This window comes from Plectropomus leopardus, chromosome 12 (assembly GCF_008729295.1).
Source record: "Plectropomus leopardus isolate mb chromosome 12, YSFRI_Pleo_2.0, whole genome shotgun sequence".
Lineage (NCBI taxonomy): Eukaryota > Metazoa > Chordata > Actinopteri > Perciformes > Serranidae > Plectropomus > Plectropomus leopardus.
Genome location: NC_056474.1, coordinates 30,786,139 through 30,858,227, shown reverse-complemented (window position 1 = coordinate 30,858,227; position 72,089 = coordinate 30,786,139). Strand labels below are relative to the sequence as shown.

At 38.5% G+C, this 72,089-nt stretch overlaps 1 protein-coding gene across 1 annotated transcript; it reads right to left on the bottom strand.

Moving 5' to 3' along the window:
- Positions 1–21,007: 21,007 nt before the first annotated feature.
- cnpy1 (canopy FGF signaling regulator 1) lies at positions 21,008–44,103 on the bottom strand. The gene is made up of 6 exons (XM_042498036.1): positions 43,941–44,103; positions 41,218–41,320; positions 39,176–39,291; positions 24,691–24,903; positions 21,887–21,983; positions 21,008–21,159 (listed from the first exon to the last, which is right to left on the bottom strand). The coding sequence occupies exons 2-6, from the start codon at positions 41,309–41,311 to the stop codon at positions 21,119–21,121; spliced, it is 561 nt and encodes a 186-aa protein (XP_042353970.1). The 5' UTR covers positions 41,312–41,320; positions 43,941–44,103; the 3' UTR covers positions 21,008–21,118.
- Positions 44,104–72,089: the final 27,986 nt, after the last annotated feature.

Sequence of the window (72,089 nt, the reverse complement as noted above, 5' to 3'; positions counted from 1 at the left end):
ATATTCAATGGCTTTTCTTTTTAAAACACCATCTTTGACATCAGGCAGCTGGAAAATTTGAGCCTAGTTACAAATTGAGTCCTTTCTCTGTAAAAAAAAAACACCACCCAAAAGGGAATTGTTGAAATAATTACTTCAATAAGTAACACACAACTGAAATAAGTTTTTTCAAAGGAAGTTATCGAGTTCAGTGAACACAACTGCTTGGAAATTGAGTTGAGAGAACTGAATTCATTTATGTGTAACAGACTGAATTAATTATTTCAAGTTAGTTAATGATTTTCTTTTTTTCAGTGAACATAAAGGCCTGTGTGTTACTGTAAAAGGATGTTAAACTTAAAACTGTAGTGCAGGATGAAAGGTCAAACACAGAAAACATATCTGTGATGGGATTTTTTTTGGAGGCGTGGAAAGTGAGTCAACAACATCCAATAGGAGTGCACCACGAGCTCGAGAAATGAGACAAGTGGAGTGGACAGCCGTCACACACACTGCAGCCCTGCGTCCTGTCAGTGTGTGAGAAACTTTATTAATGATGAAAAACTATATGCTGAAATCCAAAGATTTGTTTCTGCTGCATTCTGGGAACTGTGAATTAATGAAAATAGCCTACTGTTCGTGTTTTTGTTCTTTCTGACTTTGTTGGCTGTTTTCTGCTCTTTTTTCCTCATTCTGACTGTTGGGGTGGTGTGTTTCGTTTTTGGGGTGTGTGTGTGTGTGTGTGTGTGTGTGTGTGTCTGTCGTAGTGAGTTTTTCCCTGCAATTTTTTGGGTTTTTTTTTTGGTGTCAGAGGAGCCTTCTATAGCCTTTGAATGGGCGCCAACATTTGGGAATGTAACGACACATTTTATATGTGGAATTAAAGGTGTGCTTCATAAAAGCTGTCTGGTCAAACACTGTTTAACCCTTTGAAACCTGGAGCAACATCACTTTTCCTTGTGCTGCCTTCAGACGCCTTTCACAATTTCAACCTTTGAGCCCTGAGCAAATTGATGTGATTTAGTAAAGAAAAAAATGTTAAAAAGACAAAGGGCATCTTGGTAATAAATTCTTCACAAATTAGTAGATTTAGAAAATTATTATTTTTTCATAAAGCTAGACAAAATGTAAAGGAAGAAAAGAGAAAAAAACACTAGGAAAACTATATAATTATTATAATTACATATTTAAAATTATGTTAAAAATGTATTACAATTTTAAGCACTGTTTTCCAAGTCATTTCTGTGTTTTTTTCTTTTATTACGTTTAGTTTAAAAAAAAAACAAAAAACTAATTAATTATTAAAAAAATATTTACTTGCTATTTTTTTGGATCATTTCCTCTCTTGTCGCTCATTGCCTTCTTCCTGTGTTTTTGACGGAAATTAAGCAAATTTGCTCCGGATGCAAAGGGTTAATAAGCAAACGCATTCCCACAGAATAACTGGCATGTGAATCACGCGCCACTGAACACAAGCCCATTCCAGTCTCCAAGTGAATTTATGTCATTTAAGAGAGTGCTAAAAAAAAAAAAAATCAACATCAGAATGTTGTTATGATTTTTTTATTTGAAACTTATTTGAAATGTCCAGAAAGGTCAGTCAAATTTTACACTTTTTTCCCCCCCTATTATGTTCCAAAGCCAGGCTCATCAACAAGGCGCATTCTTTCCATTCATCTCCATCCGTCTGCTGACTTTGGCCCCGCACCCTCCGGCCAAACCATGGACCTATATACTACAATATACTACAGGCTCTCACACGAATGTTCCAGAAAATAGGCAAGGTTTTATTTGTTGTTAACAAAGACAGTTCTATTTTTATTTATAATACACTGAACATCTATAGCCATGTTGGAAATGGGGCTCTGGATTGTTTACATAACTTATTTTTCCTGCAATAACTTTTTCTGTTTGAATGCTCCATGTGAAAGGACTTCACATGGATCCCAAACCAAATCGTGGTCTTATACGATGCAGTGAATGTTTCTGTTGATTTTTATGTTACAGGAGGTTTTTTTTCTTGCATTAAAACCTGGACAAACTTCTGCCTTAAAAGTGTAAATACAAGCTAAGAATATTTACAGAAAGAGCAGCTGTTTTCTACGATGGGATTTTGACATCAGGATTTTTAAAGATCAAATAATAAAACACATTTAGTTGTTTTCTTTCCCGCTCAGCTGAAATACTCTTTTTTATGATTCTACATGTAAATAATTTATATCATAATGGTGTGATGGTAAATAAAGGACAACAATGCAAATGTGTATTTTTTGGAGAATTATTTAATGATATATCACATATAAGGGAAAAAAATGCCTAAAATATGTTTCTATGAAGTCGTTTTGTGTTATTGAAATATAATAATAATTAGCATAACAATAAGAGAACCACAGACACAACATCGAGGACGCCTCAAGACTGCACACAATATGTCATCACGTATGTTATTCCATTATGGTGCACAAAAAAACACCTGTGCATTTGAGCTTTCACTTTCAAATATTTTTAATAATTACATAATAGAGGCTGTTTGATGGAGAGGTGAAATCAGTTGCATTTTCTACATTATTTCTGTCCAAGTAGCACCTGCTAATAAAGTGTAAACGATGCATAAAATCATCACGATGCATCAAAAGCTTAGCTTTCACCATCTTTGATGCTACTTTAAAGTGCATGGAAAATATTACAATACAGTGCACAAATGTCTTCCACAAAGTGTAGCTCATATCAAATAATAATAAAAAATGTAATGTAATTTCATTTACAGCACTATCATGTTGGCCTACACGCAGTGGTGAGATGTAACTAAGTACAATAAGTAGTGTGAATTTGAGATACTGGAGTGTTTTCTTGTCATGTCTCATTATACTTCACTACATTCCAGAGGAAAATGTTAGTTTTTTTTATGGCACTACATTTATGTGAAAGCTTTTGTTACTTTGCAAATTATGATTTCTGCATCAAAAGCATAAGAAGTTTATAAAATATAACGTTTTGTTATAAATTATACCATCAAACAGTTAATGCAAATACAGCTCAAGCGATTAGTCATTTAATAAATTGGCTGACTGATACAAAAAAGCAAACAATTTTTTTTTTAAATAAACAAAGTAGGTCCAATTTTTAAGAGTTTGAGTCAAAGTTTCTTTTTTTATTTAAGATTTATATGGATCAGATACTTTCTTTTACTTTTAATACTTTGACTATATTTAAAGTATTAAAGTAATGTTCCTCATTATAGCCTACTTACTTATATATAAATACCATTTTCAATACTGGACTTTATTTTTTACAGTGGGGTATTAGTACTTAAGTAAAGGATCTGAACACTTCCTCCACCGCTGCCTATGTGTGAAATATCTTAAAAATGTATTTAAAAAAAGAATGAAGCTGTGATGTGTTTCATATTTACAGATGAGTTGAATGAATCTCTATGATATTCGAAAATGTCATTTTAAAATTTACTACATCATGTTACAAGTACATTTCTTTAACACATTGTTTTTCTAGGCTTCTAAGTCTTAATATTTTGGAGATACAAGTTTTTCAAATGACACGACATAACATTTAGGCCACGGGTTTTCATCCTGGGGGTCGGGGGCAAGCATGGGGTCATGTGTTGAGTAGACAAGGTCACGGGAGATTAATGATTCATATGTGACTTATTTTTAGAAATTGACAACTTAAATGTCTGAAACAGTGAATCTCGATGTTCATGAAAACAGAATACTAAATTATGCGATACTCAAGATTTGTTTATATCCATAATTGTCGGTCTTGACAGTTCTGGGACCCAAAACGGGGTCAACACTCAACATGAACGGAAACTATGATTTAGGCTGAAAAACATTACCAGAGTGCTCCACGGGCTGAACTGATGTGAGACATGAACAGGTGGATCACACACAGAGATGGCATATATTCATTTATACGTTCTGGAAGGAAACCATTCTCCTGCCTGTTGCATGATCACTTCCAACTACAACAGTGATCTTCAGGGTATTTGCAGGGCTGCAAATATTAAACCTTTGAACCCTAAGCAAATTAGTGATTTCTTTTAAAAAAAAAAAACAAAAAAAAAAAAAAAAAAGTAAAATTAAATTAAATTAAATTAAATAAAAATGATTAAAAAAAACACAGTGAGGAATGTTCCACAAGTTGCAAAAAGTTAGTACATTTAGAAAATAAAAAAATTATAAAGTAACGGAAAAGTTTCTTGGGGAAAAAAGAAAAAAGCCAGAGAAAAACTATATTATAATGATCATAATTACATATTTAAAATCGTGGCAGAAAAAAAAAGAAAAGAAAAGAATTGGCAAAGTGGTGATGAAGTATGGAACACTTCATCAGCACTTGCTTGAAAGGATAAAATGGTAAAAAGAGAGGTGAAATTAAAGACTAACTTGTGAAATCTAAGAAACAACACCTCATCCACGCCACAAACGATACATGAGTCAAATGACCGAAGTCCATCAAACTTTACAGCGATATCTCATTTCTGCGTGTCGTTTACCTGCACATCTGACTGAGTCGGAGCGACAGTGGAGAGACATGAAACAGAGAGGAAGAGAGAAATATGGAGAGCAGAAGGGGGATCCATCAACAAAAAGCCAGAGAACTGTCTGGGACGAGTCCACTGGCAGCAGCAGCAGCATTGACCTGAGCTCTGTGAATGGTTGCAGGAGCCCTCATCTGCATTTCCTTTCTTAGCTGGCTTGTATGTGGAAGTAACGCCCAACGGCCGCTGACTTGATGAGCTGAGCCACTCTTGACTTGGGCGAGGAAAAAAAGAAAAAAGAAAAAGCTGCGAGCTGGGTTTCTATGCACAGTGTGGGGCTGTCAGTCTAAAGGGTTGGGGTAGTTGGGGGGGTGGGAGCAGTGGAGGGGGGTTGGTAGAACAGCCAGAGAACCTGGATGAAGGTCAAAATGCTTTGGGGTGTTCATGCAAAAAGCAGCAGGTGACAACAAGACGGCCAAGAACTGCTGAGAAATGGACGTCCGGCACTTAACGACAGGACTTTGACTTTTTTTTCATCCTATCAGTTATATTCTGCTCACATTATAATACTTTTTAACCCTTTGATACCAGCAAATTGGCGCGATTTTCTTCAAAAAAATGGGAAGAAGGCAACAGAACAAGAAATGGCCCCAAAATTTCCAAGAAATCAGTAAAAAAAAAAAAAAAACTTAGAAGAAAAGAAGAAAAAAGAAGAAAAAAAAATTGACAAGAAAATGACCTTAAAATGTGAAAAATAAGATAAAACTTTGTCTGTAACATAATCTTAAATATGTAATTATAATTAGATTTATCTGGACATTTTTCCTTGAAACAAATGAAAAAAAATCTAATAATCCCCCCCACAAACATACATTTCCAGACACTTTTTGCCAAGTCGCTGATTGCCTTTTCCCCATGTCCTCAAACAAAATCAAACAAATGTTCTCATTATTTCTTAGTCCTAATCATAAATATCAAAAAAGTCATTAATTTTCAGAATTTTAACTCTTCAGATGCCAGGTTTATGTCACAATGCCACTATGTTTTTCACATGAAAAAAGGGTATTATTTTTTATATACTACATGCAGAGTAATTTTTTTGGAATGATCACAGCCTGGAACATGTCAGTGATTAGCAGCAACATTGATTGTGACAGTGCACCTAGTGGAAATAACATGTATTTTCTCCATATACCAAATATGGTAAATAATGACGTCATTAGTTGGAAAATAGTTAAAATGACAAATTCCAAGGCAAAAGCCCAGAATGACACCCAGAAATAATACCAGGCATGGTTTTATGCTTTGATAGCTTTGGGATCAGAAATGTCAGTTTAAAATGGTTTCAATGGAGCATCTTGCCAACGTTTATGCCGTATGCATGAACACAGCCAAAATGATGAAAAAATGAAGAATGAAAAGCATGTAAAATGCACCAAACAGTTCTTAAGGAGTTAAAAGTCATTGGGTGATTCACAAGCAAAGAAATGATATCAATTCACAACCCAATTGCTAGAAAAAATGTTGCCATTATACAACCACTGATACTTTGGATTTGTATGTTAATATGTAATGGATACATTGAAATGTTATGCTTCAAAAACGCTGAGTTTAACGTGTGCACAAAAACCACTTGATTGGGAAAAGATCATGATTTGGCTCAAAATATTTACTCTTTGTGGCACTCTCATGGCTGGAAACTCAGCAAATCCTTGTTTCCAACAACTGTTTTTTTTGTTTGTTGGTCTTGATCAGTGGTCTGCAGCTTGGCAGGCGTCTTGCCTCAGTGTCACATCATTCACTATCTGCTTTACCTCCTGATGACAAAGTCTGCATATATACACAAAACTTAGGCGATATTTTCGAATGACGATAGAACAGAATTGTGAGATGACTGTGTTTCCACTGAGTGATGCTCTGTGATTTCTCTGGATGGATGTTCAAAACATTAGCAGTTTTATGGAACCATAACAAAAAGGCGAGCGCCTTATACGTGGAAGCGGCCACGTATGAGGGACTTCTGGAAGTCCACGATTTCACAGAGGAATTGTGGATTCAAAACTTCTTGATGATCCACTCAATTTATGTGATGCAATAACAGCTCTTGTAGCTCCTGCTGCATCATGAAGGAGCCAGTTCCTACTGACAAGCACATAGCCATAGCACCATGTGACGTAGAAAAGACTACACAGTGTTTCCATTGCAGTTTTGTGAAATATGGCTTTTTGGAATCAACTGAAATACCACCTCATGTGAGCGTAAAAACTTTTTTTTTGTGATAAATGGGAGGGTTTTTTGTGTTCATTAGGTGTATTTTATATATGTATTTTATATTTGCATTTTCAATTTGCGCAATTTGTGGGTTGATGGAAAGCCGCCGGAAAGTGTTATTTCAGAAATGTTAAGATACATATGAAACACACAAATGTAAGATATTTGTGGTTTGCAAAAAACGTGTGCTTCTGCTGATTGGACTACAATTCAAAATCCACTGATACCCCTGTTCTACCAAACTAACTCAAGCTGGTTCTTGAAAAGGTTCCATTCAGGATTCTTGGAACCTTGGTGCGATCTGAAGAACCAGCCCGCATTTCCACCAGTTTTGAGCGGAACCATTGATCACGGATGTGTCATCAACAGAGGGTGTTGCAGAACACACAACAGAACTAAACAGTTGTAGCAAAGTGTCACATTAGACTGATTACCTGCAAACTTTTGTTCTGTTATTACAGATATCTTTTTTTGCTCCCCAAAAAGCATGAACCAACTATTAATAAGACCGCTGCATGCTCATTTTTGACTTCTCCATTTTCTCTCTCCATCTTGGAGAATACGCCCACTGATGTCATCACAGTTTTTGTTTCAGGTCAAGGAAAACTTCCTGTTTCTCTGGTTGTTGGCTTTTAGCAAGTTGAAACTGTGTTTCCAGCCAGGATTGTGCCACAAAAACTGGGAATTTCAAGCCAAAATGTGATCTTTTCCAAACCATAACCAAGTTCTTTTTGTGCCTAAACCTAACCATTTGAAGCTTTTTTAAAAAATGCTTTCAATCGCATCTTATGGCCCTCAGCACCCCCTGAGGTTGGTGCATCAGCCATGGTGATTCCAATATTTAAATATCTAAAGTGAATTGGATGGTGTAAATCTGCAAAACTGCAGACCACTATTCAAGACCAACAAAGGACAAAATTGGTTGTTTGAATTATCACTGTGTTTTCAGCCAGGATTGTGCCACAAAAACACTTGGGAATCTCAAGCAATAAAATGACCTTTCCTAACCATATTGGTCTAGTTTTGTGTCTAAATCTCACCACACATTAATCACAGCGTTGTTGAAATGAAAAGTTTTAATGCATCAGCTACATAACACACAAATGTAATGGATCCATGGTTTGTAGAAATGTACAACATTGTTTTCTGCCAATTAAGTTTGATTTTTTTACTCTGGAGTATGATTTTATCAAAAGAGTGCAGTAACAGTAAAACCAAGCACAAGAGTCTTGCTTGTTGCGCTTGTCAACGTTGCTAAATCTGTCTATGGAAACATTTTAGCAACATGTCAACATGTTTTCTGTATCACAGGGGGAAAACATAAAAAAACATCTTATTTACCCAAAGTTCATCCGTCCCCTTGTCATAAACTTAACCCCTCCAACAGGCAGAGGCAAAGGGCAGACGAGCAGAGAAAAGAAAAGTACATATCCCAAAGTATTGATGTCCCCTGTGTCTCCGTCAGACAAAAGACGTCCCATCCAGTCCCCCTTCCCCCCACTGAGTAATTTAGCCATAGTTCTCTAAATGCTTCCTAGTCAAACTTGGAATATGGAATGAAGGGGACGGGGGCTTTGTGGCGGAAATATAATTACGGCCGCTGAAAGCTGGTGAAGGTGGAGAATGGGGGATGACATCAGACCAATTTCACACCCGGGCCTCGGATGGCCAGGCCAAGCCTGGGCCTCGCCGCGCAACGCTGATCAAAGCCTGCTGCAGCCGCCCCAAAAGCCAGAAAAAGGGAGATACTTAACTATGCTAATCTCCAGGACAAATATATTTTAATCTTGTTAGAATACAAGTTAATGCCGCAGCTCAGTGACCAAACTTTATGCAAGAAGAGCAGAAGGATACAAGAATACAAAAATCACACTTTGTCTCCGACGTTTGTCCATTCAACACGCGAATGTTGAGTCTCCGAAAAAACAACAGATGAGGAATTATCATGCAGTCATACCCTTGTCATAATCGGCTCCAGACTCAGTGAGTTCAGCAACATGCCTGACATAAAGTCAATGATACAGCCAGCTGTAGCATAGTTTCATTATTATGAGAAAGTCATGATAGCAGTAGTTCCGACCAAGTTCCAACCAAGCAATCTGATTGGTCAACAAGACATTTAGAAGGTGCTCAGATCTGCATGACAGCACACCTTCCTCATCACCAGTGTTGCCAGATTGGAAACTATCGTACCATAGGCTCAAAATTATCATATTTTGGGAAGAATTATCATTCACCAGTCACAATCACGAGAGAGAATATGTTAAATTTATAACTTTAGTAAAAAAGTATTTAAACAACTTTTTGACTCATCTACAAATCTCCCTATGCCCACTGCTGCCTCAGAGAGAAGCTGTTTCTCAGTCCACATGGATCAGCCCTCAGCTGACGGCAGGTTTATGTCATCATGGCCTAGACCAAACACGATTGGCTATAAGGAGATCATGTGAGAAGTGATGAGTAAACACTGATGTAGGAGCCAGGAAATAAGTTCAAATGATACGTGTAAACAAAACTAGGTGCTTATTGTAAGAGTCACAATGAAAAAATTATTGTATGTTATGGCAATTTAGAAATTATTGATCATGCAGAGGGCAAAATGATCATACAAATACAACAACTATCGTAAATCTAGCAACACTGCTCATTACCGAAAATATTTGTCCATCACTTATGCCCTGCACATGCAGTAAATCCAGAATTGAGGAAATGTTCTTCAGTTGAGTGACAATTAGAATTTCAGGTTAGTATAATAGTGTATTGATGACACAATGTCAAAAAAGTCTCCACAGCATTAGTGAATAACAGCTCAAACTATGAAGATTAACAGCCAACTCACTAATGGTGTAAACTATAAACTAACACAAGATGACAATAACCAGCATAAAAGAAAATGTTCTCAACAGACACATTATAAACACTGACACAAAGTGACTTTTGCCTTTTGGGACATCAAACAGCAAAACTAACTGCAAAACTAAAAACTACTTAGTCCAGCACTGGGCATGATGGGAAATAAAGGCTATGTCATTGGGACCACAGTGAAAACATTTAGAAAGGCTAAACGTCATTAAATGTGGACTGAAGCAGAGCGATTTGATAGATTACAACACATTGTGAATTATGGAAACGATCTATCTTTTGATTTCATTAATTTTGACTTTTTTACCTCGCTCTTGAGTTATTGGAAATGTTTATCATCCTTCATCAGACATGGAGCTACTAGCTTAAAAATACAGGTAAAGTTTGCGGATGAAACAGCTAAATCTGTGTATGGATAATGATTTAAGTCATAACAAGACTGAGCCAGCTGAACATTTCTGTGTTTATATCTCATATATTTATTGAGTTTGGGAAACCCCACAATCTCTGGAAAGCAGAGTCATTACTAAGGTTCCACCTACTTGCTGAGGTAATAAACTAGGTTCCATTACATATAGGACTCTACTGACGTGACTGATTGTTTTGCAGTTATTAGTCAGATTCTCTGCATTTCCATGGAAACGTGGGTCACACTCCCAAAAAAAGTTTTAATTTTGAGAGTTAATAGCCCCAAAATATGAACACAGTTTGATTATACATTATTATTTTGACGATATTAGTTGTATAATCGCAATATTACACTTGAGGGTTTGCTTTAACGTTATTGGAGCGCTTCAGTTATGCTTGCTGACCTCAGCCTAACCGCACTATCGTGCACAAATGACGTTAAAGCTCATCCTCTCGTGTAATAATGCTTAATTCAGATTAGGATTAGTTCATTCATGTATTTCTCAGAAAGAGCTCTTCTGGAAGCAGAAAAACCTCATTAGCTGACAGCCCACTGTCCTAGAAACTGTGCACATTTGTACTGAATGCAAAGGTGTAGAAATCAGGATTGTGGATGGACTTGTGGACTTTGACGCAGGAGACAGGAGTTTATGTCCCACCACAGATCTGCAATCATTTGCCTTGTTTCACAGCAACAGTGATCACTCCCTCACCTGAACTATACCATTGTTGGTATTTACTAATACTAAAGGAAGTGAAAATCTTAACCCTTTAAAAATGAGCAACTTGGTTTGATTTATTTCAAAACCATGGCAAAAAGGCAATGAGCAACTTCACACGAGAGCACCCCAAAATAAGCAAAAATAAAATTGGTAAAAAATTACAAAAAAAGTTTTCTGGGACATTTTCCCTTATTTTCTGAACGCATCTAATAATCCCCCTATGGCTAATTTTCAAATCATTTCCTTGTCACCTTTTACCAATTGTTTGCAATTTGCAGGCCGTTTCTTGCTGAGTTGCTCTGTTTTTTTCCCTCCTTGTTTTTGAAAGAAATCAAACCCGTTTTCTCTGGTTTCAGATGGTTAAATCCTCGTAAAAGAAGTCTTGAAGCAGCACAAAAAAACTGATGTCCATCCAGGTGTTAAAGGGTTAAAGACATAAACTGGAATAAAAAGTGTTGCTAATAATCCCTTGCTGCGCTGCGCTGCAACTGTGTGTACACGACTACAGGAAGTACAGTTAGTCAAAGCTGAAGAATGATGCGGTCCTGTCCGGCACAGTGGCCAAAAGAAAATGTTGGCATTGCACATTTCTGCAACTGCGAATACACTATTTGTATGTTTAAAACATATCATATCAACTTTTAGGAGGAGATTTTGGATGGCGTGACACAACTAGGTGAGATGTCTGCCGATCTGCCAATAACAAAGTGTTTTTTTTAGCGAGTCATTGCTGTGTCTACACAGAATCGGCCGCAGTGTAATTATACGCCAGCGGCCACTTGCCGTGGCAGCATGATACCAGGACAGGTGGTGTCAGTTGACAATTTGGCCGGGCTGAAGCTGGAAATACCAAGATTAAACAAAAATACACAATCTTGCCCAAATTTAATGCCATATGTATGACCACAGTCAAAATTATTTAAAAAATGAAAAATGAAAAATGTGTCAAATAGTCTCTAAGAGTTTTACGAGGCATCGCTATGGCGATCTGCTGAGACTCCCGCTAACACTGAGGGGACACTATCTGCAGGCTGAAACAAAATAAAGGAAATGACCTGGTACCAGAATTGAGTGTAGAGGAGTGGGCTTGTAGCATGCAGTGGAAACAAGGCATATTAGCCCACTGGTCCATAAGTGGGCTGTGGGAAATGAGGATTTAAGGGGTGTGAGGGTTGTCTGTCACCCTGTTGCCAGTCAGACTCTCGGTAACCCTTGATCTGTCAGGGGTGGAAGCTGGGCTTCTTGACATTTCCAAACAGGCAGCTACACAATGAGCTTGTATGGGTCCTACTGTGACTTCAATCCCTGCGCAAAGAGGAAACCAAAGCGACGGGGAGGGGGGCGGTTGCAGACTTTCTGCTGCTGGGGGAGGAACAACATGCTGAAGGGACGGCAAGGTGGAAACGTGAGGGTGAAGTTAGACAAATGGTGCTCTGCAGAGTCATGTTGATGCTGGGTTACTTTGGTGCAGGCTGAGGTTATGTTAACCAGAGAAATAAGCAGGTGCGGTGCTTTGTGATACCCCTTTTCCACCAAATAAGTGTGTGTACGCAGGTTTTTTAAACACAGGAAAACCCACTAAAAAATAAACTGTAACTAATCGCTGTTAATCTCCAGCAGTAAAATACTGTATTTGTGTAAAACCGTTTGATACTGCAGCTAGCAATGCATTTTGGGTACACTACAGTATGCTGTTGTTTTAAATGACAGGACACTACGGTATGTTTTGGAAACAGGATGTTGCTTGGAGAATTTGGAGCTCGGTCAAAAGTTTGATTTTGAGTTAGTCTTGTAATTCTAACTTACTTTTGTTTCTCAGTCAATTTTCTTTTAGAAAAATAGATCGAAATAATTTGACATCAACTCCCACGGGACTTCAGGAACTGTCATTTAGACAGCAGTTTTTCCAGAGGATGACGCACAGACCTGCCTCATCAACATGCATCTACATCTACATATTTGATGGTAATTTATTTATTTTTGCCAGTATCCTGTTCATATTGCCAAGAATAGTTTTAATATGTCATTTATTAGTGAAGAAATGAATAGTTCAAACAATTAGCCTATTTACGGGTGGTTGGTGGTTGATTTTTTTGCTAACACATATATAATGTTTTGCATGTGAAGAACGACATTCTGGTTAACCCAGTAATCAAGCACAAAAAAGCCAGCATCAGCAGAGGGTGGCAGCAGTAACATGGAGCATTAGCCTGCTGGAATATTTTGACATCTAGCCCTGTGCTTAACACAGAAATATGCTGCATTTAATTTTATACAGTAACAGACTGTGAAAATATTGAACAGTATGGATACTGTACAATAACAGTAAATTGCTGGCATCTGTGCATCAGTATTTTACTGTATATTGTTAAAATACAGAAATAGACTGTATTTCTGTTTTGCAGTAATAGGTTGTTAAGTCATTTCACAGTATGATTATGTCACAGACAGGCCAGGTAAGAGGCAAGTAAACAGCAGAAAGCAGCATGGACGCCTGTGAAAAAAAATACCATAGTCACTTATTTTATGTCACTTACTTTTTCACTTTCTCTTTCAAACTCAGTTCAGACTAACATAGAACAACATTTGAGCGCTGCTTGGGTGGGGACAGCAAGTATTTTAGTGGTGGCGCATCATTGCATCTCGCCGGTAAAGGGGCTAAAATTTGCACATTCCCCTTGGTGTTGTGTTTCCATCAATGCTGATCGGAGTCGCAGCCGATAAATAACCATGACTATTGCAAAGTAATTTGACCCACGTGTGAATGCCGATTGCAACGTTTACCATTACATTTGAAAGCCAGATGTTCACAGCTGTTAGTGGGCGATATAGAACCTGCATGCTCTCCACTTACAATGGCAGATGGCCAGTATTTGTTTGTAAATCTTAACTGCATTATTATATATAAATTAATGCTTCTTGTAGAATTTCAAAATTGATTTTGGTGACCCCTTCAGACCATGGATGTGTTCTAGGGAAGTCTGGATACAGCAGGGGGGCCTCGTTCATTCCTATGAGAGCTCATTGGCACAGGAAGCAGAAAAAGCTCTTTTTGTGGGTGTAGAATTTAGTAAAATACCTGGATCTACTGGCCCACAGAGCACGCATAGTAGAGATTAACGGCAGAGCGTGACCAAGTGTGCCCGAGCGGGTAACTAACGCTGGCGGAGAGACTGACTTTCGGATTTGCACCTCACTAGCGTGAGTGGCGGTCTAAAAAATGTCATCTTACAGCTCTTTTATGGCGTGTTTCCACTACATGGTACCTACTCTACTCTACTCTACTCTACTCTACTCTACTCTACTCGCCTTTTTCGTTTTTTTCATTGGGAAAAAGTACCTGGTACCTGGTACCACCTTTTTTGGTACCTGCTCTCCTGGGGTTCCAAAATATGTGAAACACTGCAAACCACTGGTTGGTCAGACAGAATCGTCATTGCATCATTGTGTCATCGACGCGCGGCACGCACGGAATACCCTCAACAGTGCACACAGCAAAGCTATTATAGCAGCCGCAGTTTTGTTACATTTTTTTCCTTTCCCAAAATGGCAACCAGAAACATCACGCCGTGGTCACTCGAGGAGGTGCAAATGTTCCTCACCCTGCTGGCCGACGAGCGTATCCAGCGAGTGTAAGTCTGTGGGTATGCCAAATTACGGGGGAGCTAAGGGGAGCTCTGATTCCCCTGAAAGATGTTCAGGGGGAGCTCTAAAAAATGTTCACTTTTGTAATAACGCATTTTATTTATAGGTGCCTTTCTTGGCACTCAAGGTCACCTTACATCATCAACATAAAAGCAGACACAATATTAAAAAGAATATTAAAGAATATTAAGAATATTAAAATAGAAATACAATATAAAATTAGACAATGCAATTGTGATCAGAGGTAAGCCAGTTTAAACAGATGGGTTTTGAGTTTGGATTTGAAATGTGGTAGTGAGTCTGAGTTACGGAGGTCAGGTGGGAGTGAGTTCCAGAGCTGAGGAGCAGAGCGGCTGAATGCTCTGCTCCCCATGGTAACAAGACGGGCGGGGGGGACGATGAGATGGATGGAAGAAGAAGATCTGAGGGTGCGGGTGGGTGTAGCAATGTGGAGGAGGTCAGAGAGATATGGTGGGGCAAGGTTGTGGACAGCTTTGAAGGTAAGGAGGAGTATTTTGTAGTTGATGCGGTATGTGATGGGGAGCCAATGTAGCTGTTGTAGAATAGGTGTGATGTGATGGATTGAAGGGGTGCGTGTAATGATACGTGCAGCTGAGTTTTGGACCAGTTGTAGTTTATGGAGGGTTTTATGTGGAAGGCCAAAGAGAAGTGAGTTGCAATAATCTAAACGGGAGGTGACCAGAGTGTGAACAAGAACAGCAGCTGAGTGAGGAGTAAGAGAAGATTATATATTATAGATTATATATTTTCTGCACATAAAGGTTCCTGAAGTAATAAAAATATAGAGGTTATATGTAATATGTTGCGTGTTTATTCACTCATTACATTCCATTTTCAAACATCTGTCTCCATCATCTGACAAAAGGGACAGAGGGAGAGAGGAAATGTTACTGGCGGGTATTAGTAGAATCTTTTTCGCAGTAACCCTGTTATTGCCGCAAACTTTATGCATGCTACATGTTTAGTGGTGCGCACCGGAAAATGGGGTTCCCCCGAAAGCCACTGTGTAATTCGAACCCTGTGCGTATGTGTGTGTTTCGCATTGAAACTGATGCCAAGGCAGTGTCGCACGGCATCGCTATGACGACCAGCTACACTGAGGTGGGGCTTCTAATGGAAAACTACCCCCAGAAAAGTACCTGATACCAAAGGCCAGTAGAGTAGAGTAGAGCCTGTACCATGTAGTGGAAATGCAGCATTAGACTTTCCAAATGTAATCAAACCAGATTATTTATATCTAAATAGTGATAGGATTCATTTCGCAGGGGTTTTGACGCTCACAAAAAATCAACTTTTTGTTGTTGACTACATAGGTCTGGTAAGGTGACTTCTTTTTCACTCCACTCCTGCAGATGTTTTTCTTTTTCAAAACTTGTAGTTTTCAACCCTAACCAACACTGACTCAACACTTTATCAGACTTCACTCAGCTCCCTCTGTAGACACAAAAGGCTCTCGAAGACTCTTTTCACATATGCAGTATTACTGCCCAACACCTGGTGGTGATGTGATGTTCTTTTCTGTGGGAGGCCAGAGAAAATGCTAACCTCAGGCCTAGTCTATGAGTATATGGATATTTTTAGAAACACATATTTTCCACCTCCAGTTACTAAAAATTCCCATTCACAGTAATGGTATTTAAAAAACAAATGTCTGTCCACATCAAAACACAAACACAGGCTGTCAGGCTTTGTCAAGTGCCCGTCAAAGCAACAGGTGGCGATATGACCTCTATCAGAAGGCCACAGTGGCCAATCAGAGGCCTGAACTCATACCTGAAAATGCACAACAACAACAACAACAACAACAACAACAATAGCGCATGACTGGGGAGACAGAAGTAAAGTTACACACTTTGCCTCTGTGAGCAGCACTGGTCACATCTATAGAAACAATCACTCGCTGACTTCTTATGTGCTGTGTGTGGCTGTCGGCAGAAATAGACAGTAACAATGCTGTTTTGATAATTATATTGACTCTATACCACCTTATTGCATTTTCAATATCTTTATGTGTCACAGATACGAGGAAATACAAAAACATCTGCTGCACTCAAACTTCCCTGCTTCCCTTTCAAAATAAAATCCTCTGACAACGTCTCTACTGACAGAATCCCATCAGTTGTTGACACAAATCATTTTATCCTGAAACATTTGAAGGACCATGTTGTTGACAATGCAGGAGCATGCAAGACTTCATAAATGAGTGGAATTTGTGCTTATTAATGTGTAAACACATAACTCACTGTAGTAGGCTGCTCTGCAGAAGCAACACAGCAACAACACTGTGTGTGGACACCGTAAGCATGCAACACGCTGTAGCTCGCTGAGGTCACCGTCACATGCTGCTCAGGCTGCAGTGTATTACAGGGGGAGATAACGGTGCACACTCTGACCAAAAGCTGTGTCGAAGAAAGGTAAAAACGGATAGAAAAAGTTCCTGAAAATACCCGTGTACGACTGGGCCTCATTCTGGAGTGAGCGGTGTACAGCTGGCTCAGACTGACCATTGGGCAATTCTGGCAAATATCAGCTAGACTGGCCCACCTCGTGGCTTGGAGGACCACCATCAACAATGTGTGAAAAACAATTAAAGGCAAAAGAAACATCTGCTGACTTTGGCCCGCATCGAAATTGCACTTCAGCTTGTGCTTTCCACAAGTGATGCGCGGGTCAACCCGCAGCCTGCGGGCCCCGCGGGTTGACCTGCAGGTCAGGCCGTTCGGGTCCGCTTGTTATAATTTGCAGAAACATTGTGCAATAATCCAGCTCACACCTTCTCTTCCCCTCTCCTCTCTGTCTCTCTCTGTCACTCACCAAGCAGCTTTTTCATCAACAATCAAGCTTTCTGATGCAGTTTCTGACCAGGAAAATCTGCATAGGTCCAACATATTTATATCTCTCCGGTAATTATGTCTGGTAACAATATTTCCCTCTACAAATATGTGGACCTAACGCTGTGTTCATACAGCCAGCTAGAGTCTCTCTGTCCGAGCTGACTCCGTTAAAACATGCACTTCTGTAACATTACGTAAACAAACCGCTGTTCCTGTCAGCTGTGTGCTCATGTAAACAAACCACTTAGGTTCTCAGCTGTGCGCCAGAGATCACAGGCTTAAGACGTAACCACTTAAAGATGGGTGTGTGCTCGCTGTCTTTCTGTCATTTGTACTTTTTAAAACAGATATCACACGTTTCAACGTGTGAAACTTACCAGAGATGACATACAAACAGCACAACTCAAAACCAACAAAATATCAACACATGACATCAGTATTCTTCATCAAACTGACGTTGGCATTAGACGTCCTCACATTGAGTTTTGGTCACACAATGTTAAAACCTAATTTATCACAAATTTTAAGATCTAATCACTTTGGTGGCCAGCTGGGAAGAAGCAGACACACACATGGCCATGATGTCATAACTATGATAACACTCACCCGAGCAACACTTCGACGGCGACTCGGCAATAATGCAACCGGCCACCCTGTTGCGTTGTGCTTGTAGCGTGAACATAATATAAGGAAGCACTAAGGTTGCCTCAAAGCAGCATTATTGGGTGGAGATGTAATCCATACATGTGATATCATCTCACATGATCTGTTTGGTCATGCTCTCGGGTACTCACACAAACATGGAGGACAATGCTGACATGGTAAAGAGGTGTCACAGACTCAAAGTTGTGTTCAGACAAATCCGTTTCTCTGTCTCCTGTTGTCTCCAAATTAAGTACTTGAAGTAAATCTGCATATTTTCTCAAGTCGACGATTCTTGCAATTTTTGGGTTAAACCCACATGGTTGAATGTACTGTTGTGTGTATTTTTTGACTCGTGTGTGTCTTTTCTTCTTCTTATACAGCTTTATATCATAATGTCATTGCGCTGTGTATTTGTTCTGACCTGCCAAGGGACTCCAGATGTGATTTAGCTCTAAGCTAATATCTGGTACGGTGCATCAAATGATTACATTTATGTTTTAAAATGTGCATGGTCTCTTTTAAATAAAATAAAAAAATAAATAAATATTGTGAGTTCCTTTGGATAAATGCTTCAGCTAAACAAATGTGAAGTAATGTCTAGTATGATCGGTTGCCAAAACTAATTCAGAGGCACAAGTTTTAACAGACTGAAGACTAAAGCCATAAGATTTTTAAACTGTTGTCTGTATGACAGATATGATTTCAATTTTGATCAGCAGTTGTCTTTGTTAAGTTGGGTTCACAACGTCAAAATAAACTACATTTGCACAAAGGGAGGGAATATTTTTGTCTTCTCTACATCTATAGACCACCGACTCTTGGTATGTTTTACAGAGCCTACTGTGCTCAGACACTATTTGTACATTTTCCTATGAAGAGTAAAGCATCCAAATTCTTTTGTAGCAGTATTAGTTAAATCTCTATTCCCTCTATGCCAAATAAAATAGGAGAACAAAATAAAATATATGCAAAGAAAACAACACCAGAATGCCCATCAGACATATTCAGTAAACCAAAAAGGAGTAGGAGGAATTCTGACATCCAAATCATGAGCCAGCACTTTATGCATAACCCACATATTTTGAAAAGCTGTGATCACGTGATCAATGTGCTGATGGGAGTAAACGAGGAAACAGTCCTGAGCGGTTTGTCAGGAGGCATGTTGGAGTGGTGGATCGGCCACAAAACACAAGATTTACCCCCAGGACTTTCTCTAGGAAACGGGTGTTCAGACGTGTCATTTTCAGGTATGGACACACCATGTTTCTTTTCCTAAACCTAATCACAGTAACTTAACTGGGCTACACTTATCCTCCGTAAATTTACATTACTAATTTAACTTAACATTAAGGACGTAATGTCATTCGTGGGGCGCTAATTCACAGCATATCATACGAACTGTTACATGAGGATATTTAGCACAGAGCTTTGCTGATTCCAGAGGCCTATATTTTTCCATACAAATCAATAATTTGCATTCTTCTCAACTTTAACGGTTAATAGCAGGGGTTCTCAAATTTAATATTCAAAGGTCTTAATCGGATGTCTATTTAAGGCCAAAGTTCCGGATCGAATGGTGATGTACAAGCAACATACAATCAAGTTTAAAGGCATACATCCACATACCTACGTTTAATGTCATCCTCACTGCATTGGTGACATGATGTACACTGACAAAACAGGCCGAAGTCTCGCTTTCTCGTGCCTCCAGGACAGAACGTGAACGCCTGTTAGCCGTTAACTAACTCGCTAATTTTAAAAGGAAGCCTGTTAGCCGACCCTTGAACTCTGACAGATGATGACTTAAACGTAATATGCTCCCTAGCTGTCAACATTGTCATGACAATGATGTCAAACAGGGAAACGAATACGCTCAGGGCTTAATCTCAGGCCAGGATCGCTGTAACAATTTCCAAATAGAATGTATCTATAAAACTAACTTCTTATTAATGAGTATTAAATGTTTTTTCAAAGTAGGAACATACACTTCATTACATTGTATAATTGCATTCCTAATACGAGGTGTGGGCTGGGTTAACACTTTGAGAGAGCATTCATAGCAGTCAAAGGAAGACATTTTGGCTGCTCAGTGGCAATGGAGGTTGTACCTCATGAAAAAGGGACCAGAGTGTGATACATCCTCTATCAAAAACATGTCTCCATCAGCTTTGACCTGATCTCCCAGTGCTACTCAAACATATCAAACCCAGCAACCATTAAGCAATATCTGAATGTATGGAGAGGAGCTGCAGTGTGATCTGCTCTCTGCCACTGAACATGCTTCCCCTGAGGACGTGCAGCCTTTAGCATATCAATGCACAGGGTCCTGACCAATCATCAGCCAGCTGCTGCTATATCTGGCCCAATCAGACACTGGATTCTCCAGTGTTTGCTCCAGTCCACACACCTGCTAGTTTGTATGAGAGGACAATCTGAAACCTGTGTGTTCACACCCAGCCGCAGCTCCTCGTACTCACACTGAAGCTTTGAAATGATTTCTGCATTGTTGTCCCTGTATGCGTCTCATATTAGCAATCAGAGAGAAACAAAAGGTGCTATCATTTTGATGTGCTGTCCTTGCACAAGCGACGACTACATCACTATATTTATTTAAAATGAAATGAAAGAAATGAATGTCAGCGAAACAAAAGCATGCAATTAAGGTGCAGAAGTAAAGCAGCAAATAGCAATTAGTTCTATCATCAGTTCATTTCTTAATTTTCTATTTTAACATATCGACCTATCGTTTAGTCTAAAAAACATCCGAAAATAGCGTGCCTGTCAGAAATGTTTTCGTCCAACCAATAAAATGCCAAAAATAATCATTTTTTTGTGATAAACATTTAGAGAAATTGGAGTATTTTGGATTGAAAAATGTATCAGTTCAGCACAATGAAGAATTCTGTCTCAATTTTTTTTCTGACAGTTTTCAGTAATCAATTCACACTGTTTTACAGCATGCAAACACAGTACAAACACTTCTGCTTGCGCAAACCAAGAAGAAAAACCAATAAGAAACAGCAGAGGACAACACAATACTGTGGTATGACATCGGTGAACGGCGTGCAGAAGCATCAATTTCAAGCCTTGGACAAAAACCAAACGGCACGATACCATTTTTCAAGATTAGTTCTTTTATTTATTTATAAAAAGACCCAGTATTCGTCAAAAATTATTAAAGGTTGTTTTTTTTGTAATCTGGTCCCGCCTTCGTCCACTGACGATCTGAAACTCTATAACTCCTCGTTTGCGTGACTGCTGTCGTTACAGTATTCTGAAATTAAACAAAAGGACAAAAATATACGTTTTAAAGTTGTCTATGTTATACAAAAAAAATAAAAATTGTTTTATGTAGCAATTTTGTGTTCTGATAGATTTGATCTGGTTTTTATTATGTTTTTTTTTTTTAATGGGGGCTGTTTTGATTGTGTAAAACACATTCTAAGGTCTAACCCTGAGGTACTTTGTTTCCGACACAGATATCTCACAATAATTGATTTTTCTTTCAATAAAAACAGTGATCTATGTGCGCTGGCAGTGGCTTTCAACTGATTCAGATTCTAACAAAATGGCCTCTCTTATCTGTGCTGTTACATAAGGCTGTGGAAGTCAAACCCAATGGGGAAAAATTATGCGATAAAAGATGATTGAATTAGCGATAGATGAGCACATTTTTCTAAATTATCTTTGAAGCGAAAGGAAACGCAACTGCTGAAACGCAGAAGCCGGAAAATGCAAGCGAGATGTGAAATGATTTTTCTTAAACAAAGCATGCAAGGTCATTTAATGCTGTTATCAATATTACTTAAACTCTTTGAAGTTATTTATTATGCTACTTTCTCAATTTATGTCTCCAGCTTCATTCTAGAAAAAAAGATTGCACTTGATGTGTGAGGTGATATAGATCTCGTGTGTGGGTGTGTGTGTGGTGTGTGGGGGGGGGGGGGGCGGGGGGGCTGCATGGTGTGTGTGCTGAAGAACGTGTGAAGAAGCTTTAGTACCTGAGAGTCTGTTGCATAACTCCTCGTGCACATGCTCGGAGTCCTGGCTGAACAGAGAGATGATATCATCCTCCAGCTCCTCCACCAGCGTTTCACACTGAGAGACAAAACACAAGCACACAAGAAAGGCTTGGCCTGGGGGAAACAGAGCTGAGGCGGCTTAGCCATGCATGCGTGCAAACACACACACACACTGGGTCTTTTTGCACAATGGTGGCCACGCCGTTTGCGGGGCAGTGGCCATGTTTCCTCTCTATTTGCCAAAATGTTCAGCCATTTTGACAAGTGGATGGTCACGCCGCTGAGCAACAACTCCTCAAGAGCTTTAATTCACTTCAACCTGAGAGTTATGATTTTTTTATTTCACTGATATCAGCAGGGACTTATCAAAATATTTGTATTAAAAATATTTAAAAATATTTTATTAATAGAATTACCTGCTCAAGAAAGCAGGGGAATTACCTGTGTTGTGATGTGATTTTTAGATTTGGTAAATGTATTAAATGAAGTGAGCAGCAGGATCAGGTTCAAGCTGAAGAAATCCTGAATCATAAACAAAGCAGCTCCCTTTCAACAGCATTCTTAACTTTTTAAATGAGATTTTGGCTTTGAAATGTTGCAATTTTCAGGTCTGTCAGCCAGATCTACAGGGTGTACAGCAAAAGGGTCCCAGGTGCCCCCCCCCCCAGACATTTCCAAATCCCAAAAAAAAAAAAAACAAATAAAAATGACCTCAAATCCTAGAAATATCCTGAATTCCTTGAATTGTCCTGAAATCCTGGAAATTTCCTAAAATCCAAGAAATCTCCTTAAATCCAAGAAATGTCCTAAAATCCAAGAAATGTCCTAAATCCAACAAAATGTCCTTAAGTCAGAAAAATGTCCTGAAACCCTAAAAAATGTCCTAAAATCCCAGAAATGTTTTAAAATCTGAGAAATATCCTGAAACACTAGAAATGTCCAAAAATCCTAGAAATGTCCTGAAATCAGAATAACATCCTAAGATCCTTGAAACATCTTAAAATCCCCCAAACTATCCCCTGGCGTCCTTTTGTCATTTTGTAAAAGCGAGATTGAGATTGAAGCAAGATTCAAAACACAAGCACACATATAAGTCTCTGAGATGGTGCTCTGTTCTTTTCACTTTTTTATTGTATGGAGAACCTTTATCAAAGTCCTGCTGTGTCTGAATCCAAACAAGATTTGATTTTTCCACTTCATTCGTATTATTTTATCAATTTGAGGAGGTAAGTCCCACTAAAGTACCTCTTTTGCGACAGAGCTGTATCCATATAGGTTGTTTTACAAAGGATGCGATACTGATCATGTCACATACAAAACATGTACAAGACAAGATAAATAAAAACTCGACATGATCAGTAATATCTACTGGGTACAGAACAAATCACAATTTATGTCACCGTGAATGTGAAAATCTTTGCATTGGTTACTGGAATGTGAACGCAGTAGAAGCCCTCTGTAAGTTACACTGTACACAAAATCCACATTTTGGTTCCATTCATAAAAATCACTGCTAACGTGTTAGTCACATGACCCAACATGGTTTAATGTGTCAGAGCCAGCAGCTGCACCAGCTCGCTCCAGCCTATGAGGTTACTATAGGTGGACGCTGACGCATCACTACTACCACACAAACTAATGAATCAGTAGATTTCAGCTGATACTAAATATCTGCAGGGGGCAACGTTGACTGAACCAAACTGGTGCAACAGGCTTTCCAAAATGAGATAAATTCAGATTAAAGAGGAAAAGAGGTTATTCGAGGTTATATGCATAGGAGCTGAGGGCAACCAACACACACACACTGTGGACGAGTCATGCCACAGTGTGTGTACTTTAACAGGAACAGCCACTTTGACTATCACCAAGAGTGAATTTCAAGAAAATGCAAATGCTGAAACTAACACCATACACTCCTAGAGACTTCAGAATAAAAACAATATTTTTCTTCAATTTTCTGACTTCTGATTTCTTTCATACATGTTGTTCCAACAACTTTATGTGAACAATTACTTGAGTAATTGAGTTTGTTTTTGCTAAATTTCTACAATTAAGTTTAGTAATCAGCATATATTGAAGAATATATATACATATTTTTATTTAATTCATTTCATATTTAATTTTTTAATTCATAAAATAAAATAATTTATTTTATTCTAAATTATTTCTATTAATCTTATTAATATACTAATAACTCTAAGTGGAGATGGGATGGATGAAGAGATAATCATAACCCTGACTCTACTGTGGTAAATATATATTTTATTAATACAAATTCATCCCTTCATTTTAAGATTTTGAATATTCTAATTAAACCAAATATTTTTTTACCATCAAAATCATTTAGAAATTATATAATATATATTCTTTATAGAAAAAAATCATTCCTAAATTTCTACAAAAGATTGGCAGTTAAGTTAATTAAACAGTTTGGTCTTCTAAAATTGTAATATTTGGAACTTTTGCTATAGCAGTATTATTACTACCTTGCAATACTTCCTGTTTACACAAGTGATTGTTCTGATTGAACAGTGCGATAATTGTTTCCTAGCAATCAATTCACACTGGGTCTTCACAGCAAAGACAGTCTTTCAATCTCAATGCAACAAGCCATTTTTGTAATTGACTAGTTTGAAAGTAGCTTGTAGTTATTGAGAGCTCAGGACTCAGCTGGTTGCCGGTCCTGATCAACACACACATGTCCCTAAATTAGTCCGCACTTATCATTCAGGGTTCTATCACAAATATAGTGCATAGTACAAATCATGAGGCACTGGACTTACTGCAAATTTCAGAGGATTGGATTCCTCGAGTCCGGTGAACTGGAAATTTTTCAGGTCGGGGAAGTCCCCGGTGGCCCCGCTGCTCCTGGGTGCAAACCTCTTGTACTGCTTATGCTGGGTGTCAGGGTCCACGTGGAGGGCGTAGTCGCTCATGCTGTTGCACACACCATCCAGGAGCTCACTGAGGTGAGTCTCTGAGCGAGCCAGAGGTACCTGTCCACACAACCGAGAGAGAGGGGGGAGACATGGAGAGCAGACGTTGAGCTGTTTGGTGATGTCCTGGGTTCTTGGATTTTTCAGATGACACTCCTTTTATTTCAGTCAAACACACGCCTCTGAAAGTTGGATAAACACGTAGATCAAGCTGGAAATATGTCCAAAAATATTAAAAATACACTTCAAATACAAGAGATGGCACCTGTGTCGCTGCCATGGCAACCAAATAACACAAACGGTTAACAAAAACTCTTTAGACAGTCCCCAGAGTGTGCTGCCCCGGTGTCAGCTGTGTTACACCACAGGGCTCTGTGGGGGTCAGCGAGGTGACCTCTTGTTTCCGCCGTGTTTTCTCCATCCTCACTAACAAACCTCACCCTCCAACTCTGACTTTTAACATGCGCACATACCCTCCCCACCTCTTCGTCCAAACGCCACCGTCCTCTTCCGCTCCCCCTTTTTTTGAGGACAAAACAGCGAGGCGGCGGTGTCTAGACGGGTCAAGACAGGTGCAGCTCCTCGCTTTGCTATCCCCGGAAGGAGATTGGGTGACAGAGGTGACGCCCGGGCTATGAGGGGGCAAGGATGGGGCGGTGAAAAGGCCGAAAAGGGAGGGGGGGGGTCACTCTTTACACCTCCAAGCTGGTTGGAAAAAGTCAAAGGGAGGGTTCCTGAGAAGGGTGGGGTCAGTGGAAGCAGGAGGCCGCAACAGAAGCCAAGTGCAGGGTAAACAGCTCATTTTCTCAGCCCCTGCCACTTCTACTGCCTTTTTTTTTAGGCCTATTCATCCCCGCGCCATCCTCCGATGATCAAAGGAGGAAATCTTCCTTGTCTTCTGTGGTCAAAAGGTGGTAGGGTGGATGTGGGGGGAGGGCTGTGGGGCACAGAGAGGAAGAGGGGAGGGTTGGAGGGCATCTCGTCGATGAGCTGGATTTTGTAACAATGTAGATATATTATTCCTTGACCCCCTTTGTCTCTTTTCAGAATTGGCTGTGTTCCCTTCCGGGCCAAGCCCACTGATTACATTATACACACACACGCACGCACGCACGCACGCACGCGCACACACACACACACACACACACACACACACACACACACACACACACAGGGCATTTTGTCTAACCCTTATATCTTTGTGAGGACCCTCATTAAAATAATGCCTACCCTCGCCCCTTATCCTAACCATAATCATCCTGACTAAATGCCTAACCCTAACTTTAACTGCAACCAGAACCCTAAAACCAAGTGTTAACCCTCAAACAGTCCTTTGAAGAAGTGAGGACCAGTCAAAATGTCCTCACCTTCCAAAGCTGTACTCATGTTCAAAAAATGTCCTCACTCTGCTGCAAAAATACTTATTTTGGTCCTCACTATGTAGCATGTACAAGTATTGACACACACACACACACACACACACACACACACACACACACACACACACACACACACACACACACACACACACTCACTCCGGGATGTCACAAAGTGACAAAGGGCCTCTCCGCCATCTGTTTATGACCAAATCCTTCGTTTGCGTTCTCCGTTTTTTTCCTGCCTCTTTCTCTGCTCAACAAGCGCCTTCCTCATACTAAAATATGAGTCGAACCAACTGCTAATCCCTCTGTCTCTCACGTCCACCCCACCTCTTTAACTTCTGATTCATTCAGCAGAAAGATCCCTTGAGCTTGACAACGCTGTTGTGCCAAGGAGGAAGGAAGTTGGCCGGTCAACAGAATGTGTTACAGCACGGGGCCAAAGGTTGGAGGGCGAGCGCCGAGGGATGTAGGTCACGCAGGCCAATGACGATGAGGTTCACCTATCAATCAAAATCTGCTCGTGATGACTTTGACACCAGTGGCCACATTTTAGCCACTGAAGGAGTGAAATTAGTGTCTAGTCCAGCATATTTGTGGGACAGATATGTGTGACTGTTTTCATTTCCCACTGGTGTTGACATTACCTTCTCATTCAATTCAGTTATTAAGATGATGCCAAAATTGTACTGATTGTCTTCACTTTTCTGACCAACAGATCAAAAACCAAAATACATTCAGTTTCCTATCGTAAGAGAAGCACATTTGAGAACCACATTTTTTCTCTTTTTTTGCACCAAAAGTTACTTTAACAATGAGCTTCTATCAAACTGTTAACCCTTTGAAACTTGGAGTGACATCCCTTTGATGGACATTTTTCATAAATATTTAAACCTTTGAACCATTAGCAAATGAGTGCAATTATCTTTAAAAAGAAAAAAAAAGAGAAAAAAGAGGAAATGAGCAACTTGGAAAGAAATGTTCCAGAAATTGCAAGTGATTAGTAGATATTTAAAAAAGTATTTATTTTTTTTAAACAAGGGGAAATGTCTAGGGATAAAAATAGAAAAGCTAGGGAAAATATACATTTTAAGCACTCTTCCAGGTCATTTCTTTGTTTTGTTTGTTGCCATTTTACTGTCTTTATACTCATTATTATTTTTTTTGTATTTATACTCATTATACATACATTTTTATTATTATTATTATTTTACAAATTTCTTGCTGATTTTTGTCTACTTTCTTCTTTCATTGTTCATTGCCTTTCTTCCCATGTATTTGAAAGAAACTGAGCTAATTTTGCATAGATTTCAAAGGGTTAATTTCCTGTCAACGGACTGCAAACTGTTCATTGCTTTCAGCCCCATTGTACGGTCTTCATCATTAGGTGGATGTTTGCTCATTGGTTACAGAGGTGGCGTTTTAACATTTCCACTTTTAAATAAATGTTATTATCATTGTCTTTTTTGTCTAACATGTTTCAATGATCAAGAAATGTCCTTGACGTTGTGATATTCTGCCAACAACTATTTAACAATGCTTTTCTTCAATGTGTATATTTAATTTGAATCACTCTATTCTGCTGTATTACGGATGTCCTGGGCATATAGTTTGTTTGGCCATCCCTTTGACTTATAATTTATGTTTGTTAGGGGACAGATCTCAAATATACAAATAAATGCATTTTCAGTTATTATGGCAGGTATGGTTATAGCCTCAAAATTTATTTTAAGGTTTTTTTTAGCTAAAATGACAAATGTGAAAGTTTGGGAAAATGCAATAGAAGAGATAGCATTTTTACACTAGTCTGAAAATGGAAGACTTGAAATTTTATTGAATAAAAGTGTATAAGTACATATGAAAAACAAAGTATGAAGTAATGTATGAAGTACTTAAGTACGATTTTGAGGCACTTGTGCTTTACTTGAGTCTCTTCTTTTCATGCCACTTAATACTTTTCATTACATTTCAGAGGGAAATACTGAACGTTTTACTTCACTAGAATTATATGAAAGCTTGTATTATTTTACAAATTACGATTTTTGCATCAAAAACATAGTTTTTGTTTAAAAAATTATGCTTTGTAGTATATTAACAATTATAAAGGACCATTTACAAGTACAGCTGCACCGATTAGTTGATTAATCACTATTCTTTATTCTATTCAACTTTTCTTGTTTAACATTTAAGTCATTTTCTGATTTATTTTGAATAATTTTCAGTTTTGGGGGGTTGTTTGATTTCTTCAGAAAAAGATTTTTCTACATTGGGTTACTTTTACTTTTATACTTTATGTTAACATTCGTAATTATACTTACGTACTTTTACTTAAGTAAATATACTTTATAATATAAAGTAAGAAAGTAAATAATACTTTCAATGCAGGCTTTTTACTTGTAACAGAGTATTTTCATAGTGTGGTATAAGTACTATTACTTAAGTTAAATAGTTGAACACCTCCTCCACCCTCTGCTTACAGTAATGTGTATCCCTGTAAAAATATTCCCATTACAAATGACTGTTGGTTGTTAATCAAATTGTTTATGAGTGATAACCAGAAAAAAAATACTTGTTATACACCAAAAGTAAAAAGGTTTTCATATTATTATGATATATCATATGATTTTTATTACTGGTGAATCTTTATGTAAGTGTCATTTATATGTTGCAGGTGGCCAAGCTAATTTGCAATATTTTTTATATGCCGAAACAATGCATCATATTTGGAATAAGACAGCTGTCAGGTAAATATATTAATGAGGTGTAAATTACAATGTGTGCCTTATTTGCAGATCACATCTTGGGTTATATTCTTGTTTTCTGGAATCGTATGATCATCAAACTATATGAGAACTGTGGAACATCACATAACTGCTCAATTTAGTCTTTTCTCATCATATATATGAATTTAATGAAACCAAGTTTGAAATTAAACTCAAAACTAAATTCTCAATCTCATCCAACCCCATTAAAAAAAAAAGGACGACTCCCCCCCCGCCCGACAATAAAACCACGTCGGTCCATCTCAGCCCCGTGCTTGGGTCTGAGTCTTTATCATGCCATGCTACAAAATGGTTTGGAATTAAACCCCTTCCTTGCCAGTCGGAGCCGTGTGAAAGGGAGCTGTCAGTCACAGTGTTGTTTGAAGAATGGGGCTGGGGGGCGGCGGCGGTGGCGGGGGGAAGAGACCGGTCGGGCCAGAGAATAGGCTTCTCAGGGATGCTATCCTCCATTCAATTCCCATTGGACAGGGAGCCATTATTGCACCGCTGTGGACAGGGGCCTTTCAATTTCATTGTCCTGGTGATATGGGCCAATGAAGACCCATAAATTAATAATAATAATGATATTGTCATCAAAGCGGCGGGTGGAAGGAGAAGCTGAAATGACATTTTGACCATTATGCCATTTAAAGTATGGATTAGTCAAGAAGAATGTCAGCGATAAAGGTTTGATGATGGTAATAATAATAATAATGATAATATCACTTCATGCTGACAAGAGAGAAATATTGAGGCGATTCGTAATTAGCCGGCAATTCTGACTGTACATGATGAGCATTAAATCATAGCCTGGAGCTGCTTAACATGTGCAATTTAGAAGAGGATGGAGAACAGGTGATGCCTGGCAGTGCTTCAGAGCAATAGAGCAACACTTTGCAAAATGAGCTTAGTTGCTTTTTGATGTGAGTCCAACAAGAAGATCAATATCACCCAGAGTCAGGGCGTGGTTAGCTTAGCTTAGCATGAAGACTTAAAGCAATGACTCGGTCAAAAGAGGGAAAAAACTGTAGTATTTGGAGGAGTTATCACTCAAAAAGGTAATTCAGGGACCCTGTCACCAACGCCTAATTATACGCAAGGTTGCAGGATAAAAATTCAAATTTATTGATCTAGATAAACCTTTTTTGACATAATAATGCTGATAGTTTCATCAACTTAACATTTTGTGAAATGTTACTCTCAAATGTATGTGTCAATTGATTTTAAACAAAATTGAACAGTAGAAAGAAAGGCCTATAATTTAACTTAAAGTCTATTGCCATTAACACTTAAAATGCCTGGACAAGATCAGACAGTTCAGACTGTTATAGGGACCTACATGCAAATAACTATGACACAAAGGACAATTCTTACTTTCTTACTTAAGAACTTGTGTTTTGCCTTCAATTCTTAAGTCAGTGCTACTTAAAAGCCTTTGATTATAGAGAAGATAATTCCTCTAACTCAATGCGGTGCGCTCGTTGCATGTGATTTCGTTACAAGTTGTCATCACTCAAAAAGATTGATGCAAATGTGTTTATTTGTTTTGCTGAGCCAAATAGGCATTGGAACTAGTGGGAAGTCAGTGTGGGATCATGTCCTTGCAGCAGTGTGATCCTCTGCACACCGTCCACAGGGTTTCTTCCGTTTAGGAGTTAGATTTAAGACTTTTTTAACACCCGGAAATAAAATTAAGACCATCTCTTTACAATAATCTTAATTGAAGAGAAAGAAAACATAAACCCACATCAATTACTTTTGCCTAATTTTCTCCCAAATATTTATTGTAACAAAAATATACAAATTGATAAAAAATTGAAAAATTATTGAAAAAAAAAATTATTATTGAAAAATAATACAAACAAAAATATTTATTTAATATATAATATATATTTATAAAAAAATGACTTTTAGGACATTAAAAAAATGTTACCTATTGTTTTGAGGTTTTAAGATACATCCTCAGAAAAAAAAAGGGATTTCTAAAATCCTACTTCTCATTTCTTTGTATCTTTTTAAACTTTTGAAAGATTGATTGAAGGCATTTTAATGGCAATTGAGGCTTTCTTTATGGATTAATTTATTCAATGCCTTTTAAGACATTTTAAAGATCTGAGTGAAAGAAGAACTCTAAAGCTCAAGCTTTAACACGGACCGTGTTTATTCATTTAATTTAAAAAAACTGGAGTACTGGAACTATTTCTGGATGATCAGCAGTGACTGTGTGTAACTTGGGCCCCCAGGAACTGTGCCGGACATTGAATCAAAATTTTCGTGTTGCCCGAACTGTAAAATCACGACAGTGATGCCTCTCATTGCCAGCATTTCAAGCTAAGCTAAGCTTAAAACTGGTTCAGAACATGAACATGAAATATAGGAACTGTATCACATTTTACAGGCTGTAAGGAGAAGATAAGTGAGAATTTGTGTTCTTTTTATCAATAGTTGGCCCGTATGTATTTGATAAAAACAAATATTTGTAAAAACAGAACAAAGGTTGGAGGTAATCCATGTGATCTGCCATCTCGCTGTCACTGTGTACTTCTGTGCATTATGCAACACTGATGACACATGCTTGATTACAATGGTTCTGCTCAAAACTGGTGGAAATGTGGGCTCGTTCTCTAGACAGAACCGAGGTTCCAAGAAACCAAAACGGAACCAGTTCAAGAACCAGAACGAATTTGGTGGAGGTAGTATCAGTAAGGTTGTCAGGTTTGGTACCATCGTGTCTGTACAACCTACGTTTGGTATTTCATACTTTCCTGAGATTTCACTGAGGTATACAGTATGTAGCAGCATAAGTGTGCGGCGCCTAAACTACCACTCCAACAAATCTAGAACACTATTTTTAAAATGTTAGGGGAAAAAAGTCAGACAAAACTGTATTTGTAATTATCTTAAATATATATTTAAAATTATGTAACATTATTAGAACTTTCTAGCACTTTTTTTCAGGTCATTTAATTGCTTCTTTTTCATTTTACTTTCTTTTTTTGCTATGTATTTTCAAAAAATAATTTTCAGTTGTACTTTTTACTAATTTCTTGCTAATTTGGGGGTCATTTCTTCTTTCATTGCTCATTGCCTTTTCCCCATGTTTTTCACAGGAATCAAGCCAAATCGTTCAGGACTTACATAAACAAGATGTGTGCAAACTATTTAGCTTTTTGGAGTGTTTTTGAACTTAGTGGGTGTACAGAGGTTCACACTGCTGCTTCAGTATCAACAACAGGTTGATCCCTCACAGACTTTCCAGTGAGAAACACTTCCAGGAAATAACTCCCATTAACCCTTTAAAACCAGGTTTTAAACGTCACTTTTTTTTTTGTGCTGCATTCAGACACCTCACACAAGCTTTTTAATCCTTTGAAACTAAGATTGCAGCGATACACAAGTTTTAAGGTATACTGTCATATAAAAGGTGACAGTTGTCTATCTACAATATTGGGGAAAAAATGTAACTGGACGGAGAATCTCACCGTTATTTTAGTTATTCTCAAAAGGGAGACTCTTTACACATACTAACATTAAAAAAAAATGTTTCTAGTTTTAATAGTGATAAAACATTTGTTTAACCAAAACAATCTAACCTTTCTGTTTTTATTCCTTCAAGGGTCATTCTGACTGATAATATTCATAATTTTGTAATAGTATGATACCATGAAACCGCAATATTTTCTGAGATGGTTATCAAACCATGAAAATCTCACACCGGGGGGAAAAAAATCAATGACCAACTTGGTGAGATATGTCTCACATATTGCAAGAAATTAAATTAAAAGGTAATGAGGAAAATGACCTAAAGACTAGTTTTTAACTCTTTGAAACCAAAGCAAATTGACCCAAATTCTTTCAAAAGTATGGGAAAAGAGCAATAAGCAACTTTGAAATCAATTACCCCAAAATCCCTAAGTGTTTTACAAAAAAAAAACAAAAACAAAAAAACAAACTTTTTAAAATCTTTTTTCCAGTCATTTACTTTCGTGTTTTTTACTTGTTTTTTTTTGTGTTCTTATTTTCAGATAATTTTTAAAGCTTTTTTAAAAGGTAATTTCTTGTTTTTTGGGGCCATGTTTTGTTAAGTTGCTTATTGCTTTCTACCCATGTTCTCTGGAAAAAAAAATCAAACCATTTTGCACAGGTTTCAAAGGGTTAAAACCACTGATTTTTTTGATAGGTCTGTTTATGAATTTGAGCATGCTGGTAGCAGAATAGTTAAGATGTTTGATGCAGAGGTCTGTTGCATGGCATCTTTGCTGAACTATTCCTTAAGAACCCAGCAGAGAGAAAATGCAAAGAATACCTGGATTAAAAAAAAAAAAAAAAAAAAGCAAACCGCATGTCCTCTCACTCGGTCACATTTCTGGGCCATGATACTATGTGTCACTGTGTCAGCGTGTCATTGTGCATCCTCTCATTCTCAATGCATGACTTCCCACCGGTCACTATGAGATCAGCTCACCGCTCCAACTAAGTTCAATGTCTTTGGAGGCCTTAAATGTGTCATTGTTGCAGCAGGCAGGTTTAACTTTTGTGCCACGGAGCAGCCCCATGCCCCCAGGAAGTCCTACTGTGAGGAGGCCAAAGAGCAGAGACTTAAAACCTGCAAATCCTCCTCGCTGATGGCATCTAAGCTGTGACATCCCTCCCTCTCCGATTCACACCAGGTCAAAAGCTGCTGAAAAGGAGGGAGCCGGGAGGGCATGGGATCAAGGTTTGGCTTCTTCTGTGGCTCAGTAACATTTGATTGACCGAACAATGCAACAGGTGGAGGTTAGAGTCAGCTCAGGGCAGAGGAGGAGCTCATCTCTGGAGGAAGCACACTACCCTGCATGGTTTGCTGACTATAGAGCAAAATACCCCAAAACAAGGCTGATCTGAGTTATAGTAACACATTCAAAAACAAAGTCTCGGATAAATGAAGCAGGGTGTCTGTTCATCGGAAAGTTGGAGATCACATTTTTTACAACTCTTAGGGACTGTTTGGTGCATTTTACACGCTTTTCATTCTTCATTTTTTGATAATTTTGGCTGTGTTCATGCATATGGCATGCATTTTGGCAAGATTTTGTGTTTTTGTTTAATCTTGGAACTTCCAGCTCAGCTCCTACAATAAGTCTAAAATACAATGTGGAAACTAAATTGTTACATTCCTGCTGTTAAGTGCAAAAAAATGCTCCATTGTAACCCATTCAAACTGACATTTTTGATCCCACAGCCATCAAAGCATGAAAACATGCATTGTATTATTTCTGGGTGTCATTCTGGACTTTTGCCTTGGAATTTGTCACTTTTACTTTTTACAAAAATGCTATTTCCACTAGGTGCACTGTCACAATCAATGTTACTGCAAATCATTGACATATCCCAGACAAAAATAACTAAATAATAATAACAATAATAATCTACTTTGCATTTACATTAAAAATAATTACTTATTGAGCATTTCTTCCATCTAAAAACATAGTGGCATTATGAAAAAAAAACTGGCATTTAGGATATTGGTGTAGGATACAGAATTTTACCCTCTTTTGACCATTAGAGAGAACTAGAATTACCCCTCACTGTTATTTGCCTCTGTGCACCAGTCAAGTTTCTCTTACAGTTTACACCCATGTCTGTGAAAACATGGATGCTTCCAACACACACACAGAAGATCTCTACAATCAGCACAGTTTACAGATTACACTCACCGAGTCAGCATCTAACTAGTGCCTAACCTGCTGTTCCTGTGTTATATTAACAGTAAGGCAGAAAAAAAAAGTTTTTGCAGAACATTATGTCATAGTGCAGCTGACCTTTGACCTTTTGGATATAACATGTCATCACTTCATCATTTGATCATACTGTTGTGCAACATGTTGTCAATGAGTGTATGAGTTCTTGAGTTATGGCCAAAAACATATTTTGTGAGATCATTGTGACCTTTGACCACCAAAATCTAATTAGGTCATCCTTGAGTCCAAGTGGATGTTTGTGCCAAATTTGAAGAAACTCCCTCAAGGTGTTGATGAGATATGGGATGGGCGGACATATATGTACGTACTTACATAGTAAATACAGGCAGACGGACCTTTTTCTTTTTCAATAAGTTCCCAGCCTTTATGAAAGTGGAATATTAATTCACTGGAATACTTTTAATAGAAGCTTTTACTCTAATAAAATGGGGTTTATGTTGAAGTTCTCTCTGACTTTACTCCTTGTACAGTTGTTTAGGGTGTAAAAATCACAGCTCCATAAAGACGAGTTCATAATGTTGTTTAGGACACAAGTCTTACATGCATTAAACATTTTCTGCTTTAAGCATAAAATTGTTGCTTCAGTTATGTGGTGTGATGTCTTTGTCTGGTCGCACCACCACAACAAGAGGGACCGACACTAGGTACGCTGCCCCGAGAGTGGATTTGCCCCACAAAATGTCCTTTTTCGTATGTTACATAAGCATCAATGCAATGTTAGCATAACCTTTGTTTGAGCTGACTGCAAACCTACTGCTTTTCCTTTACACACACACACACACACACACACACACACACACACACACACGCACACACACACACACGCACACACACACACACAGAGCTAGGGGGCAAATTAAATGAAATCCAAGCAGGACCCACGGGGGGCACAAGAAGAGTAATTAGCATTCATATCTAAATTAATCCACCTTTAGACAACTGCTTAATGAGAAGCCAAGAATGACACAGATAGCAGCATTAATAGTATGAAGGACACTCACGTTCGGATGACATGAATGCACCATGCATCAAACAATAGTTGGAACCAGTAGAAGGGCTGCATGCTGCTCGATTGTGCTCGATATTTTTGTCACAGAGAGATAAATAATTTATTGTTATGCAGTGTGGAGTCACTGCTTTTTGTTGGTATTGTATTGTATAAACTTTACCCTCTGTATTACTGTAAAAGGAGGAGTCAACTCAATGATCTATAGAGATAAGTCTCCATAGTGTTAAATACACCCTGTTGATCAGTTTGAATTAGCACGCCAAAGTGTTTTTACTGATCTAAGCAAACTGGTTTGATTTCTTTCAAAAACACTGGAGAGGATGCATCGAGCAACTTAACTAACCCACGTGACCCAAAAATTTGCAAAAAAAAAAATTAGTAAAAAACATTACAAAAAACCACCTCAAATTAAGCAACAAAAAAGTGAAAAACAAAACAAAACGTGGAAACAACCAAAAAAAAATGCTGAAAAAATGTATTTATTTCATATAATTTACTTTTTACCTGTAATATAATTTTAAATGTAAAGTATTATAATTATTATAAATATAGTTTGGGGGATATTTTTCCCTATTTTCTGGGATCAAATTTATAGGCAATTTTATTGTCATCTTTTACTAATTTCTTGCAATTTGAGGAATATTTCCTTTCCAGGTAATCATCGTATTTTCTTTCCATGTTCCCATGAAACCGAAGCCTGTACAAATTGATTGGTCGATACTACTCAGACTACAAACAGACTACAGACAGATCAACACTAGTCAGTGTTAAGTTAACCCATTTAAATCTGAACAAATTGGTTTGATTTCTTTCAAAAACAGGGAGAAAGCGACATGCAACTTAATTAGACATTACCAAAACATTTCGCAACGCTAAAGTAAAATACATTAAAAAAAAGATCTTCAAAGTCTATAAATCTATAAATAAATACATTTATTTATAGATTTTTTTTCTTTCTTTTCCTGTAACAACAATTTAGCACTCTGAAACCTGGATCGGCATCACTTTTCTTATTTCTGCATTCAGCTGCTTTCACAAGTATTTAAACCTTCAAAATCTGAGCAAATTTGTGTGCTTTCTTTGGAAAATATGGGGAAAAGGCAGTAAGCAACTTGGCAAAAACTGTTTCACAAATTGCAAGAGATTAGCAATTTTTCAAGATTTTTTTTTTTTTTTTCAAAAAAAACTATCATTTTTAAAATGATTTTTTTTTTTACAGAATTATTGTTATTTTAAAGCATTTTTAAGTTATTTCCTTGTTCTTTCCACCTTTTTTCCCTCCCTTACTTTAAGGTACATTTCTTTACAAATTTGTTTTGCTAATTTTGGGGTCATTTTTATTTAAGTTGCTCATTGCATGTTTTTATTGGACTTTTTTTCTAGTTTTAGATTGGGTCTTTTTTGTCTAGTCTAGTTATTTCTATTTTTTTCTAATTTTGGATAATTTTCCAACAATATTTTAATCAAATGTCTTTTGTATTTTCACAACCTTTTTAAACTCATTTTTAGGCAATTTTCTCTAATACTAATTTCATGCAATTTGTGGAACATTTCTTACCCAGGTAGGCACTGTCTTTTCTTCCTATGTTCGAATGAAACCAAAGCCCACTCAAATGTGATCGGTTAATGATACTCAGACTACAGACAGACATTTCGAACACTTCTTGTCCTGTTGCCTACAGATGCTGCGTTCATATCCTGTGATCTGTTTAAATCGATTCATTTACAGATAATACATGAATAAAAAATACTGTATGACATCAAAAGATTTTAAAATAGAGATATTTCAGCCCCCTTGTCTTGCTGGCACACACCAGTCAGTGCAGCTCTCAGAGATTAAAAGCCAGGAAATCAATGTCAGAGCTGGACACCTCATGATAGCCCGGTCCCTGGGCAATAGAGGGGATCCAGGTTCCAGTGGGATGTGACCTCATTTGACCGGGAACAATGACCTGGATCCAAAGTGTCACTATGTTCACGCAGTATCACACACACAGCCACAGCGTCAACAGCACTGATCAATCCACTGAGGAGAAAAGGACTGCAGTGACACCTCGCATCACAAGGCGGGTTTCCATTACAGATCTGAGCAAAACTATTGTGATATTTTCGAAACGTCGAAAAGCCAATTGTAAGATGCCAACGTTTCCACTGAGTGATGTTATGCAACATTAGCAGCTTTATTTCTACTGCAGCCACCGCACTAGCCATCATTATTTCGAATCCAAGGCCACGTAGACGTGTTATTAAGGCATCATGGAAAGACGAGACCTTTATGTAGAATTTAAAAATTTGGTTATTCTGCTTTTAGCCATTACGCTACAAAACTCTGGAACAGCCTGCCAGAGGAGCTGAGAAGAGCTGAAAATATTGATACTTTTAAAAGTAAGCTGAAAGCTTATCTTCTTAGTCTGGCTTAATAGTGTCTTAATATCAAAATATTATGTTTTTCACTTATTCTATTTCTTAAGATACATTTCTTTCAAGATCCATGTTTGCTTATTTCATATGTTGTTCCTGTTTTTCTTTCTTCAATCAACTGTTAGGCAAAAATATTTTTATTTAGTTTATTTATTTACTTAATTTTTTAAGCAACATCAGTCCTAATCATAAATATCAAATATTCAATAATTTCTGAATTTCAACACTTTAAATGCCAGGTATTTGTCATGATGCCACTATGTTTTTAGATTGAAAAAAAAACAAAAAATAAAAAACACAAGAAAATTAATTATTTTCACTATACTACATGCAAAGTAGATTTTTTCTTTTTTTGTGATGATCACAGCCTGGAATATATCAATGATTTGCAGAACATTGATTGTGACAGTGCACCTAGTGGAAATAGCATGTATTCTCTCCATATGCCAAATATGGTAAAAATTACATCATCGGGTGGAAAATAGAAAAAATGACAAATTCCAATTCAAAAGCCCAGAATGACACCCAGAAATAATAACACGTTTTCATGCTTTGATGGCTGTGGGATCAAAAATGTCATTTTGAATGAGTTTCAGTGGCGCATATTTTGCACTAAACAGTATGAATGTAACAATTTGATTCCGCAGTGTATTTTAGACTTATTGTAGGAGCAGAGATGGAAATTCACAGATTAAACAAAAATACAAACTCTTGCCAAAATTTGTGCCATATGCATGAACACAGCCAAAATAATAATAAAAATAGAGTGAAAAATGTGTGAAATGCACCAAACAGTGCCTAAAGGGTTACGTATATCAAATATCATGAACTACTTTTTATACTTAAGTAGAGTGAATATTAGATTACGTAATATTCTAATATTTAACTACGATAACTGTTGTATGAGATATATGTACTTTTACTCAAGTACCCATTAAGTACTTCATCCACCCCTGTAAAATAAAGCTGTAGTAATCAGTCAAGTGGTAAGGCGAGCTCATCTTTATCAGTGTTCTGTACCTTTTTGTCTGTCATGGTTCCGTCGGGGTTGAGTCGAAAGCTGCCCACGTTGATGGTTTTCTTTGGGTCCACCTGACTGATTGAGTGGTTAAGTTCATCCACAATCGCCTTGCATGCTGGGAAACACAGGTAAGCTTCAGTGATGGCAGCTCATTGTGAGTAAATATCAGTAGATACACTCAATGGACAGTTATTGAGCAAGTCACTGTTAATAAACACTGACGAACATACAGACATCTGATGAACTGTGACAGGTCCAATACACTTTACTGGCTGGACAATATATCAATATTGTTTCAATATCATGATATGAGACTAGAAATGTTCTTAGATTTTGGTTATTGTAATATTATAAGTGTCTTTTCCGGCTTTAAAAGGCTGCATTACGGTGAAGTGATGTAATGTTCTGAATTTACTAGACTGTTCTAGCTGTTGTATTATTTGCCTTTACACATTTAGTTATTAAATCCACATTACTGATGATTATTTATCAAAAATCTCATTGTGTGAATATTTTGTGAAAGCACCAACAGTCGATCCTGACAATACCATCCCAGTATCGCGGTATGTGGTCGAAAATATTGCAGTATTTGACGCTCTCCATATCACCAAACTCTACTCATACATCAGATGAGTTTCAGACAATATTGATCACACAGGTATGAAATGCTAATTAAGAATTAATGTAAGCCCAATTAGCAGTGAATACAAAAATCAAATATAAAAATATGCCTACTGGAAACATACATTTTTGAAAATTTATCTGAATTTTTTTTTTTTTTTACACCCGCATCATTGAACATCCATTGCCATGTTTCTTGGAATATTATCGCCAGAGGAGAAGTCGCAGAACATCACTCAATGAAAACACAGTCTTCTCGCAATTGTGTTTTATCCACATTTTTTGAAAATATCATTTAAGTTTTGTATAAATCTGTAACAGAAACCTGCTCATTGTTTTTTGTAGCACAATTTATTTTTCTTATCATGGATACACCGATCCAATATATCTGTAATAAATTAATTTTGGCTGATAAATTGGTAATGCTCTAGTGAACACAAAAGATCTTCAGGTTTAATATGTCCTAGTGCGTACTACAGAAATATAGGTACACCTGTTAACAGTTTGACCTATATACTGTAGTTTGAAAAATGCTGTTCAAGCGTCATCTTTAGTTTTTAGAACCTGTTTGATCATCTGCCCATTTGTGTCACTTACTCTACTAACACTCAACCCATCCCAAGATCACAGAACTGACTTTGGAGAATTAAACAACAATTTTTTTCTCCAAAATCAAGGACAGTGGTGTGATTTCTAAATAAATGCTTTTGTTTTTAACGCAAAGGATGAAAACACTTTCTGAAGGTCAGCAATGAATATGTTTCGGAAAAATGTAAAGAACTACAAACATGTCAGTTTTTGTCTGGACCACGGTCCAATAAACACAAAAGTCTTTACCCGACTGAGTGAATTGTATTATTATTATTATACTTTTAGGATCTTAGAGTAATTTTGAATGTTCTTGAAGTTTTAGGTTAGAGATAGGTTGCTGGATGAAAATTTCTAGTGTAAACTTGTATGTTAATGTCTTGGCCCCTATTTACAAGCTTTGAATAGCTCATCAGGGTGTCCCATTTCACACGTCTAATTTGTATTTACATTTTTATTGACTCTGCGAATAAACAAATAAGCAAACAATAAACAAACTAAGTGATGAAGTTAACCCCTCGGTCTGCAGAGTGACGGGCTCTTCCCATTGGCCATTGCTCTTTTAAAATGAGTAGGCACAACTGTGTTATTTGGACACAACTGAGGACACTGAACAGCCACTTGGTTTCCACCTAGTATTGTTACTTTTCAATACTTCCTTTTGGCAAGTTTTCATTACAGTATCAAGCAACTAACTTGTGTACAGTGACATAATTAGACATGATATTTTTTATTTACCTCAAACAAATGGGACTGTAATACAATTGTGTTTCTTTGAACAGCAACAGTTTCTGCAATGTTTATCACATCAGTACGAGGACTGGAGCCTTACCAGAACAGTAGAGCACCTTGTCCCTCTTCCCTTGGCTGCTGCTAATGAAGACAGATAGCAGCATCACAGTCATCTGAATAATCCATGAGGCCATATTGATAACCTGGCAGGACAGACAAACAGTTACACTGACGGGCTCATCAGACAGCAGCACATTCTCAGGAAACATCACATTATAAGGCCTGGAAGTATGAACGGATTTCAGTTAACACAATAAATGTCATTCCAGTTCTTCTTGTTTTACTTATTTGTTTAGTAAGTTATTTAGTATTTTGTCTAGATCTTTCATACGCTGCTGGACCTGAGTTTCGATCTTTCCATGTGTCAACATGTACTGAATGGCAATAAATGAACCTTGACATAAATAATCATCCAGCACAGCTGGGAAATAATTCATTAGCATGTATGCACTTTCAAGGGTTGTGTATCATGATGATGTAAAACATAATAATAATCAACCACTACTAAAATACATTACTTAACAGCCAGTAAACTGTATATCAGTGTTTGTTCTAACCAACTAGCCAGCCACAGCCCCTGATCTTAAGGCGAAATATATGTTTCAAAATAATAATACACAGATCTACTAATCTGTCATTGGTTCATACTTGTACTTGAATAAATGTCAGCTACTTTGCTAATAATCCACCACTGTTAACTTGCAGCCTCTGGTGGAATTCAGCACAGTTAACATAAATACATATATTGAAATATTTTTTTCAACTGTAGTCAATCTTTTTTTTAAATAGAAACTGTAAGTGTTTTTTACTCAACATCAATAACTACTACAAATATTTTAACTCTTTGTAACCAGAGAAAATGGTCTTGATTTGTTTCAAAAACATGGGATGAAGGCAGCAAGCAACAAAAGAAAAAATACTCCCAAAATTAAAGACAACTTATTGAAAAGCACAAGAGAATTACCTGGAAGTTAGTACAAACAATCAAACAAACAAACAAACAAACAAAAAAGAAAGGAAAAAGAAACAAACAAGGTAAACAAGACTTTGGACACTTGCTTAAAAATGTTTCATAATCTGTAACATAATTTTAAATATTTAATAATTATAATTATAAAGATAGGTTTTCCCTAGCTTTTTTCTTTTTTTTCCCTAAACATTTAATTTCCTGTAATTTGTGGAACATTTCGCACCAAGTTGCTCATTTCCTTTTTCTATTTTTTTTTTTTTTTTAAAGAAGAAGAAAAAGAAACCGCATCAAGCAATATGATGTCTCTCTAGGTTTCAGAGGGTTAAACACCAAAATTAATTATTATCCTGGAAATTATTAAAATAAAGGTTTTTTTGTGTGTGAATAGGGTGCCGGAGTGCATAAAAAACATCGAAACTTTTCCATCAAAAAAATAATTAAAAATCTCCTGTTTATTTTAATAAACTGTAAAATACATGCTGTCAAATTGTAGTAGCATATCTCTAATAGAGCCGGTGTTGTATCAAAATGTGTTTCCCCATCGAACAGTGTTTCCCCCTGTTAATGCACTTCCTGCCACAGTGGTTAGGTTTGGTAGGGACACAGGTGCACAAGGACCATATGAGTAACAGATAATTCAAGTTTTCCTTATCAAAACCATATATGTTTACTTTTTAATAAAATAAAATAAAATAATACATTTAAAAAAGCAGTTGGTCACATGCTCAGGAGGGGCAGAGGAAGGATCTGTCATGTAGCTCCTATGGTTTGCCAAGGTTTTGGTGTATTGATAAAAGCTGTAGTGTTAAAATGACAGTTTAAATAATATAAAATATAGCATATAATATAAAATGTGGGAATTCAGTATTTCATAACAAAAAGGGGGAGGTAGAGGAGGGAATAACAATATATACATAAATAGATAAAAGAGAATTCAATTTATATTAATTAAATTTATAATAAAAATTATTAAAGGATAAATAAAAGATATCGGTTAAATATAGGCTATATATAATTTAAAATAGAATTATGTCTCAAGTAAAAGTGTTAAAGTCATTAACACACACCGAAACACACTTTAGGTTCGTTATAAAAACAATAAAGTGACAGGTGTTATAAGTATCAAACCATAAAAAAACAAAGGGTTTGGGTCAAGTTTAGACATATCGACGGGGAAACAGTCTTCAACATAACACCTGCACTGCCACGTGCACGCGGATAGGTGATACGGTCACACGCATCATCAGACACTCCATTTACATTTACCTGAGAGGTCAGGTCACTCCAAACACTGCAAAGGTAACTCTAGATAAACTGCACACTAGTCGCCGAAACAAAACGTTAGCGAACAGGTGTCAACACCTGCAGCCGAAACCCGCAGCGCTGTGCAGCTGTACCTGCGGCCAGAGCTGCGTCAGGTTCTCTGTTGCAGAAATCACTTCGGATATATTATCTCCACTATTTCTCACATTTTACAGTTATTTGACATTGTATATATTTTTTTTTTTAAGAATAGAGTGCACAATATCACATTTTTGTGGACTTTGGTCAGGTGATTATAACAGGTGAATCAAGTGTTAAAGAGGTTAAATTCTATTCTAACCGTGCTTTTTGATACATTACATCCATGCCGAATTGTAAACTGGATCAAACTTAAATCGGAAAATACTTTTTATGACGTTTCGCTCGATGCTCGTTGGCCAGTACGCAAAAGCATTTTAAATTCCTACATTTCACATCGGGGTTCGGTGGTCGGTGGTGTAGCTGACCGGTTAGCAGGCAGCTCGTCTTACCTGGCGAGGAAAGCGAGCTCCACTGAGCGGGCAGAGGACCGGGGGTCGCTCGGAAACACAGTACAGAGGTGTTGTGTCTGTAACTATGAGCTGTCATCAACTACTTTTTCTGTACATGATTAGAATCTCAGCACAAGTTACTCCTCTATCAACAAAACGGACAGGTTTTATTGAGGAACTCGCATTCACTTCCGGTCATACATTTCAAAGTAAAACCTTTATCAAACAACAATATGCAATATTTCGGTAATATACGACACTTTACATAGAAGAGGTAATTTACAGTAACTTAAAATTATTTTCCTAAAATTTGCATCCTCCACTACTTTTTCATATTCTCTATGCAAAACGATCCATGCTTTAAATTTGAATTGACATTTACATACTTCCCCTCCCACTCCGCCTGGTCCCTTCTGACTTGACGGACTTGACGCAGCTGACAGTGAGCCGGATGGGATCTGTTCCGTACGTGCCCCGCTGTGGAGGAGCCACGTTCAGCACGCAGCAGCCTGGTCAACCAATCATGTTCCACTTTCAAAGAGTACAGACCAGCCAAACAGCTACGGTGTCTCAGACAGTGTATTTCTAGGTCGCTTTTGCTAAATATTACTCAATATTTTAGTGAAGGTCCATAATGCAAGATAATTTATTTACCATGCCCAAAACATCAACCCTCTCCCTGTTATGAATAGTTAAATACAATATGCAGAAGTAGCCTTTTATAAAACCAGAGTGCAACTCATAAAATGTGACCATTTATTGGTATGATTATGATGGTCTACATTTAAATTAATTTTATGATTAAGTATTATAACATTAGGGTGGCCCTAGTGGTCATACAAAACAACATTTTAGAAAACACAACCTTACAGAAAACACAATATTTCACTGAAAACTAAGGCAATCCATAAAACACAAATTTTAGAAACAATCAGATTTCAGATTAAAAAAGAAACAGTTATCATAAAACACTAAGACATCTTAGAAAACACAGACATTTTGAAAAATCCAACATTTCACAAAACACAAAATTGTACAGAACACATTGTCATTTTACAAAACAGCGACATTTCACAAAACAGCGACATTTAACAAAACACGACATTTTAAATACACATTTTATAAAACGCATTGACATTTTACGAACCATGACATTTAACAAAACATTTAACAAAACACGACATTTCAAGAATACACAACATTTCAAAACACATTGGCATTTTACAAAACATGGCATTTCAAAAAAGACGATATTTTACAGAACACAAAATTTTACAATACACAAAGACATTTCACAAAACACACTTAACAACTTAACAACTTAAAATGTGGCAGTTTTATTAAATGTAGTGCTTTAGTGCTTTTTTTAAAAAAAATGCTGCATTTTGTAATATGTTGCTTTTTTGGTGAAGTGTTGTTGTGTTTTTTAAATGTTGTGGTGTCTCGTGAAAAGCAGTTATGTTCTCACCCTCAGGGCCACCGTATTTTGTGATTGCCAACTATGAATCTGGTTGAAGAGCTATTTGTGTGTGTGTGTGTGTGTGTGTGTGTGTGTGTGTGTGTGTGTGTGTGTATGAGACTGTTGGACAGGAAGCCAGGTGGCGTCTTCACAGGGGGATCTGACCTGGTTTCCCTGCTACTAATTGAATGTCATCTATAACATCAAGGTCTTCATTGCACAGGTAGATGAAAATGTCTCCAGTACAGCGTGACAAGTAATGGTGTGAAAAGTAGACTGTAGTATAACTAAAGGAGTTTTGAGTGGAATATTGTCAACAGATCACTTGAACGGATAGCTTTGAACTTTTGAAGATACTTACAGTGAGTGAAGCAGACAAGAGTGCTGACACGGGTGCTGAGCAATGTACTGCTGTGAGTGAGGGGCAGCAACAACACTTATTTTATGTAGTCATCTAAAAAAGTCCCACCTTAAAAAAAAACATTATTAGTTCAAGCATACACTATATTTAGAGTATTTTTTACTGCTTTACATTACGGTCAGACAGCAGATTCTGACAGGTAATTAAAGCCATTATATTGCTCTCTTCAAAGCATGATTCCATTGAATAAAAAAATGTGATTTGACATCACTGATCGCAGGAGCTACTGACCTACCGCTGCATCAATTAGTTTATGTTATTGCAAGATGAGGTTTTTTTTTTGGTGAAGATTTATTTTATTTGGTATTAACCTATTATTTTGTCTGATTTATTTACACAAATAAATTAATGTCATTATGGTAGATTCATACATTAACTACTACTACAACTACTCAAGAAATAAAGGTGAAGAGGTAACAGAAAAGACAAAAACAGTCTGCAAATATTGCAAGAAGGTGTTGAATTATGATGCAGCATGTGAGCCGGCATCATACTAACAAGCTCAAGTGTGTTGACCACTGTGTCTTTTGTGGCAACATATGAAAATCAAGATTTTCATTTTTAAAAATCGTACTGAACCACAAAGTCCATTTAATCAATAAAATTGATATATCACCCAGCCCTAGTTGTAATAAACTTATACTTATATTCAGGTATAAGAACAACTCAATATGTTATTGTTAAGGACAATAAAATTAAAATTATTGGTGCATTTTATCTTAACTAAGCAGTTAAACAGACAGTGAGTATACATATACTGTCATTGAAAGCTTACTGATCAGCAGCAGGCTGTTGAATGAAGAGCTGCATGTTGACCTTTAACGAGACATCCAGCCCAAACTAAGAGGTTACTTGAACTTTCCCACATCATCATGAGCTGTCAACACTGCCAACTGTACGAGCTGTATATATTGCATTCCATATATATGTGTGTAGCGTGGGTGTGTATGTTTGCAGCTGTTGCTCTTTACAAGAATAAGATCAAGGTGAAGGTGAACATACAAGTGTGATGTGATCTGTGTGCTGACAAATGGGCAAACAACAACGGAGAGCCTCACACTGGTACAGTGCTCACACACAACTGAAGAATTACACTCTACGATACAGTTTACAACTTGTCCCTGGTATATCACTTCTCTTGTTCCGTATTGTTGTCTTTCGCAATCACATTCATGATACATGGTACAGGGATGCATAGTGCCCTAATGATGATTCCTTGTGATTTTCATTCATTCAGTGAGATATCTCAACACTTATTAGATAAAATGGCACAATGTGTTGTATTGACATTTTCCAGTGTTCCCCTCCATCACATTTCTGTATTCCTGACCACCTGCTGTTTTCTTCATGCCTACAGTGAGTGTTCCAGTCTGCTTAACTGTGGTTTCTTGTAATCCAGAGTTTCATCGTGTTGCCACACATCAAATTTTGTGTGCATTCTTACAACTCGTTCTCATCCCAAACTGTCACATGTTGCCACTTTGTAGTGGACTTCTGGGTCTACATATTATGCTATAGGTATCCTTCTGTGTCTGCTGTTGATGTTCCCAGATGCCACTACTGTGATGTCAACACAAGCATGTGGCGGGATTACGCTGCATGTGGTTGTGTTTAGGCAACAAAAGCACATGGCAACCAAAGCCAGGACATCACCAAACGCACATGCTGGCACAGATGGTTAGGATTTGGCAAAGGACGCACATGTTACGCTGAAGAAGCCCATCAGCGTATTATACAGCTGCAAAAGGTGGCTTTTGGCATCTGGATCTTATGCCGAAAACACTGACAAAGGGGTGGTATTAGATGACTTTAGAATGAGAACCGGCTGGTGGAGGGGTGGATCTGACTGGGAAGCCAAGGACACTATAGAGAGCCCCAAGGAAGATATTTTTCTGTAGGCCAACCTGTAAGTTAGCTTCACCCTGGTTCCATCGTCAAAAAGCCTATGATATTTTTCCATTGGAGTTTGGATCATTACAGAAAATAAGCTCTATGGCAAACAAATGTTCATGATACCTACACATTTTGTTCTGAACAATAATCTTAACAATCTCCACCACTTTCATGCTTTTCGCAGCCTAAATGTTATGCTCTGTCATCTCATTTAGCCAATTGATAGCAACCTTTTTTTAAGATACATAAAAGCCTCTAAGTTCACAGTGTGGTATTGACATATTGACATATATTATGTCGTAGAACAAAACATGAAATTCTTCTCAGCTTTTGTTAATCACGGACCTTACTTAAGGCTTCTAACCCATTCAAAAAAACCATTGATTTTGAGATGAGGGAACAGGAGGTGCAAACTGTTAAGTCATTCCTGGGTTTTAGGGCTCATTACTTAGGTTCTCTATAGGCAAACAGCTTGTCACTCAAGTGGCCGGGCCCTTAAATATGTGATACCTTGGGCATTAATAAAATGTAAATATATGCTATATAGACCAAAATAGTTTTTTTTTCTACCAGGCTGTAAACATGATTATTTCTACTGTGAAGTTGTGCACTGAGGGGATTGACTGTTTTTGGAGCCAGCCTCAAGTGGCCTTTTGATGAATTGCACGTGATGGCACTTTGTGATTGACATCCTTTAACAGCATTAGAGGTTGCTGCTTAATTAGGACATGGGCTCTACAGGTCTTTCAGTTGCTGTGTATAGCACTGCTTTTTTATGATCCAATATGATGATTCTTTGGCATCTTTTATTTTTAATTTGAGGTCGATGGTCTCCCAAAGTTGTTTACTTCTTATAAATGCCTCTACCTAAATGGTCAGAAGATTTCAGGGCCACATCTCAGTTGGTGTGGTGGGACCTCAACAAAACAACAAAAACACAGAGGCAGAGGTAGTTGTGCTCTGGTGACACTTAAATCAATGAGTCTGTCAATGAATTTAGAGTGAGTCTGCTTCTTAGCATATCCATCGGATCCATCGGATCTGTTTGAATGCCCTCGTCCCACAGGAGGGAGGGAGGCAGATAAGAGGGGTGAGGGGAGGCAGGAGCTTTGAATGGGACTGGACTCATTATCTCCTACAGGGAGTGCAGAACAAAGTTTGTCGTGACAACTTGTTCAGCCTCAGTTCTTCCACTGTCCTCGGGCTATGTTTTCTACTTGGGTAAACACAAATACCACGGGACAGATACACTATACACTGAAATGTACTGCAGAGATTAGTTCCACACACTGAGTGCACACAGCCAGTGGAGCCAGCTCAGTGCAGTCCAGTCTCTGTGGTCTGGAGCAAAGGGTTATTTTCTATCCCTGTGATTCACTGTCAAAACTTGTGAAGACCTTTTGATAATGGCCCATTAATGTAATTTGACAAATGTAGCTGATGGTGTACAAACACTATTAACTATCTTCCCAAGAAGAATGACACTGTCGATATCATCCCCAATCATCATCAATCATCGCATGTTGCCGCTTTGCAGTGGACTTCAATGTCTACATATTACACTCGAGGTATCCTTTTGCTTCTGCTCGTGACGTTCCGGTATGCTGCTACTGTGATGTCAGCACAAGCACATGGTGGGATAATGCTGCAAGTGGTTATGTTTAAGCAACAACAGCACATGGCAACCAACGCTGGGATGTCAACAAACAACATGCTGGCACAGATGGTTAGGATCAGGCAAAGAGGCACATGGAAGGTGTAAAATATAACAAAAAAACATCACATTCAGACAGGAAGTGAACACCAGCCAACATGTTTTAATCCTAACTCATTACATGGTGCCGCTTTGTCAGTGCATTATGCATGACGTTCTAATACCTAAAACAGATGTGTTTTAGGCTAAAATATCCTGCACCGTTGGCTGTTTACACTCCAGGATGCCTTTACCATGATGTTGACAAATGCAAATGGTGGAATGATACAGTATGTCGTTAAGTATACAAATAATTTGCACATGGCAACCAACACAGACCATCATGATGGTTAGGATTAGGCAACAAAGTCATGGAATGGTTTAGGCAAAAGAGGGACATGGTAAGGTGTAGAAGAAAAAACTCAAATCCACAGGAAGGGAACTCCAGACTCCCACATAAAAGTCAATTGTTTGTGGGACCCATCTACCTCCCCTCCACACTCCTTATATTAAGTTCTCACCTGAAGGGTTACAACCTGACACCATTCCTCTGCGTTTCGTGTGTATGTGTACTTCCTTCTGGCCATCCGACCGCATATAATAACCACCAGTTCTGTCTGGTCAATTTATCACCAAAAGCCATCAAGTCGCATTTCAAGTTAATGTGAGAGGTGGCTTTTGGCATCACACTCGTATGCCGAAAACACTGATAGAGTGGACATATTTAACGAGTTCAGAATGAGAAAGGGCAGGACTCATGACACTCATGACACGCTAGCGTTTCAACTTGCCAAGTTTCATGCAGATGCGACAGTTTCTGGCTGGCTGCGTTCTCAAGTGACGCCTCCCATGCATGTATATCGTGGACATGGCTGGTGTCGTTCAGCAACCAGCACATAGTAACATGGCGATCGGTTCTGTCCAGCCACTTTCTGACCAGACACTGTCCTGCTACCGTTTCATTAGGATGCGAAAGGTGGCTTTTGGCATTTTGACAGGCAGTATTTTATGAGTTCGGAATGAGAACGGGTTGGACAAGCAGCACTGTTGCAATGTGACCTTGACAGCAGAGTGGGCTTTGTGTGTGTTTGTGATCTGCTGCAACAGCTATCAGTGACAGCTAATTCAAAGCTCCTCAATCCAAACTGATAAACTCAACCTCACTCAAAGGATCATTGACCTCCTTAGTGGTGTATAATGAGGTGCCTGCGTGACAAGATAATTGTTTCTCCCCTCTTGTTCGGTGGTTGAAGAGAGGACACTGCTGTGGTGCAGTGACAGATGTTTATGTTGTGTATTACTGATACAGGTATCGGTATTAGAATGGTGCATCAATACCAGATCAGCGTGTTTCACGTTCACTGTTTCAATAGAATCACAGGCTTTTTTTGTCATTGCTGTGGCCTGAAATGTCTGATTTCATGGCAATTATTCTAAAAGTTGCAATGCAAATTGTAATATCTTTAGTTGTTTTTTATCTTTAGGTTTTTTTTCTGAAGTTACAATTAAAAATAATCGCATTATGACATGCATATGCATTTTCAGAGCCAATACTGGCAAAAAATAAGGCAATTTTTTTTTTTTTTAAATCTTAGCTGGTGTAAAGTTTTCTTGGACATATAACTCAAATCAGTAAGACTGAGAAACTGCAAGGTCCACGAGGATGAAACAGGCCAACCTGATTGTGAAGACAATGGTCAACAGGAAGAACAGGCCACAATACAGATAAAGCAGACAGATAAGAGAGACACCATTGTGCACTTCACAGCTTCACCTTCAGGTGACTGAAAGCTGGTGATCCTGGCACACGACAGCATCAGTGTCAAGTGAGAGAGAGTCCATTGTGCCCCCAAAGATTGACAGTGGTTTTGACACTTTATTGTATGTAAAGTTAAAAAGCTCTTACAGTTTCAATGCAATTTGTATCTAGTGTTCTCAAGTAATCTGTTAAGTTGTGTTGCACGGCTGAAATGATAAGTGTCCTAACTATGAGAGATGTTAGAAGTCATCTGCACCTTCCAGTGATAGAAAAATTGCAAGGCAGTGCAGATTCACAAAGATTGCCCAAATTTGCGTGAATGGTTGTGATTACAACATAGCAAAATCCGTGAGGGACTGACTATCGCAATGACTCTTTTCTGCCGCAGTGGGTCAGGACAGCATTATCACTAGTAACTCCTTTATAGACAAAAGGAACCTGAGGGCAGGTGTGGCAATAAACATGAGATCAAATAAAGTTACAGTGCTCCCTTTAGGGTTAAAGAACAGTATGCACTTAAATGTTGAGTGCTTACATAGCTGTTGTAGTTGTTGACATTTACAAGATGAATAAAGATTCAAGATTGTGATTGTGAATGTGCTCTCCTCAGCCGTCTGAGGAAGTGAAGCTGCTGGTGGGCTTTCTTGGTCAGAGTGGATGTGTGCTGAGACCAGGTCAGATTTATGGTGATGTGCATCCCCAGGAACTTGGTGCTTATGATGATCTCTACATGGTAACACAAAGGTAAGTAAGGTATCAGCCCATTCTCATTCCACAGTGAAATACTGCCACTTTTGTAGTGCTTTTGGTGTAAGAGCCCAACACAAAAAGCCACCTCTAGCATCCACATGACATCAGCCAGACAGTTGGACGGCATCTGCCACAGTAGAATGATATGTGGATGTTCGGCATCAGTTAACACGACGGTGTAATGCACCACTGGACAGCTTCCTGTTGAAACACTTCTTGTAACAACCTAATATAAGGAGCACAAAGGTACTCATGCAGGAGTGAAGGGTTTGCTTCCCATCTGAATGTGATGTTTTTTTCTACACCTTACCATGTGCCTTTTTTTTGCCTAATCCTAACCATTCATGCCTTTGTTGCCTAACCCCAAGAACGTGCTTTTGTTGCAATCCAGTCTTCATTGCCGTGTGCTTTTGCAGCGTAATCCCACCATGTACTATTTGTTGGTAACGGCATCCTGGACTGTCAACAGCAGATGCAGAAGGATACCCAAAGCATAATATGTAAACATAAAAGTCCACCGAAAAAGTGACAAACGTGATGGCTTGGGATTTCATCCGATGTGCAAAGAAGTATGCATATGGTGATAGATGGGTCAAACACAGGAGACTGAGATTTGAGTACCATTTGAAACCAATATTTAAGCCCAACAATGATCTTTTTCTAAATCTAACCATATTGTTAAGGTGCCACCATCAATATTTTAATTGAGGGTATGTTCCGTCTGGCATTTCCATGCAATCACATTCCCCGATCCACACTCCATTCCAGTTGGTGGTCAACAGGTTTATTAATGCTCCATTTCCCACATTTCTTTTTTTTATTCACGTATTCAAATGAATCCAGAAGGGTGTTTCCCAAATAACATAGAGTGGTGGAAAGCACCAACTTAGCATGGATGGAAGGCCAGAACAGGGAGAAAAGGCGACACATTTGTAAATTGATTTGATGTCAGTCTAACTAAATTCAGGTAGAGAGCCAATGAAGCTGGCTGTCTGTGACATTATCGGCCTGATGCCACTGAACACAAAAGGCACAGGGTGATGGGAGGGAGGGAGCTGGGGGGAGAGGGGTGTGAGAAGGAGGGAGGGTATTTGGATGGTTTTGGGGGGATGGTTCGAGGTAAGGGGGGCACTTTAACTGGTGGAGCATGGAGAGAGGGGGAGCAGAGAAATAGCAGATTGGTTGCCAAATAAAATCGACAGCTGGCTTGCTACCAGATTTACTGTCTTAGTATCCAAATTTTACAGTTGTGTCGGCCATACTTTAGGTGCCTTTACATTTTTGTATACAAATATGATACATATAATGTATTATTTTGACACAAATAAAGGAGAGAATTATATTTCGTACATGGTTTTTGTAAAACATTTATTTTTCAATCAATGTAATAGCAATTAATGCCACAGGAACACAGAGCTGCAGGGATTTTACAACAAAAAGTCATTTTACTGGTGAATGTGACTTGCCAATTTCATTTCCATTTCATGTCTATTTTAAATCTTTGTAACGGGGAGCTCCTCTGGTGGGCAGGGCTCCAAAGGCACCAATTGGAGGTGTCATGTGGAATCATTTCATTACACTGGCTGAGGGAATTAACCTTGACGTTCAGTAGCAGGGCTGTAATTTAGGATTCACAGCATTAAAGAAGATTGCCTGTCAGGTTTGATCCAGTGCCAGCTTTTTACTTTACACATACTCCAGGGTTCAGGCATCTACCATTCTGTGTTTGAGAGCTGCTTGAGGTAAAATCTGGTACACTGGCAAACACAATGTCTTTTATGTTCTAGTTTAAGGAAATCTTGTGTCACTTGAACATGTCTTTTATACCTGAATCTGATTCTACAAGGAGACTAGATCTGCAAAAAGCTGGTTGAAAATGGAATTATTTTATCTGAAATAAAAGAACTTAACATGACCAGCATTTAGATGGTCAGCACCTATGTGTAAAGAAGGAAACCGTGGTTGTGTTAGGACCCAAATGCAGCACACAGGGAAACAGGAACAGTTGGTAATTAAATCTAAAGCCACAACTCAGCACAAAGTAGAGGTAAACACCCCACTAAAGTCTCCTCACAAGGTCTCTGGCAGCCTGGTCAGTTCAGCAGGGTGAACTGGGCTTGTGAGTAGGTGAGTGGATGCAGCCCGTTTTCATGCCGAACTATGTCCACCCTGTCACTGCTTTCAGTGTACAAGTGTGACGGCAAAATCCACCTTCCATATCCACCTGGATTGTGGCTGTGTGGCATCAGCTGAAAGGGCGGCCAGATACAACCGGTGGAGTTGCTATTATATGCCCGTGGACAGCCAGACGACACCAGGCACATTCATGATATGCATGGAAATGCAGAAGGACAGTGTCGGGTAGTGGGTTGTTGGTGATGAGCCCACACAAACAACTGAAGTGCAGTGTTCACGCCATGTGGATGCGGGGGGTTCTACACTTAACCATGTGTATGGTGACTTCTGTCACTGTATATTTTGGATTTATACTCTGTTAGCTATTTGATTTGTTTAAGTGTTTCACAGTTTCGCACCGGTCTGTAGTTGATTAGCTCAGCTGGTACTTTGTTGCCTAATCCTAACCATTGTGACAATCAGCATTGGTTGCCATATGCTCATGTTGTGACATGCGGCATCATCCCATCATGTGCATTTGTTGAAATCACGGTAATGGCTGGCACAAAAGGTTACTTAAAACATCATAAGTAGATGCGTAGGGTCCCTGATAAAGTGGCACCATGTGATGAGTTGGCATGAGAACGTGTTGGTGGATGATGACGTCCAAACTTACACACTGTTCAGTTCAATTACAGGCAACGACACTGTGTAGGAGCAGGTAGGAGATATAGTGATGAAGGCTGAAGATCCAGAACCAGGTTAGTACACATTCCAAGCAGACAAACCAGTAAGGGACAGGCAAAGGGGCCAGGAAGAGGGTCAAGAAGCCAGCAGGTAAGTTCTCACAGGACACACACACAATAGCATGTGTGGCGACAAGGTGAAAGTTTCTGGACCACAGGTAGCCAGACTATAACACTCACACTGCAGCTTCATCTGATGGAAATGCCAAGCAGCCATAGGCAAATAGGAGCCAAGCACGTAGAAACAGGTCTCGTCATCAGGGACAGAAGGTATGTATGCTGGCTGAGAGTAATGAGGAACAGGTGAGCTGAACTGCCTTGATAAGGTGGGCATTGGTAGTGCTTAGGAGCGGGAGAATCAGTGTGATTGGAATATCACTTACCGAGAGCTGGGTGACAAAATTGCAGAGTGTGACAGAAACACAGGTTGAGGTTTGAGAGCCTCACTGAGCCATGGCTCATTCCCTGTGGAATGGCATAAGGCCCTCTCCTGGGCTCCCCTCCTCATCTTCCCAGCCCTAACCCTGTGATGTGTGCAGTTCAGGCTGTTCATGTGCACTAACTATACATTTTCCACTAAAAAGCAATGCCCTAAAATTCGTTCATATCCTACATAATGATGAGCCGATAATTTGTGCATAATCTATTTATTTTGGAAGGCAGTGATCACATTACCAATGCCCTGGCAGAACTACAGAATCGATCCAGTAAGGAAGCATGTTGGGGTATTGTCTGAGTCACAAAAAACAGGACATTCCTCAGGAGACCAGTGTTCAGAACTGTGTGAAGTTATTTCAAGGTACGTCCTCGCCAAGTTTCTTTTCCTATTCTATATCAAATTTGATCTATAATCATACTACATCAGTTTCACCATCACATAATCAATAGTCTACAGCAGACATGTTTACCTGTGGAAAGCAGCAGTCTGTGGCTTTTGCCATTCTGAAAACTTGGTCAGCTGTTAAATCATCTTCTGGTACCCTGTTCCTTTTGACCAGACGACAGTGTCCATGGGTTATGGAGCGCTTGAATCCTATGGGTAACTATTCCACCTTGGTCTTATCACAATAATGTGGTTGTTGTTTATGGAGTTGTTGGTTTTAACAAGCACTTATTCTTGTGTTTACAGTGTGTCCTTACTGATGCTGCAAGTGTTTGTTTTCAACAAAATACCAATTAACCTCGTTCTCAGCTCGCCTGCTCTCTGTTGGTATATGGGATTACACACAAGATGACTTGGCACTGTTCCCGTTGTCAAAGTCTACATGACATTTCAAATCTGCCCCAGTGATATTTAGCTGCTTATTTCTCCTGACTGGAATGAAATCTAACAGATTACAGCTACAAAGCTCCAGTAGGTATGTGTTTCCATGTCTTGATTTCACTGATCATCTGTAGTGCTCCATGTTTACATGCTGTTAGATTAAGTGTGCAAACTGCTGTTTTCCGAGGCATTTATATCAGGCAAAGACTTAAAGTCGAAGGGCAGTCAGTTCATACAATATTTTGGGAGGAAAACACAAAAATATCATGTATCAGCTGTTGTTGGTGTTGTTTTCTGGCCTCTTGATAACATAGGAATAAAAAAGCAAGCATTGAGGGTTACAGTTGTCTGTTTCAGTGACTTATAGTGCTCAAAAACCAATACAGCATCTGGGGCACCTCATGACATCCCAGATAGCAATTTTTGGCATTTTCTCAAGTTCTATGACGTGTTCCATGACATTACCCAATATGAGCACAGAGCACTTTTCAACTCTAAACATAGAGAATTGATATTTTATTTCATTCCTGTAACCATCTGCCCACTTGCCCTCAGGTCAGCAGCAGTATACTAAATCAATTCCACCTGTGTGCATCAGTCCATGTTCTCATCCCTAGTCGTCACATATTGCCACTTTGCAGTAGACTTCCACGTCTAAATATTACATTTTAGGTATCCTTCTGCATCTGCCGTTGACCTTCCGGAATGCCACTACCATAATGTCAACACAAGCACATGGTGGGATTACACTGCAAGTGCAACAAAAGCACATGGCAACTGACGCCAGGGTGCCAACAAATGTTTATGTTGGTCCAGATGGTTAGGATTAGGCAAAAGAGGCACATGGTATGGTATAAAAAAAATCATATTCAGACTGGGAGCTAACAGACTCCCACATGAGAGTCTAGGATTTTTTGGATTCATCCACTGCCCCTCCTGCCCACCCTATAGGGACCTTCGTGCTCCTATATTACATTGTTACCACCAGCATTTCAACCTGACGCTGTCCAGCCACGTATTATACAGACACAATAGATTGCATCTTATCACGTTCTCAAGTGACTCAGCCCGTCCACGTATCATGGCGGCATATGATAACATCGGGAACAGCTCTGTCTGCCCGCATTCTCAGTTTATGCAACCCGGCGGCATATAATACAGCCGCAATAGGTGGCTTTTGGCACTGGGGTCTTACACCAAAATCACTGCAAAAGCATTGGTATTTGACGATTTTGAACGCGGGAGACCTTCGGAATACACGAAATTAAATTATTTTCAAAGGGTGGTGGCCCGAGGTGGATATTAAGTTGAATTTTTTGTTAACATCAAACTTAACTTCTAAAACATATCAATGTATATAATATAATGAAAAAAAATTGGTACAGAACTGAAATAAACCAAAATGTACAGAGCTAAAATAAAAGGTTTAGAAAGTTGTTTACAGGGAGGACCCGCTGTCTCTCAGTCAGTGGTGATAGCATCACTTTCTGACATGGGACCCCTCCAGATCATGTCAGCTTCTCCATCAGTGTTACTCAACTTATAATCATTACTATCTTAATGAATAATTCTCCCCTCTGTAGAATACAAATAGTCTCTGTACATGTCACACATTCTTGATATTCTGCCTGCGCATTCTATACACACTATCCCAGAGCTTCCAGTCAGAGCGCTGCTGTCTACTGAGAGTGTCTGGTGTGTGTTGCTGTCAGCAGGAGAAGCTGTACCATGGATGAACAGCCCAACATCTTCATTCACTGCCTGTCGCAATAATCCGACACACTCCCTCATCTCAGCACCGGAACCTTTCACTGAGGCCTGTGTGTGTGTGTGGAGGATGCGGTGTGTGCATATGGCCCGAGGACAGTATCCTGTCACGCTCATCAATTGGCTTTCAGTCCTGCAGGTGCACAACGCTTCTGCTAATCTTTTCATGATAAATGCTATACCATACTGTACATCTGTAGAGATGGGTGTGTGTGTGTGTGTGTGTGTGTGTGCATGTGCGTGTGTGGATTTAAAACATAAAGAGACAGAGAGGACATGACAAACAAAATCACAAGACAAAGACACTGGAAACAGAGGGATTATTCAAGCATTTACACTAAAGCACAGCCGTGGATATGCAATACTGCACTCTGATTGGTCAGAGGGGCATGTATTATTTTCATTGAACCACACTGTTACAGTTGCCCATTTTCCTTTTTCTCATTGTTTTTTTTACCCACTCCCTATTACCATGATGTGCTTTCACTTTTAAAAATAAAGTAGTATCTATGATGATTGGGAGGCATTCTGCCCCTAATATGAACAAATGATACTCATTTTGGAAAAAAAAAAAATCCCAATTTTTAAGCCTTTTCTACAACTTAGTTAAAGACTCAAACAGTGCCATTTCCTGCTGATGGAGACTGCAAAATGCAGTTAAAAGGTTTGCACTAAATTACTGCTTCCAAAGATAAGGATGATTTTTTAACACTAAATAGTACAATAATGAAATGCCAATTACTTTTCTCAAGTAAAATTTGCGAGTATAATACACTTCTTTGTGCATTATTCTTTTTGTAATCACAGACCACTAAAAAAATCATGGCAAATAAGAAATTAGCACAGGTCAGTCATACATTAGAATTACCAACATGCGGCTGAATGTGTTTGTGCACCAGTCAAGCTGTACCTACAGTTTACATCCATGTCTGTGAAAACACAGACGCTTCACACACATCTTCCGCTGAACAGCACAGACCTCTACAATCAGCAGTTTCACGGTGGACACCAAAGATGAGTTTCACTGTTCCTGACTTATGATGTTGGGTAATGGCCACAAAGTGTTTTTGCAGAATGTTATGATGTCACAGTTGACCTTTGACCTTCTGGATATAAAATATCAGTATTAAATATTATTAGGCATTTTTGTGAAATTCGCTTATAAATAGAGCATATAAATAGTCTGGTTTTGGCCAAAAACATGTTATAGGAGGTCCCCTTGACCTTGACCATTGACCTTCGCCCACCGGATCCCAGTAAGTTTATTCCTGAGTCCCAGTTGACATTTGTGCCAAATTTATGGAAACTCCCTCAAGGCCATCTTAAGACAACCCATTTACAAGAATGAGATGGATGCAAGGTCACAGTGACGTCATGGTAGATACATGAATTATTTATACGGTCTATGGTTTACAACCACACTAAATCCAAGCTGATGTTTGTGCTGCATTTGGGGGAAAAAAAAGAAATCCAGTGCAAAAGAATGAGACAGATGAGGTTATAGTGACCATGGCCTTTGAACTATGATCCCCAAAATCTAAACATTTCATCTTTGAGTGTAAGTGGATGTTTGTGCCAAATGTGAAGAAATTCCCTTCAGGCATTTTTTGGGATATCACATTCATGAGAATGAGCTGGACATATGTATGTACATACAGATGGATGGACAACTCAAAACTGTAAATCATAGACTGTGTAAATAATGGATGTAGCTAGCTACCATAGCCTCACCGACTGGTTTGTGGACTGCCATTATAAAGCCTTATGTTGGGCAGTTTGGCTATCGCCATCTTGAGTTTTTTGGAGCCAGGAGAGTCCATATTTAGACAAGAGGAAGGAGTTGTGGAGGAGCAAGAGTTGAATCTGACTTCAGACAGCAGTGATGCCTCACAGACAGCCTGTTACTTACGTGCCCTTAAATATGCATGAGACCAAACCCATTTTTTGCACCAGACTGTAAACATGTTTATTTCTGCTCTAAAGTTGGACATTTTAACATGGAGATCTATGGGGGACTGACTCTGTTTTGGAGCCAGCCTCAAGTGGACATTCTATGACCTGCAATGTTTGGCAGTGTTTGCCTTCATTTTTCAGTCTTTGAACCTGTAAGTTTTGTAGCAATTTGTCATTGCAGCGGGTATTTTAAAATGATATGTGAGCTTTTCCTAGCCATTAACCAAATGGTTATTGAGCCTAAACCTAATTACACTTTAAACACACTGCTATTGAAAGGTAGTTTCAGTGTATGCACTATATAATTACCTTCAAATGTTAACATATCCATGGTTTGCAGAAATGCACAATGCCAACATTTTTTACTGACCATTGGGTTGGTAATTCACATGACCACTGAATATTATCAGAGCACGGGGCAGATGCATTAAAACATAAAACACATTAACAATAAAAAAAAACAGTGAAAGGTCTGTATGAAGATGGCAACAGCATGCATCCCAAAAATATTAAATACATGCAGTGAGAATATTGAACAAAAAAAGACATTAATATATTTACTGCCGTGTGGAGCTATGAAATATGGTTTAGAGTCAGTCAGGGGGATTTTTTAGCCTTATTTTTATCAGTAATGTCAGTGGGCTTTATTTTATTTTCCATCTTATGCATTCTGTGTCTTCAGTTCTTAGCCTTATTTTATCTTGCTTTTACTAGTATTATCATGTAGGTTTTATCCATGTGAAGATGCAGTCTATTCAGATTTTTACTTGCAGGTTTTATATGTCTTTATGTCTTCTGTGTCTTTTGATGTGAAACACTTTTTCTTTTAAAGCACATTGGGCTACATTCTTGTGTGAAAGGTGCAATACAAATAAAGTTATTACTATTTGAGTGCTAGAAAATGAATAAGCAATGAGGGAAAGGGAAAAGGAGAAGGGACAAAATAAGGTAGCCATGTTGGTACATGAGTCTCTGATCTGAACCAACATCTGGACTCCCAGGTGCCAGTCCGTTTGATGTGTGTGTTACTGATTACTGTTGAGGACAAACATTTTTTAGAGATTGGTATGTTGGTTAACTTGTGTGTTTGATGTTCACCAGAGGACACACCTCTTCACCATATGAATTCTGAACTGATTTTGCAAATGAAATTCCACTCTTGATTACTGGTAACAAAATATTTTCACACAGGTGGTAATCATTTTAAATTTAAGACAGAAATCTAAAACTGCAGAGAGTGAGCGACAACTTTCAGGAGAGAAAGTCAATGATTTTTACCCTACCTAGTTTGCAAACCACAGACAATTTCTTGTGCAGAATTCATAGGTCTGGTGAAACTGACCTTAAGAAAAAGCTCAAAAGTTCTTCAACTACGTCCAGTGAAAACAGCCACCATTCCTACAAACTCCCCAAATATGAGTGAGTTTGCTGTTATAAATATGCATGCACCAAATTTCATGAAATGAGTGACCTCAGTGGTTGGATTGGGACTTAAAAAACCAACGAGCGGACGAGGCATGGAACCAGAATTTGAGTTTTTATGTTTACTACTAATGTCAGGCTGTCCCTGCATGAGCTGGTTATTTTTTCATCCGACTCCACCAGAATGTCCCTGAGCCAAACATGTCATACGCCTATCCATCCATCTGTCCATCTTTAGACTCATTTATCCCAACAACACTTACACCAGCTCCCCTGAAAAAAAAAAGCTCGTAATTAAATCCTTGAGGCTCATATCACACAATACCAGTTGTGTGAAGGGATGCGTATCAATGTTTACCAACCCTCACAAATGGCAAACAAGCATGGCAGGACTGTGTGTGCATGTGTGTGTGTGTGTGTGTGTGTAGACAGAGCAGCTGCTACTCTCTGGGTGTCTCCTAGGACCACAGCAGGTCTCTGAATGTTTGTTGTGTGTGTGTGTGTGTGTGTGTGTGTGTGTGTGTGTGTGTGTATGTTTGCTTAGAGAGGCGTATGAAGGACACTTCAATGAGACGGCCAACAAAACATAAGACAAAGGCCTGCATCACACACACACACACAAATACACACACACACACACACACAGTTACATTTACAGGAGAACTCCCTTGACATTTCCTCTTTCTCTCTTTAACTCTTCAGAGTAACATGGCCTCCCAAAATGTTGTGAAAAGAGCGTGATCTCTTCAATCCCCACTCCGGCCCCCCACCCCCCTCTGGACAGGCAGATGGGATGATACAGTTATATTCAACCTTAATGACCTGGACATAATTTCTGGCACATAACGAGGTGTCTACAATCTCTACCAGCCATGACATTGCCATGACCTTAACTCTGGATATTCATGGTCCTCAGAGAATGTACCCTCTGACCGTTTGTGTAATGATACCCCAAGGCCAAAATTTGTTCTTGTACACTATGTATTCAAAATAAAAAAAAATCCATGAGATTGACTCACATGTTCATGCTCCCTGAGGATTTACTAAAGGTTTTAATTTGTCTCCTTTGCTACCATTTCTAAGTTTTGGCTGTGTAGTGCATTGACATGATGTAGCAGGATTTAGGGTCAACTTTAATTTAATTTCTTCTTAAACCACTTTTAAGAAAAATGACAAATAAACCTAACTTGTATCTTGTACACAGGTAAAGTGCAAATAAATTTTCAATGAAATGTGCACTGTGTATGGCAATATTTTTCAAAAGACAATATATCACATTGGGAATGTAGTTACATAGGGAATGTAGTTGCATGCCCAAAATACACTATTATCCCATAATTTAATGCACAAAGAAGCTTAAGGGGCTAAATCTGAGAAAAAATGTTCATGTTGGTGTGATAGCTCCAGGAACACCAAACAAGTAGATCTTCCCTTTGTGAAGTTTAGGGAGAAACTTTGCTGACCCCCAGTGGTTTAACAACTTGTCACCTGGCTGCAGTCATGTAGTGGTGAACTCCAGGGTGAGTCAGGACAGTCACTATCAGGTGAGGTTAAAGGGCAACACAGGACATGACATGACTTTCTTATATACAACTGCTTAACCTTTTATAGAATGACTTTATTTTTTGGAAGAGAAAAAATATTTCACCCCATTTTTTGGAAGCTTAGGGGTCCCTGATAGTATATCCATCATAAAATTTGTTTGGTTTGTGGTTTGTTGCCTCATGGCAACATTGCTGATCGCCTCTGAGTGACCCAACTGAACATTTTTGCCATGTTAAGGCGAGAACGCCCCTACTAAAAACAGAAAAGTCTTTTGTTTGCATTTTTTTTAAAGATTTGTCGTCCTCGTGTACACAGATCTCGAAAAACAACTGAAAACGCTGTAGTATGCATGCCAGGCCAGTAGTTGGCAGTGTAACTTTGTAATGACACACCATAGAAGAACACCATGCACCTGCACATAAAGGCATTTTTCTACAGAGTGGCGAATATAAACAAACAAGAAGATGGTGGGGAATGCATGCACGAGATTGGACAGCCATAATAAACTCAATAGAGTCAGCAGCAAAAACACAGCTCAGGAGTTCACCTTTGTTGTTAATGTTGTCCTTCTACTCACACATGGCCGTTTGTCTGGAACGTAATGCATAAAGTGCGGCTGTGACGTCACTGTTGTAACAGGATGCCAGTTTACATGGCGACAATAGATTACACTCTGGAGCCCTGTTTCAAAAGTTTGCATTCTCAGGCCCCCAAAATGCTGTTGTCACATGAACCAAGAGCCAAACTGCAACAAAAGTTTAACATTTCACTCAAAACCCGTGTAAACGCCCCTTTACAGTTTCCTTTTATTTTGACCATCCCAAGGCACAACTGTGTAGTGCTGATGCTGTTTAATCAGCATGTTGATATTCCACATCTGTCAGGTGGATGGATTATCTTGGAAAAGAAAAAGTGCTTAATAATAGCAAATTTGTGACCAAAATTTTAAAGATATATAGCAATTGAGCGGATAAAAAAGTCTTAGATCTTAGCAGTGGCCATCTTGAACTTTGCTGTGGGACTGAAATTCCTGAAAGCAACAACTTTTTTAATCTAAAGAAGACCCATACAGAAATGTGTGTACCAACTTTTAGCAACTTTGAAAAATATCTCTGCTCTCATTTGAGTTGGGGCTATTACTTTTTGAACTCCCCTTGTACTTAAATAGGACAAATAGGAGGAAAAACCAGAGCTGCATGTAAATATTCATTCAGTACAGGCATTTACCAGGTGACTGCCTGAATAAGGACCCTGCAACTGAACAGAAGCACTTCATACACATACACTACATACTGTAGAGGTAATCTGAATGGCCATCAAGTCAAGTCAAGTCAAGTCCATTTTATTTATAGACCCCATTACCACAAACCATGGTTTGCCTCAGAGGGCTACAGTGTACGACATCCCTCTGCCCTTAGACCCTCACATCACCCAAGGAAAAACTCCCGAAAAAGAACCCCTGTAACGGGGAAAAAAAGGAAGAAACCTCAGGAAGAGCGGTAGAGGATGAGGAATCCCTCTTCCAGGACAGACAGATGTGCAATATATGTCATAAATAACAAATGAAATACAACTGTGGCAAAAAGAAAAGTGAAAGAAACCAATATCAATAGGTGTGAAATTATCAAATGCACTCTATGATGATAAGAGTCTCATGCATATATTGATAGGGAGGTGTCCAAAGGAAGGCATGATCACAGCATCTGCGCAACCAGGACCAGGACCACGATCAGAGTGAGCGGGGGGTACAGTGTCAGTGCAACCACAGCACGAGCACAACCAAAGGCAGGGTCACAGCGCCAGCACAGATATCACAACGATCGGGCACAGCCAGGGTTGCGGCCAGGATCCGGGAAAGCTAGGAAACAAGGGAGCAGGAATGCTCCGGAGAGGCAACGGGATTAGTGTTGTGCAGTTCAACAGACCCAAGGTGGTGAGCAGTAAAAAGGATAAACACTCAATGAAGATCCTAGGGTCACTGATCAGCAATTACGACTTAAATATGAAAGCCAGAGAGCAATAATAGAAAAAAAGAAAGAGAGAGGAAGCAGAGCCAGAGTGGCAGGTCTGAACGGACCCAAAACCATCCCCGTCGGATCGAACCAAAAGTTCTGCCACCTCCCCCTCCTCCCCGTCACACGGACAGGGATTTCAACTGAGCACAGGAAACTTGTGCTCCAGGAATATACACACTATGAAACTAAGGTCACTAAACTGCTATTATGGCTTAAACATAAAGGTCAAAGAGCAGTGTTAGACCCCACTGCTCTCTGACCCCTAAATCTATGTCAGCCTAACTATGGGCAGGTCCTGGCAACCTGAGTCAGCCCTAATTATAAACTTTATCAAAGAAGAAGGTCTTAAGTCTACCCTTAAAAGTGGAAACGGTGTCTGCCTCCCTGACCAAAACTGGAAGATGGTTCCATAAGAGAGGACCATGGTAGCTGAAGGCTCCGGTTCCTATCCTACATTTGGAAACTTTGGGAACCACAAGTAACCCTGCATTTTCAGAGCGCAGTGCTCTTGTGGGTTGGTAAGGAACTATGAGCTGCGACAGATAGGATGGAGCCTGGCCATTTAGAGCTTTGTAAGTAAGGAGGAGGATTTTAAATTCAATCATGGATTTCACAAAGAGCCAGTGCAAAGAAGTTTAAACAGGAGAAATATGGTCCCTTTTCTTGGTTCCCATTAGAACATGTGCAGCAGTATTCTGCACCAGTTGGAGAGACCTAAGTGATTTGTTGGGGCAACCGAATGATAGGGAGTTACAGTAATCCAGCCTAGAGGTGACAAATGCATGTACTAATTTTTCAGCATCTGTTTGGGACAGGATATGTCTAATTTTTGCGATGTTACGTAAATGAAAGAAAGCAGTCCTTGAAGTTTGTTTTATATGGGAGGCAAAAGATAAATCTTGATCAAATGAAACTCCGAGGTTCCTTACAGATGTGCTAGATGCCAAGGTAATGCCATCTAGAGAAATTACTTTTTTGGAAATGGAGTTTCTGAGGTGTTTGGGGCCAAGAACAATAACTTCAGTTTTATCTGAATTCAATATCAAGAAATTAGGGCTCATGCAGGCTTTTATGTCCTTTAGACATGTTTGAAGTCTAGATAGCTGATCAGGTTCATCTGGTTTCATCATGTCTTAATGCAGCCTGTGGATTCACTCACTCATTAGGTAAAAGGTGTCTCGCAGCATCTCCAGCACAAAGTGAATGAAGAGATGGTATGCTGTCATGACTAACACATCCTGTTGAAAAGTAACAACCAACAGTAATGTTGTACTGTCAGTGTCAGAGCTGTGCTTCCCTCTAGTGTTGAATATCCGTCATCAACACACACATCGGAATAGATTTGTATACTAAGTGTGACACATTAAAAAATAAGTTTACTGCAGTTTTTCTACCAAGTAACAAATAAAGGCAGTATTTTAAGTTTTGACACATTAACATGGTATGTAGAGGGTTTTTTGTCTTGGTTTGGCTGCTTTTCTTCTCTGTTTGGCCTTTTTTCTCTCACAGGATAATTAGCTCTAAATGAAAGCCATTGTTGTAAAGAGAAACCTCAATGTGTGTGTTAAAGATCTGACATTTACCATCTGAAGAACATCCACTGGCTCGGTGTATTGTTCTCATGTTGGTGCTGTTGGCGCTCACCGCTCAAGGTCAGGAAGCATTTCTATTCAGAGTGTTATCATTAGACTAGATGATGAGCTCTGACAATGGCTCAGAGACAGATCGATACATCTGGCCGCGGCTCTTTCACTCGCTGCTCTCTCAATCAATATTCACTGTCAGACTCAACGCGAGCCCAACGCATCCTACCTGCTCTCTGACTGAAGGCCGCAGGAGGACAGGACAAGTGTTTTTTACACTTGATTAAATGTAAGTTAGCATTTATATAAGGCTGAATCATAAAATCCTGACACTACTAAATGTAGCCTATATTATATCCAGATAGCGTGGAGAAATTATATGTTTAAAGACGAGGTAATTGTGGGGTCATGCAGGTTCAAATTTTTATTTCATCATGGATTATTGTAATACATAGTACCCTTACTGCAGGAGTGTACAAACCAAAGACTTTAACAGGTCACATTGGTGTTTTTTGGTGACTGGTCACTGTATTCTTGGTAAGTGTGCCAAGAAAAGCAGTTGTTTTTTACAGAGACATTGATACATTTCTTGCAGATTTTTTTAGGGCTGCACCTAATGATTATTTTTTTATTGATTAATATATCGATTATTTTTTAGATTAATTGATTTTTTTTTTATTTTTAAATTTTTTTTATTGATCTAACTATTATTTTACTCGATTAATATAACGAATTTACCGAAAATAACATTTTACAACTTGTCATTTATATTTCAATATTTTATTCAATCACCATCAATCATGAGTATACACTACAGGGCATTATTCCCCAACAAAAACAGTCCAGTCTTAACTGGTAATCTGTGTTTTACAATCTGATATAAATTCTCTCCAAAATAAAATTAATGCAAGAGCTGCAAGAGGAATGTAGTGCAATCTACATTTAGCAGTCGAACAGCAAAATAATTAAAACAATGTCAAATTCGAGTCACTTTTAGGAGGAGTAACAAAACATTTGCTCTTTTTTACAGTAACAAACCTCAAATCTAGCAGTCCAACTAAACATCTTTCTAACTTTCTCTAACAGAAGCAATTATAATTAGTCCATTCTTTCTGCATTAAAATAGTCCAGCGTTAACTGGGCCTCAGGCCCGTTTCACGCAGCGCCCATCAGGAGCAGGAGACGTCAGCCTCGCCGAGCAGCAGTGTTTTTCATGTGTGTGGTGTTCACACATGCAGCATTTTTGCTATGTCACTGCCTGCAGAATTTGTGCTTTTAAATACAGAAATACAGCATTTATAGCAGCAGGCAGCAACACATGCTGCTGCTCAGTGAGGCTGACGTCTCACGCTCATGATGCGCACTGTGTGAAACGGGCCTTACATCCTCCTTGCGAAGTATCACCCTAGCTCAAGATTTTTTACCACCACAGTAACAAACCTCAAATCTAGCAGTCCAACTAAACATCTTTCTGCAAAATTAGTGCAATTTGAATAACACTAAAAGTTTTCTCTTTTTTTTTTTAAAATTTTATTTATTTTTTTTTTTCCAGATTATTTTTTGGGCTTTTATTGCCTTTAATGGACAGGACAGTTTAAGGGGGAGAGAGAGAGAGAGGGGGTGACATACAGCAAAGGGTCGAGGCCAGAACCAACAGCCGCTGCAGTGAGGATACAACCTCCACCCCAAGCTGTATATTTTAAGATAAAACAAATCTTTTCCCTAGCCATAACAAGTGGTTTTTGTGCCTTAACCAAACCACACATTAACTGCAGTGATGTTTTAAAGGGTCAAACCTAGAGGCCTGCAACGTGTGCACGCATGAGCTTACATAGAATACTATAGGTGTGGATGTGACACTCAGATGCTGCCAGTGTGTGTGTGTGTGTGTGTGTGTGCGTGCGTGCGTGCGTGCGTGAGTGTGTGTGTGTGTGTGTGTGTGTGTGTGTGTGTGTGTGTGTGTGTGTGTGTGTGTGTGTGTGTGTGTGTGTCACCATTAAAGGGATAGTTCACCCAAAAATGTAACTTCAGTCATTATTTACTCACCCTCATGCCGATAAGGTTCAGGTGTAGTTTTACAATCCACAAAACGCAGCTTTGTTTCACAGGAAAAAGGTGAAACAATTGAAGCACATGGTGACCAGAATTCAAACGTTCAAAAAGACATAATAAAAACCACAGAATGTCTCCACACTGCTCATCCAAAGTAATTCAAGTGTCTTGAAACTGGTGCTTTTCCATCGGTATGAAAGTAAATAATGACTGAATTTACATTTTTGGGTGCGCTATACCTTTAACATACTGTTGGATGTGGTCTTTTCATGTAGTTCACTGACAACAGAGGAGAAAATAATGTCAGCCTCCTCCTTAAAGTGTTCTGTACATGGGGTGTTGACTGGTTTCCTTCCTAAAAATCATATTACGATAGACTTAATGTTATCACATTCAGTTTCTTTGCATTTGCTTCAAACACACATCAGCAGATGTGGACAGCACAGCGGCATCAGTTGTTTTCAGCTGCTTTCAGAGCTTTGGCGTCAAATTGCTCTGACCTCAGCCTCTTTGCTCCCACAAAGGAAACACTCCTGTGTGGGAAATGCTGCTGCTGCTCTGTGTGTGTGTGTGTGTGTGTGTGTATGTATCAGTAGCCTATGTGTAGGGATTAAAGACAGTCGACAACAGAATCAATGTGTTTTCTTTTGACATGCCCGAGCAGGATGATGCCTTATTGCCCTGGGAGCTACGCTGGCTGTCTGCTCCGTCTGCAAAGTAAACCTCAAACAATGTTATCTCCTCCTCTCTGTCTCTCCTCGCCTGTCTGCATCTTTATCTCTTCATAGTGCTTCTGCTGCCAACACCCCCACTTCACTTTCTGTCTGTCTGAGATTTCTGGCTCAGGCTTTCTCAGTTAGTTCCCCTGATTTGGATCCTTCAGGTAAACAATGCATGTGGCTAATTAATCTTTTATGTATATTGTGTATGAGTGTGTGCTTTATGGCAGGAAATAGAGAAAGCCTTTTTTTCGGTGGGAGGATTTGCTTTTAGTCCATTTGCCAGCCTATAGAGCCCTATTGTGAACCTGAAAATGTTGAGTACCCCAAAGTTTTACATTATAAATGTGTAGTATGGGTTCCCAACATTAGGAAACTGCCGAATGCTAGCTTGCATATGTTAATCAATTTGCATAATATGCGCAATTTGCATACATTTGCATAATTACATATAGTGACAGTACTTCAGCCACTGCTTCGCCAATTTGGACATTTTTTGGGTGGTTTTGGGGTTTTTTGAGGATGCTGAATTAATTTCTTCAAAATTCAACATTTATGTTTTAAACCCCATTTGGGCTAATTTAGAATTCAATTTAGATGTTTTGGAGGACATTGAATTAACTGGATTAGACAGGTAACTTAATCTGTACATTTGATTCATTTGAAACAATTGAAATAACTTCAAATTAGTTATAAATCGTATTATATTTCTAAACACATGAATAGAACAATGCTTGAAGTTAACGTTTGGATTCACAGACCATCACTGAGTTGATACACACAGTTGGTAAATGTATATATATATATATATATATATATATATATATATATTATATAAATATATATATACAAAATTATTAGAACTGAGAATTATATGTACACTAGTTACACGTGTTATAACAACTGATCAGAAATTGATTCATCATCTTCAAAGAAACCCTGAAATCAACCAGATAATGTCCAAATTGGCCACGGCTGAAAAACTGTCAGTATATGTGATAATGCAAATAGGTATATTATGCAAATTGCCCAACATATGCAAGTTTGCATCTGGCAGTCTCCTAATGTTGGGGGCCCATAGTATGCATTTATAACATAAAACTTTGGGGTACTCAACATTTCCAGGTTGACTTTGCTGGCAAGTAGACTAATAATAGAGCTTTATTTATATAGGTGGTAAGCCATTCTCTATTTGTCCCTGACAAAATGACCAACTCATCATTTAACTCTATTTGGAGAGGTGGTAGGCCATTCTGATAGACATTCGTACCTGACAAAATGACCTAAGTTACCTTTAACTCTATTTATACAGATGGTAGGGCATTCTTATTGACATTTGTCCTGGACAGAATGACCTACACTAAATTAAACTCTATTTGTATAGGTGGTAGGTCATTTTTATAGATAGTTATCCCTGACAAAATGACCAACTCATCATTTAACTCTATTTAGAGAGGTGGTAGACCACTGGACAAATGACCAGAAAATACAGAGCTATCCAAGGATCGGATATGTTTGTATACGTCAGAGATGTGGACAATATCCACAAGAATACACATTGCATCTTTGACGGATCCTATTTTGACATATCTCTGTAGAGAGACAAATTGGATCCTGAAAAAATCTGAAATCAGTATAGCCATCCGTGAAATGTACATAAAATATCCTTGCATATAGTCTGCTTAAGATCTATGTGTCAGATCTTTACATATATATACCAACATCTTTGATGTGTCCTGTTTCAGATATATGATGGATGACGGATATGATTCCACATATTTAATGCATTTCTGGTATTCTTAAATATGCATATAATATCCTGAATTCAAATCTGCTGAAGATCTTTGTCGCTTTATTCATTTATTAACTGCATCTTTGACGTTTCTTCCTTAAGATATCAGCTATTAATGGAACTGATACCCGACAGATATGATTTCATATACAAACTATTAATGCATCTCTGATATCTTGAAATATACATATATCTTGAATTTAAATCTGCTAAAGATCTTTGTCGCATTTTTCATATATTACTGCATCTTTGACGTATCCTCTTAAAATTATCCAATATGAATGGACCTGATACCCAACAGATTTAATTTCATATGTATAATGAATCTCTGATATCCTGAAATACATGTAATATTCTGCAATTTAATCTGTTAATGAGCTTTTTTTTTTATCAAATGCATCTTTGACGTATCCTTTTTAATATATCAGACATACAGAATATGGAGCTATCCAAGAACGGATATTTGTTTGTATTTGTCAGGGATGCGGACAATATCCAGAAGAATACACATTGCATGTTTGACGAAATAATGTGTAAAATTCGTACCTTTAGGGGTGCAACAGCTTGTCATGGTAGTATGGGTATCGGAACACATAGACAGCTTATGGTGAAAACCAAAAAGAACCAAAGCCCTAATTGCTTGAAGCGCTCACTGTGTAGCAGCTCCATCTCTCTGACATCACTCTGCAATTATTGACATGTCTACAGGACCTGTGTGTCAATGTGTGTATATTTTGGGTGTATCTGTGTATGTAAGGACAAGAGTTAAAAAAACTGAAAAAAATGTCCTCATTGAGGGATTAATAATTAAAATATATTATTGCATCAGTATTAATTCAAGCTAAAAAATATAGAAGCATAACAGACAGTCATGGCACAGTGGTCATACAAGATCATTCCAAGAGATAAGTCAGCATGGCGGCCATCCAAAAGCACATGACAGATTTTAAGAAAAGAAAAACACTATATATCTTATGTGAGAGGCAAGACAGATGAGCTAGAGATATAGATAAATAGAGATGTAGTTGGAAAGATGAGGGAAAGACACTTTAGGCCGATATATGGAGGGATAGTCATGGCACAGCGGCCGTTAAAGACAACCAAACAGGGGTGTCAGTGGCTGAGTGGATAAAGCAGGCATCCCATGAATAAAGGCGGTGTCTTTGCCACAGTGGCCTTGGGTTTGATTCCCTTTGCTGCA

Coding starts and splice junctions, on each gene's coding strand:
- cnpy1 (XM_042498036.1), bottom strand. CDS start 41,311: ATGGCCTCATGGATTATTCAGATGACTGTGATGCTGCTATCTGTCTTC. Junction 39,292..41,217: donor CAAGGTGCTCTACTGTTCTG/GTAAGGCTCCAG, acceptor TGTGTTTCCCAG/CATGCAAGGCGATTGTGGAT. Junction 21,984..24,690: donor CCAATCCTCTGAAATTTGCA/GTAAGTCCAGTG, acceptor TTTGTCTCTCAG/TGTGAAACGCTGGTGGAGGA.